General features: G+C 36.3%; 7 protein-coding genes across 7 annotated transcripts; 3 read left to right on the top strand and 4 right to left on the bottom strand.

The window, feature by feature from the left end:
* Positions 1 to 4,395: 4,395 nt before the first annotated feature.
* On the bottom strand, positions 4,396 to 6,358 carry LOC149386002 ((+)-larreatricin hydroxylase, chloroplastic-like). The gene has a single exon (XM_089626568.1). It carries the CDS (start codon positions 6,305 to 6,307, stop codon positions 4,583 to 4,585), a length of 1,725 nt encoding a protein of 574 aa, XP_089482694.1. The 5' UTR covers positions 6,308 to 6,358; the 3' UTR covers positions 4,396 to 4,582.
* Positions 6,359 to 18,269: 11,911 nt separating this feature from the next.
* On the bottom strand, positions 18,270 to 20,319 carry LOC149386001 (polyphenol oxidase I, chloroplastic-like). Its single transcript, XM_089627347.1, has one exon. The coding sequence runs from the start codon at positions 20,289 to 20,291 to the stop codon at positions 18,480 to 18,482; it is 1,812 nt and encodes a 603-aa protein (XP_089483473.1). The 5' UTR covers positions 20,292 to 20,319; the 3' UTR covers positions 18,270 to 18,479.
* Positions 20,320 to 40,480: 20,161 nt separating this feature from the next.
* Positions 40,481 to 42,526, top strand: LOC149386000 (polyphenol oxidase, chloroplastic-like). The gene has a single exon (XM_089627149.1). The coding sequence runs from the start codon at positions 40,536 to 40,538 to the stop codon at positions 42,330 to 42,332; it is 1,797 nt and encodes a 598-aa protein (XP_089483275.1). The 5' UTR covers positions 40,481 to 40,535; the 3' UTR covers positions 42,333 to 42,526.
* Positions 42,527 to 47,479: 4,953 nt separating this feature from the next.
* LOC149385999 (polyphenol oxidase, chloroplastic-like) lies at positions 47,480 to 49,556 on the top strand. The gene has a single exon (XM_089626594.1). The coding sequence runs from the start codon at positions 47,508 to 47,510 to the stop codon at positions 49,383 to 49,385; it is 1,878 nt and encodes a 625-aa protein (XP_089482720.1). The 5' UTR covers positions 47,480 to 47,507; the 3' UTR covers positions 49,386 to 49,556.
* Positions 49,557 to 55,463: 5,907 nt separating this feature from the next.
* LOC149385998 (uncharacterized) lies at positions 55,464 to 57,672 on the top strand. Its single transcript, XM_089624858.1, has 3 exons — positions 55,464 to 55,909; positions 56,782 to 56,981; positions 57,159 to 57,672. Exons 1-3 carry the CDS (start codon positions 55,820 to 55,822, stop codon positions 57,397 to 57,399), a joined length of 531 nt encoding a protein of 176 aa, XP_089480984.1. The 5' UTR covers positions 55,464 to 55,819; the 3' UTR covers positions 57,400 to 57,672.
* A 7,443-nt stretch (positions 57,673 to 65,115) lies between these two features.
* On the bottom strand, positions 65,116 to 66,694 carry LOC149385997 (dof zinc finger protein DOF3.6-like). The gene has a single exon (XM_089624963.1). It carries the CDS (start codon positions 66,248 to 66,250, stop codon positions 65,525 to 65,527), a length of 726 nt encoding a protein of 241 aa, XP_089481089.1. The 5' UTR covers positions 66,251 to 66,694; the 3' UTR covers positions 65,116 to 65,524.
* Positions 66,695 to 69,451: 2,757 nt separating this feature from the next.
* Positions 69,452 to 70,009, bottom strand: LOC149385996 (uncharacterized). The gene has a single exon (XM_089626449.1). It carries the CDS (start codon positions 70,007 to 70,009, stop codon positions 69,452 to 69,454), a length of 558 nt encoding a protein of 185 aa, XP_089482575.1.
* Positions 70,010 to 72,089: the final 2,080 nt, after the last annotated feature.

Here is a 72,089-nt window from a genome sequence, read left to right as displayed (position 1 = left end):
AAACAAACCCAAAAGATACACAATTAAAGCTACAAATTTAATTTCGGAATAAGTAAAAAAAAGAGCGTTTTTTTTACTCGAAAGGTCGCTTCCGAATAAACTCGTAAACGTCCTAGGGTAGCTATCGTCCGCAGCTTCGAAACGAATGACGCCAATAGCAAAACGGACGCTCGAGTCAACCAGTGCGCCTCCTCAAAGTCGCACGTGCTGGACCGTTTCGCAAATCGTTCCAGAAACGTCAAAGCGTGTTCGATGTGGGGCTGGTCTGCATCATTCCCTTCGAGCACTTCGCCCTCGAAGTCTGGTCGTCGTCTTCCGATGGCTAGACGTGGAAATGAATGAGATGCTTCACGTTGAACACGTCGGCGGTGGAGATGTGGCTGGGGAGCTTGACGCGGTAAGCATTCGGATTGATCTTCTCGATGATCTCCATGGGTCCGATCTTCTTGGCCGCAAGCTTGTTGTAGTCGCCGGTGGAGAAGCGTTCTTTGGCGAGGATAGCCCACACAAAGTCACCGACCTCAAACTCGACGTTACGGCGGTGTTGGTTTGCGCGAGCCTTATAGCGAGCATTGGCGGCGAACAGGTTATCGCGTACGGTCTTGCGAAAAAATTAGCGGCCTTCCCATGCGTCTTCTTAGTGCTCGGGATAGGAATAAGATCCAAAGGCCCACGTGGTTGAGCGGAGTAGACAACCTGAAAAGGACTAAAGCTCGTGCTCCGATTGACAGCATGGTCGTGAGCATACTCGGCTTGGCTAAGCTTTTGGTCCCACCCCTTTGGGTAATTGTCAATGAGGCATCAAAGTAAATTGCCGAGAGAGCGATTAACCAAATCAGTCTGACCGTCGGTCTGTAGGTGGTAAGCACTGCTGAAATCGAGCTTTGTATTTACCATTTTCCACAAGCTTCTCCAAAAGTGACTGACGAACCGCGTATCACGATCGAAAACAATCGATGCCGAAAGACCATGAAGACGATAGACATCGCGGAAGAAAAACTGAGCAACGTTGACGGCGTCTGTCTACTTACACGGAATAAAATGTGCTATTTTAGAGAAACGATCGACAACAACAAATATCGAGTCGTTACCTCGCTGAGTCCGCGGTAAACCTACCACAAAATCCATGCTAATGTCGGTCCAAGGTTTAGATGGAACGGGCAGCGGCATGTAAAGCCCCACGTTGGTCGCACCGCCCTTGGAGACCTGGCGAATGTTGGAATTGATCCTCCTTGTTTTGTTTTTATCTGTTTCTCTTAATTGAGAATGTATGGAAGGCATCCGAATAATTTTAGAATATGTTGTTCAATTGAGCGTGTATTGGTTAGAGTGTTGATAAGATAAAAATACTGAATGCGCTTACTCCACTCATCCATTCATAGATAAGCTCCGAGTTGGCGTGAAATAAAGGAGCTCTCGTGGACTAGAGCTCAAGTGAACTTGAAGATTGCCCAGAAGTTTGGCATCCAAATGAAAAGAGCAATAGTCGGAGTAGAGGTAAGTGGGAATTATAATATAAAAAAACGATGATGTATTTAAAAATAATAATAGTTGTAACACCGTGTTTGGATCAACACTTAGAACCGTTCATGGTTTGGTCTAGGGCCGGTCTCTATGACCGCACGTAGGTTGGGTGTGGTGAAATCTCATCTTCTCATCGTCTTTGCCTCGCCGGAAAAAGGTTCTCGATTTCTCGTCATTTTCTCAATCGCTCCCTTTGTGTTCTTCACGTTCGTCGAGCCCTTCGAGTTTGTCGAGTTCTTCGGGTTCTTTGTGTTCGTCTAGTTCTTCGTGTTTTTTGAGTTCTTCGCGATCTTGGGTTCTTCGCGTTCTTCATATTCGTCGTGTTCTTCGCCTTAAAAGACAAAAAAAAACGTGAACTAGAGGGACGCGAAGGGGTTTTCCGTGGCGCGGACTCCGATGCTCAACATTAGTTAAGGTGGCTAATGTTTACATTTTTTTCACCCTAAAATTTTCTGATTTTTTTTGTGCATATTAGGCTCCCTAGTCTAGATTCCTGATTTCGTCTCGTCTCTGAACACATCTATAATGGCTATTCAAAGTTCAAACGCAAAACTGCCCAAAATATTTTAAAAAAATCATAAAATACACAAAGAGCCATCTTGGGAAGCCCAAACCTATTCACTTAATTACAAAAAGTTAATTATTTACCAAATTTCTTAGTTTTTGTGGCTTAGTTAGTTAAAAAAATTTGATATCACATGGTGAAGATAAAAGAGCACCTCATAACGGAAACTATATACTTCAACAATTACTGATAAGACACTACCATAAATTGTAGATACAATTATTTTAGGGTAAACTAACAACATAACCATTTTGAAACACATGATTTTTGGAATCTAACCAACGTTTGGTAAATTTTGCAATCTAGCCATTTACGGATATAAAATACCTAATTTACTTTTTTTTCTTATACTTACTTGATCAAAACACTAGCCCACGTTTGACCGGTTTGAATTGTATATATCCAATTAATTTCAGAGTTTTTCGCAATTTAATTGGATATTTAGCTAATTTAATAGGAGATTCGGTGATGTAATTAAAAAAGAAAATTTAATGCAATAAATGCACAAAAAATTTACCATAATTAACAGAAATTAACAAATCAGCGGAGATTAACAAAAACTTACAAACATTTACACAGTATTTGCTTACACGGTTATAATTTCAGCAATTTAATTTCAGCTTTTTGAATTCATAATATGAGATTCGGTGATGTAATTAAAAGGGAAAGGAAATATTTATTTGATTGAATAAGTCAAACAAGATAATGAATACACGTAATTATGATAAAATCCCGTTCAAAATTAGAAAATAAATTTGGAAAACAAAAATACCGTATTAAATGCGTATTAAAGGAAATGAAAGAAATCGGCTCTACCTACACATATGTAAATTTACCATAATTAACAGAAATTAACAAAGCAACGGAGATTAACAAAAATTTACGAACATTTACACTGTATTTGCTTACACGGCTATAATGTTCATTAAAGAAAAAAACGTTCAATAACCAACTTTGCCAAGTATAGAATTTTTTTTAAAATTCGAAATATAAACCTAATATAACAAATTCGGCTACAAAACCAAGTTTCAAAACGTGGGCTAGTATTTTTGAAACCAAACCAAGACTAATATAGTAAATACCATCTTACATTAATATGACACGTCATCAAATTTGACTAGATTCGAAAATTAAACGAAACGTTGGTTAGATTACAATTGTAACGTTTGATGTGACTTAGATCGACTAATTTTTCATTATTTTATGCCGTTGTAAGAAGTTTAATTTCAACAAAGATTATTGTACCGTTATAAAAATTGGACTTTTTATAACGATTTTTGTGTCGGTGTAGAATCCTCTATATCATAAGATTCTACCTGCCGTACAAAATATCAATGAATCTTTCTAAAACGGTTTTTAACTTGGAATTTCGTAACTGTAGCAGTGAGAGTACTTAAGCCTAATATAAAATGGGATACTTTCTTTAAACACCCCAAACTTATAGGGGGCTAGGTGTTTTACGGAATGAAGAATCAAAATAGTGTGGCAAAAGTTTGGGCATATATTTATGCTAACAATAACGAAATTTAGCACATTAAGTAAAGGGCTAATATTCTAATATCCCCGGCCCATCAAACTAACGAAGCAATATCAGGTCGCGTAAACAAGTTAGCCAATTGTTTTGAGCCCCAATCGCACGTGTGGTCTAATTGTTTATCCATATGATGATCTTCAAATTATTGGCCTCCGAAATATCTAACCGTACGTACAGCCTTATCAATAGGCTGCAATTTTGTACAGATAAACATAGCTCCAAAAGTCCACATTAATTATTTAAAAAGTTAGCGATATAAGCCACAAGCGTTTGCGTTTTAACCAATGTTTTGTAAATTTTTCGTAAATAGCCAAAAAATTTTGTAAATATTTCGTAAAAAGCCATATTTACTAGAAATTTACTCTGCATTTTTTATTATTTTGATAGCATAAATAAATTTACGTGGCTATTTACAAAAAATTAACGAAACGTTGGTCATTTCAAAATTTCTAACGTTTCATATGGTTAAATAGTCATTGGTCCCTTAATTATTTTGTATTTTAGTTAAAAAAAATTAGAAGTATAATTTCAAATACAAATATAAATAGCCAATGCCGCTTGAATTAGAGTTTTTTTTTCATAATAAAAAATTTATGTCATATCATGAATCGAATAAAGACCATTCTTATCCATATAGCTATAATATTATACATGCTATAATCTAAAACAGCTAGATTTTTATTTTGTTTATATATACCAGTTTCATGTTTTCTTTTTGTTTTTAACAAACGATGTACTAAAACTCTAAATGTCTGTAAGATCATTTTATAATAACCTTAGATTTAATAACAAGAAGATATAAGATAGATTGATAGATATAAGGGGATACTTCTCGTCCAACGAAACCAACCTAAAATAATAAAACCACGAAATACACACGCAACGAAATAGTACCATGCACACACAACTTAATACTTAAAGAGGGCAATGACAGACCTCTGAATACCGGTATCATATTTTCAGGATATGAGCTCAATCTTGACTCCGCCAATGATGATCGGGTCTCTGGACCTCGGGAAAAGAGTAACGACGATTTCTTTGTCATCGTCGACGCCGAGGTCGTCTAACAAATCTGAGACACCAAGATTGAGCGAAACCTTGCCAGAGGTGCTCTGAGGCACAGTTACGAAGCTTCCTGCGAACTCGGAGTCGTTTGCCCTGCTGGTCCCGTCCTCGTTGTTAATGTAAACGTCGAACTTGACGGTGAATTTGCTGTCGAATTCGATGTCCTCAACAACCAGAATCTCCTCCTCCTCCTCCTTCTCGTTCTTGCTCCTCCCTTTCTTGGGCCGCGGAACCACCACCGTCACCGGCGAGTCCACCAGAGTCAAAGGAAACTCGGACAGCAGGCGTTGATACTTGAGGCTCCGGGACTTGCTAGGCTGTGGCTTGCTGACCCTCGGTCTGTACTTTTCGTTTGTCCACTCGATGGGGACTTTGTCGTAGGCATAGCCGAGGCGATTGGTGTCGAGGCAGTCGCGGACCGTGACCCTGACGAGCTGCTTTTTCTCGTCGTAGAACACGAAGGAGGCGTTGAGCCAGTCGGGATCGGAAATGTCCTGCCTTTTCGTTCCCGGAAGCGGCAGTGTCTTCCAGAGGTCCCACATGCGGTCCACGTTGGCGTGGAGAGCGTAGAACAGCGGGTCCCGCCCAGCTGAGTAGAAGTTGCCCATGTTCTCCCCGTTGCGCGGGAACTTCACTGGGTCCGTTTTCTCTGGCACCTTTGTCCCGGACAGAATGTGGATCACGTTGTGCGGATTGGTCTCTATGGTGCCCGCGGATTGTTCGCTCGGCACTTTGTCTCCGGCGATGTACTTGGCCCCGAAGAAGAGAATCGGAACTTTTGCCTGGGAGACCATCTGCTTGTACATGGTGAAGAGATTCTCCTCGATCTGTGCGTTGTTGCTGATGCCCTGGTTCTTGAGGTTGAAGTCCAGCACGTACGGAGGCAGGTGAAGCGGGTTCCGGAGCACGTCGTAGAGCGGGGAATTAGGGTTTCTGGTGAACATCGCGGGTATGGTCATCCCGTCCCGCGCGTCCCAGTTCCAGAAGGGGATCGCGAAGGTGGGGTCGTTGATGAGGCTGCCGAGGATGCGCTCGAAGAAGTAGAGGTACCATCTATGGAAAGGGAAGAAGAGCCAATTGAAGTGGACCTGGATGTCGAGCTTTGGATAGCCCACCTGCCCGTAACCGCCGTTGCAGTAGGCACAGTGGACCTTGGCCTGCTGGGAGAAGCTGCGCGGATCGCTGTCAGGGAGGGCCTTCATTCGCCGCAGAGCCTCCTCGTACTTGGCCACGTACTGGGGGCCCACCAGCTGAGCCGCGGGCCTCATGCGGGGACGTGCCTGCGTTGGAAATTGGAAGGGGACGGGCGTTGTGGCCGGGGCTCGGCAGTCGACAACCACCCCGGGTGGGAGGTCAGTAGGTGGGTTCCGTGGTTTGGAAAGGTCAGGGGCTTGGATTGGGGCCGCCAAAGCCGCCGGAACCCCAGAAACGCCGTACAGTCCTCCCAGGCCCATAACCACGTCTCTGCGGCCCATTTTGTCATCATCACTACTGCACCGGATCTTTGAACGACTGCGTGAGTGATCAGCTCCATGTTTAGTGTAATAATTATAGGATCGTGGTTTTGTTGTAATTGTGGGAGATGGAAATAGGGATGGTACAAGAGATACATTGGCCATGTTTTCGATGTTTGTTTGTATCAAGATGTGTGTAGTAATGTGGTATAGGAGACCCTTTTTATAGCCGTTTATAACCTAACAGTGGTTATTATCAAGTATAAAGTTTTTTTCTTGCGGGTTATCTAGTAAAAAGTTATGGTAATAGCGGATACAAACATATCGACTAAAAAGTTATGGTCACTGATCAAACAAACTAGGTAGTCAGACAACTGTATAACAAGTACAAAAATGGCCTTGACTAATTTCAGGTTTAAGTTGTCCATATATATGTATTTTTAATATTTGTGTGTATATTTACTATTATTAACTATAAAAACACGTTTTAAAATGTTATAAAAATATTGTTTATTATTTGGTAGTATTATCATGATAAATTTGAATAATATCGGTAACAATAAGAATAAAAATATTATATACGCCATAACACACTCCTATTTTTTTAACTCTTTCTCTCTCTCTCTCTCATAACATTTATTCTTCTTTTTCCTCAAACACATTAGACATTACCCACAAAATTTAAACATATAGACCAATATTTATAAACCACTGTAAACACGTGTGTACAATGTTTGTGTTCTTTGGAGGTTTCAATTATAGTTCTTTCAATTTTTTTCGCTGGGCATCCTCGATCTTCTTCACAGATGTTAACAATTATATATATATATATATATATATATATATATATATATATATATATATAAACCACTATAAACAAGTTTGTATGATATTTGTATTAATTCTTGGGACTTCAATTTAGTACTTTTGGTTTTTTAATTCTTAATATTTGATTTGTTGGACATCCTATTCTTCACAGACGTTTTATTTTATATTTTGGTGATAAAATTTTGAGTCATTTTAAACTTTGTAGTTTTCCGGATGTGTTTGATTGATTTTAAACATTATAATTTTTTCTATTGGTTTATATTTTGTATTCATCAATTGAAGAAGGGTGATTATGTAATTTCAATATGGTTTAAAATAACTTATGATATAAAATAAATGAAAATGTTAACTAGCTCGATGTATTCTGATTTGACTATTTTATGTGTACAAGAAAAGATTTAGCTATTTAGCTAGAACTCCCAAATAATAATAAACATGTGAGGTATTGTACTTTAAAAAAACATATATTATAAATTAGTTATTGAATGAGGTATTGTACTCAATTGATCAACTTGTTATTTGTGTATTCGAGATATATAATTAAAAAGAATCAGCGTAAAGTGATGTTTAAGTGAGTGTGTCACGTCACGTGATTCCATATAAAAAAACTGGGAAAAAAACATTCAAGTAAAAACGATAATGGTTCTCATCAGTGACATCAACCCAACGATATAAAAAAGTCACGGGCTTCTACAATTGCGTCCATTTTCTCTTTGGCATTTCCACGATGTCTCTCTCTTAACCCAGCTGTGACTCACTTATTATAAATAAAACATAAAACGTGATAAATAAAACATAAAACGTAACTGGATCGGTTCGGTTCGGTTTTTGACATTTTTAATATCCGAATCCGAATTTTCGGTTTTTAAAAACTCGGTACAGTATCCAGTCCAATTTAGTCTAAAACCGAAATTTGGTTATCCGGTTTCTTAAATCCAGTATCCAGTCCAGTATCCAGTTTTTAAAATTCGATTATCTAGTTTGTAAAATTTCAGATCCAATTTAATATCCAATTTTATAAAATGGATATCCATCTTCTAAAATCCAAATCCGGTTTGTAAAAATTCAAAAAACGAGTACAAACGACTCTTATAAAGCTCCAAAATGACAATACATAATCTAAAACTGAGTAAAAAAAAATAAAATTCAAAAGGACACTCGTCTCCAACTACATGCACATGTAAATATCATAATATAAAATTAAAATTACAACCCTAATGATCATAATAAACCATACAACAATTGAATTTGTATGTTATTTTTATAGATCACATAATCAAGTTGTAGTAGCAGTAGGAGTTGATATATGAGAAGTTTGTTCTTTTATGACAACTTGAACATCATCTGTTAATAATAATGACATAAATTTAAAATAAATTTGTTTTAATAAACAAACAACAAATGAATATGTCAAATAAAATATAAAATTAATTATCTTACCCAAAACAACTTGCTTAGAATCATTTAGTGCTTCCACTTCAGCAAAATCTGATTTGGGAAAAAAATAAAAACGCTAGGTCTCTCTCAAAAGTAGGTCAAGTCTTTTTTTTAATATATATTTATTTTTAATTAAAAAAATCGGTTAAATAACCGATATCCAGATTTTTCCAAAATCAAATCCGATATCCGGTCCAGTTTTGTAAACCGGATCGGTTATCCAAATCCGAATTTCGGTTAGCTGACGTGGCTCCAAATTTCGGTTTCGGTTCGGTTTGGATATCGGTTTTATCCGATTTTCGGTTCGGTTTTGTACAGCCCTACGTAATAGCTCCATTTGGAGTTTTTGTGCTTTTAAAAAAAATAGATTCTCCTGTAAGAAAAATTGCTATTTTCAAAAGTACGTAGTTTGATAAAATATTGTAAAATTGTTGTAGTTGTTAGCGGAAGCAAATTTAATGTTTTGTAAAATATATATTAATATTTGTAATTAATATTTATTTATGTAAATATTTGAGATACTATATAATCAATGTTTGGTTAACATTTGATAAATAGCCACAAACATGACATTACATTCTTAGTTTGTCCTTTCATTGAAATAAAAAATGAGGTATTTACGTTAATTTAAACATGTAAATATGTTGATGTGAATATTTATCAAATATTTACCAATCGTAATAGCGATCTCGAAGTGTAAATATAACTATATACTTAATGGATCTTTAATAATAATATTAAAATATTCTTAATTATATAAAAAAATATATTAAAGTGGGTGTTTATATATTTTAATAAATAAATCATAAAAGAGTTAGAAAATATAAAGTATAACTCAAAAACAAAAATTATGTATAAAAAACTTTAAAATATAATTTTTAGATTTTTAGCTAAAACATTAAAAACACTTTTCAATTTAAAAATAAATAATAATTTTACCACTGAAAGTTTAAAAAAAAATTACCATCAGCAATGACAAACAGTGCCTAAAGATAGGATATTGCAGTTAAAACTTAAAAGTTAAAACCATAAATAAAACGTGATATATCCAAATTTGGACTGTAGCAGCAAGTAGGTGAACAAGAAAGCCACAGAAAAGCCTTGGCCCCCCTTGCTAAAGGCTTATCCATAATAACTTTTATTTTTTTCCGATAAAAAAAATAATAATAACTTTTTTTTTATTTACTTGATCATTTTTTGTTTAAAATGTTTTATATTCTACACTTTAAGATTAATTTTTTCTGGAGCATCACAACAATTTTCAAAGCCAATTCATACTACTGTAATTAAGTTATCTAAAAAATAATAAAAGTGAAACTTCTCCACTCTCCGAAAAATATACACATTATACTCTTTCTTTATAGATAAAAAAAAAAAAGCTATACATGTTCTATGTAGATTACAAAAACAAAATTGTATATACACCCTTATGGTCACCATTTAAACATAGCGTACATTTTCTTCTAAATACCTCCGGTAAATTCTAGAAAAAAAAAAAAAAAAAAAAACTATTTATTTTCTTGTAAATACATATCCGCCAAATAAGCTTCATAAGCAATGGATGAAGGTTAAAAAAAATGGCGGACCTTTGCTGAAATTTTTATTTCTAGCTGATATTTTAGATTGTCTGATTAATGTAATTGTCGCTTAATAATGTACATGAGCATTTTGTATGAAATTTGATGTGTTATGTATATAGTAAGAAGGAGGAAAAAGAATCGGGTCATATCCTATAATAAAAGTTGGGGAAATTGCAAAATTAACACTTTTAAAGTGTAATTTTTAAAAATAAATGCTATTTCCAATCCTTGTAAAAATTGCTGATTTTCAAACAGTAAAAAATTATTTTCCTTTTAAGTTAATTTATAATTAATTAGTATATAAAGTTAAATAGAGTGCAAAGCAATAAATAAATTTTTAATATATATATATATATATATATATATATAAACATCAACAAAAATTAAGAAAAACGACGGTTTACAACTTAAACAAATTATTTTCGATAAAAGTTTAATCATGTTATATTTACAATAAATTACAAAAACCGACTGCCAAAAGCACAACTTCCACATAAAAGTTTGGCTCCGCCCCTACATATTTCTATCGAGAGAGACAACAACAACAACAAAAAAAAAGCCTTTAATTGTTCTCTGAACATCCACAAACTACATGCCAATGATCGAACTCCAAAAACAATATGTAAGTATGAATGAATTCTTTCAAATAATTTTTAGTACTTTTCAGTAGTTAAATTTGCTGATATATCATTAGTAAATTTCCTGATATATACACCCTGCTAATAAAAATATTTTTTTTTGTTTCTAACGGAAGGCAATGGCTTGTAATAACTACACTAGCTATACGGACCGATGACACATATCCGACTTACATCTACAAAAGCGTCCAGAACGAACTTTATCAAGCAAAACTTCAAAGAGAATAGAAGATGATAAGTCAAAAATTAGTAAAAAAAAAAATTAAACATGTGTAAAATCAAAACAAAGCGCACACTTTGACGGTTAAAACCGAGCATCCGAGGAATAACCATCAACTACTAAGAGTAGCGACATCAGTTATTAAGAAACCGTCCAGATCGTGGGATTGATCACCTCGCAATCCTCGACGCCACGACCACAGACACAGCACTAGACACCTATAAATATGAGGAAGATCAAACAGAAGAGGGAGGATAACACACACACACACTAGCCATAATCTTCACCTATCGTTCAACACCCTCATTTATTTTCTTTCTCCTACGAGATTAGTCTATAATTAGAAAAAGTCTTGTCTAAACACTTGAAATCATCAGGACTGCGTTCTCGGTATCTTGTGTCTTTCGTGAGATATTGTTGTACTAATTTTCAGGTCAACACATAGATAAGCCCAAAGATCATATATGAGTTGGCATCAAATAAAGGAGATCTTGTGGACTATAGTTCAATGAACTTGATGCCCAGACATTTGGAATCGAAGGGAAACGAGCGATAGTCAGAGTAGAGATAAGTTGGAATTATAATATGAGAAATAAACGATGATATATTTTTTTAAAAAAATAATAGTTGTTAATGCCGTTTTGGGGTCAATAGTTAGAATCGTTTGTGGTTCGGTCTAGGGTCGGCCCCTATAACCGCACGTAAGTTGGGTGTGCTGAAATCTCTTTTTCTCGTCATCTTTACTTCGTCGGAAAAAAGGTTCTCGGTTTTTCGTCACTTTCTCAATAGTCCGCCTTCGTGTTCTTCATTTCGTCGCGTTCGTTGAGTTCTTCAAGTCCGTCATGTTCTTTGGGTTCTTCGTGTTCGTCATGTTCTTCAGGTTCTTCATGTTCGTCGAGCTCTTTGAGTTCATCGTATTTTTTGGGTTCTTCGCGATCTTAAGTTCTTCTCATTTTTCGTGTGTCATGTTCTTCGCCTTAAAAGACAAGAAGCGTGAACTAAAGGGACGCGAATGGGTTTTTCCCTGGTGCGCGTCCCGATGCTCAACATTAATCGACGTGGAGGAACATATCTTTTCTCAAGTGTCGAGAGAGAAAAATATAGTGAGTCGGGAGTGAAGCGGAGATTTTCTAAGTCGAAAAAAACTTATCTTGTGTTGATTAGAATCGGGGTTTTTAGTTGAACCTTGAATGAATGAGGCAAAAGAGGAATTTTGAGTCTTGGGGTCATTTTGGCCATGAGCCTTGGCTGGATGAGTGGTGTATGGTTGAGTTGTCACAACTGAGTGGTTGATGGATGAGTTGTTATTATTGAGTGGTTGATGGATGGGTGGTCATGGATGAGTGGTTATAGATGAGTGGTCTCGTTTGGACAAGTGGTCTCATGGACGAGTGGCCGGTCTTGGGTGGACGAGTAGTCTTGTTTTGGACGAGTGATATTGGCCGAGAGGTGGAGATGGCCGAGTAGTAGCCTTGGCCGAGTGGATGAGATTTGGCTGAGTGGTCTTGTTCGGGTGATCTTGGCCGAGTGGTCTTTTTTGTGACTTTGTCTTAAAGATTTGTCAAAGAACTTGTCTTTGAGGACTTTTACTCAAGAGTGCATTTTGAGGACTTAGCTCAAGAATTCGTCTTAAGGATTTTTCTTGGGAAATCACCTTGAGAGTTTAGATTTAGGGGTTGGTTTTGAGTTCGACTCTAGGACTTGGGAGTCAATTTGAGAATTTTGATCAATGGATTCACTTGAGGGTTCGGGGCGTGTCTCGTCGTTTTCGCTCCGAGAATTTGACTTGCGGGTTTCGCTTTTAGGCTCGTTTATTGTTCATGGGCTTGTCTTGTCATTTTTTTGCTCTTGCAGTGTCGTTTTTAGCTTGTGAAAAACGACGGTATAACAGTAATCTTTGCTTATAATTTCTCTTAAATTTCAAAATATATATACGTTTAATAAATTAAAAAGAGAAAAAAAAAATGTCCATTAGAATATCACTTCGTATATATCTCAAGTTGTCCAATCCATAAATCGTAGACATGAAAAAAAAAAAAAAAAAAAAAGGTTAAAAAATAAACATGTATACACATTTTACTTTTCCAATCTTGTGTGAAGCAAAATTACTAAGTAAATATTTGAATTTAATCTCGTATAGCATGTTTTTTCAAAGGACAACATACTTCTTTTCACCATTTTTGTGCATATACAGTTGATTTAGATAAGATTTTATTAATTTTTACTTTGAAAAGTTTCTCTCACTAGAGAAGCCACGGTCGCTAGATTGGGTACTTCGTCATCGGTAGTTTCTCTAGACGTTTCTACTTCCTTAGCACCGTCTTCATGCTCTTGCAATTCTTTGTCCATTTCTTCATCAACGTTCACTAAATGTTCCATTCTGATATATTTTTCAAAAGCACATTTTTTAAAGTGAACTAATTCCTCTACTATTTTTTTTTCTTTTTCTTTTTAATAGCTCGAAACATATTTTCGGCCAGATATTTTCTATGTTTTAATAAAGTAAATTTACACACACAAAATAGAAAGAAATAAACTAACTAACAACAACACTAATAAAAAAAAATAAAAAAAAAATAAAAAAAAGTCTAATAGGAAAATATATAGAACATGATTTGTTTTTCCAAGTTTGTGACTCTAAGTCCAAAAAATCACAACTCTTTCTTTAAACATTAATTATTTTATTATACCCTTTTTTCCAATAATAACAAGAAAACTTATACCATGTAGGCCACTTGAAACGTTTAAATTGTATTTTTAACCAACATTTGAAAGATTTTTAAAAATAGCCAAAATCATAAACGTGGGTTTTAGCTATTTATATGCAATGTCTATTTTGTCCTTAATTAACCACCCTTATCTAATCAGTGTTAAAAATTGCCTCTCTAGCCAATGTTTGCCTTTTTTTTTTCTTCTAAATCTCGCAGATTACAAAATTAATTACATTACAATGAAAAATATATATCCCACAATTTTAGGAATCAGTTATTAATTATCAGGATAATTAATTTCAGATTTTGTTTTGAATTTTTGAGCGTTCTTTATTGTGGCGTTTTCATATTCTCTTTGGCTGGATCCTATTTACTACATCGTTTTTTGTGCAGTTAATTTCCAATGAACATAGACACAAGTATCATAATCTAACTCTTTGTTAATATTCGTTTATTCTATTAATTTATGTTGAAATTGGTTTTGTTGTTACTTTATATATTTGTTGTATTAATTATAATTAACTTATATTAATGGTACTATATTCAATTTTGTTTGTAAACTGTCTTTCATGATGCTTTTGAGTTTTGAAGTTTCTGGGACTGGCTGTGGGGTTTGAGAGCAATACGCTTAATTCAGTATGGGGTTTGTGAAAGGAAGTTTCTTTTGTCTGTATTAAAAAAAAAGTCAAATATGATATTGATGTCTCATTACTTAATTGATTTAGTTTCTTTTTTAAACTTGTGCACCTTTTTTATAATCAGTTTGTTTGAAATTAGGGGTTTGTAACCATAAGGGTATTGTGGACTTTTTTGGAAACGTATAAAATTAATCAAAGGCTAGTTTGTAAAATTCATGTTTACCATTAGCTACTTTGCTTCAGCTCCCTAATAAAAAGGACATTGAGATAACACGATATAATAGATAGATACTTATCGTGCAAAACAAAGAGCTGATATATGCACACACTACGTATGGAAGTAAATCAAACGACAATAATAGATCTCCCATCAAGGCCGGTATTGTAACTTCAAGATATGAAATCAATCTTGATTCCGCCAATGGTGATCAGGTCTCCGATCCTCGGGAAAAGAGTTACGGCGATATCTTCGTTGTTTTTGTATTGAAAATCTAAAAGGCCGTATTTTCTCGCTATTGTTTTTGTATTGCTTTCTATTTTGTACCCATTAACTAAAGAATGGTAATTATATAGTTTCAAATATATATGACTATTTTGGTTATAAAAAAAATTACGAACTTCTACAACTGCGTCCAATTTCTTAGGCTTTTCAACGATGTGCTGAAATGAAGTTATTTTTCTCTTAACTCAATATTCTAAAGCCGCAGTAACTAACGTACCATAAATAAAACGTGATATAAACTAATAGTTAGGTGAGAAAGAAAGTGATATATCGTTGTTAGAACAAAAAATAAAACGTGATATATCCATATTTCGACTGTAGCAGCAACCACACGAACAAGAAAGTGACATTTTTTTTATTATCAAGAAAGACGAAAAAGGCCTTACATATTTTCTAAACATCCAAATCTACATGCGAATTATTGAGCTCCGAAAACAATATATAAGCAAGAATAAATTCTTTCAATAATCTTTCGTTTTCTTAGTAAATTTCCTGACATATAACCCTGGCTAATATAAAAAAGAAAATATTATCTGACGGAAGGCAAAGGGTCACAATAACTACACAAGCTAAACCCAAAACAACACATCGTAGCACCCACAACGGCTGCATCGTAATCGTAAGGCGTGTTCATCTAATTCTAACAGAATCTAGAGATGATTGATATATATATATATAGAGAGAGAGAGAGAGAGAGAGATGATTGGTTCAACAGAATTCTGTTGTAATGATTGACTGAATAACCAAACGAGTCAAAGTGTTACATAAATACATTTGTGAGATATGATCTCTACCGTTCATGACTAACAAACACTAATCTAACGGTGTATACTTTAGTAAATTCTTAAAAACTAGCAATTTTTTAAATGGTGCTCAATGGGGAGAATGATGGGTGGGCCGTGCAGTCTCAGAAGTCGCAGTCGCGTGGCGATCAGATCTCGCGAAATATATTATTTGATTGGATATTTTAAGAAATATTTTTAGTTTTGCAAGAGACTATCTACGCGCAAGATCTGATGTATCATCCTGATGGTCAATCTCTATAAATAAAAGCTTTGTTCTTAGTGGTTCTTTTTCTTCACACACTCTCCGTACGTTTTATTAGCATGTACTTTTGCATCTAAAAAATGAGTGTGTTCCTGTATCTCTATCTAGTCTTTTTCCATTGTGAGTGATAGATATCTAGTTTGTAATATGAGCTTTTGTAATTGACAGTAACGATTACTCTAGAGAGTATTTCTACTAGGCCACATGTACAACTCTCCAAACATTAGTGATATTATACCAAATTCGGTTAACAATTCCGTGTGTCTTTATGTATTGAGTCCTCTGTGGCATGGACAAATTTGGCAAAACAAAACAGTTGTTCAAGTCAAACCTAGAAGAAATTGTTCAACCAAGTTCAAGACTCGGCTACTTCAAGTCACTTTCCTCTTGATTCTGCATAGAGAGTCTGGTTTCATTTAGGTTTGGTTATGGATAATAGGAAAGGTCTGGCTTTGGTTATTTAGGTCGGTGAAGCTGTGATGCATATTTTCTGAGCATGCAAATATTTTAGGGTTTTTTTTTTCATATGTTTCCATGTTTGATTAGGTCTCGCCTTTCAGAACTTGATGTGTTAATTTTTTATTGCCTTTTGCATAAATTCATGAAAAGGCTTTTTGTGTTTATGAAATTATGTAGAAATGAAACATTAGCAGATTGTGTTGCATGTTTGTATTATTCATTCAAAAATTTGAGCATAATACATAGAGCGAATTTGAATTCTTTCATGTTTAATTCTCGGATGCGTCTAATTGAAACTGAGTATCATTATTTTCAAAAGCAGGTTCATCTTCTAATAGATGGTTTGGTGCTCGGTTGCTGGGCAATTCTTCGGTACGTCCATACTGCAAGGAAGATTTACTGCTCACAAACTAATTATAGACCAGTAATAATTATAGACTTCTATATTTATAATTTCTGTAATTGTAGACCTAAACATCTACCATTTCGATAACGTAGAAATGTATGTCTACAAATCATGTATATCTACAATTTATGTAATTGTAGACATGCACGTTTACAATTTCTATAATGTAGACATATATGTCTATAAATTTCTGTAATTGTATCTCTACAATATTTTGTAATCGTGATTTTTGGACGTGACGACGCTGAGAAAGACAGAGAACAAAGAGAAAAGAAAAGAAAAACAGAGGGAAATAAAGAATAATGAAAAAAAATGTAAAAAATAAAATAAAATAGACATTACACGTTAGGCTTACTAGACCAAAATTATAGTTTATTTTGGTTAAAAGTATTGAAATTACTATTATTATTATTTGTTTGTGGTCAAAATCCCTTATATTTGACTATTCCACTTCAAACTGGCTAATGGTGGGCCTTTGCTTGTGGTATATTGAGCTTCGTGTATTAAAAATGGTAGTAGTTGTTTTTTTGGTAAAATTACAAACATAACTGTTTTATAAGTGTTTTTTAAGCATAATATTACAAATAGCGGCTGGTTTAAATCATTTCAAAATACTTTTTTTAATGGTAAATAATTATTTTTTAAAATAAATTATAAACAGTAAATAAAGTTAAGTAGAGCCAAAATAGTACATAATTTTTAACAAAGATAGTAGCATCAAGAAAAAAAATCAAGATAAATGATTGTTTAAAGCTATTTTCTTAATAAAAAGATTTAAGTATGCTATTTTGACGGTAACTAATTAAAATAAGGCTACCAAAAATAAATTGCACTTGTTTTTAGTAATATACTTAGTTTTTCTTGCGAATTTTTGTTTATATACGTTATTAGCAATATTTATTTCCCTTAATTTTTTCTTGATGCTACATTTTTTTAACTTGTTTTTAAGCTCTATTTAGCTTTATTTCTTATTTATGATTTCATTTATAAGGAAAATAGCCATTTATCACTTCAAAAAAATAAATATTTTTATTTAATATAAAATTACCACTATTTTTAAAAGATTACACTAAATGTTATTTTTGTATATTCCCATAAAATAGTATGTCTTATTTTGAAGCGGAAATTACTCGAGTTAGTTAAAAAAAATTGTGATTACCTTATTTTTCATGTGTTAATGACAATATCACATTTTATTTTGAAAACATCTGTATTTATAATTTTTCTTTGTCTTTATTAAATATAGTTTTATATAGCTTATATTTTTATTTTTAGTATTTACAGTATCATTTAAAATAAAACCGTCTGAAGTAAAAAAAAAAAAAAAAACGAAGTCTTTATAAAATGTTTGAAAATTCTAAAAATTCAAGAAATCAAACGAAGTACGTGTGAAATTTTGCTACCATCAAACGAATTGTGAGAAACTCTTTCTTTATAGACTTTATTAATTAATGTACTATGAATTCTATAATCTATAATTATTTTTAGTTTCAAAACAGGCCAAATAATAAAAATCTGTATGTGGACTAGATATCCTCACTTTTCTGTTTATTATTCTTTATTTTTTTAGTATTCACTTAAATTTTATTATTTTCACGGTTTACTAAGCCATCTTTGGAAATTGTATTTACAGTTACACTAGCCCCTAAAAAGTCGTTCAATTTTTAACCATTATTCTATTATAACATATTTTTTTTCCATGATAAAAAAGGATAAATAGATAGATACTTCTCGTCCAAACTCCAAACCAAGAGCTAGGGTAAGACGAGATTACATGAGCAACCATATAGTAGCATGCACACACTACGTACGTACGAGAGTAAATCACACAACAATGATACAGATCTCCGAGCAAGGCGGGTAATGGAACTTCAAGAGACGAAGTCAATCTTGATTCCGCCAATGGTGATCAGGTCTCCGGTCCTCGGGAAAAGAGTGACGGCGATATCATCATCGTCATTTGCGGCGAGGTCGTCCAGCAAGTCCGTGATGGCGAGCTTGAGCGAAAGCTTGCCGTACTTGTTGCCGGAGCTGTGAGGAACGTTCCCGAAGCTTCCAGCGTACTCAGAGCTGTCGGGCCCTTTAGTCCCGTCCTCGTCCTCGTCGTTTAAGTAAACGTCGAACTTGACGGCGACGTTGTGGTCGAAGTCGATGCCCGTGACGACCAGAACCTCCTCCTCTCGCTCCTTCTCCTCCTTAGTCCTCCCCTTCTTGGGCCGCGGAACCATCACCGTCACCGGCGAGTCCCCTAAAGTCAACGGAAAATCCGACAGCGCGCGGCCGTGCTTGAGGCGCCGGGACTTGAGGAGGCGCGGCTTCATCGGGCCCCGCGAGGACGATGGCTTGCTTTTGCTCCATTCGATGGGGACGTTGTCGTAGATGTAGCCGAGGCTTTGTGTGTTGAGGCAGTCGCGGACCTTGACCCTCACGAGCCGGGCTTCCTCGTCGTAGAACATGAACGAGGCGTCGAGCCAGTCGGGGTCCTTGAACTCCTCTCGCCTCCCCTTCCTACTCTCCTCTATGGGAAGGAAATCCTCCGCCGCCCTCCACAGGTTCCACATCCTGTCGACGTTGCCGTGAAGAGCGTAGAACAGTGGGTCCCGCCCAGCCGAGTAGAAGTTGCCCATGTCCTCCCCGTTGCGCGGAAACTTCACGGTGTTCTTTTCATCCGGCACCTCCGTCCCCGACAGCACGTGGAGGGGCGAGTGCGGCTTGATCTCGATGGTGCCCGCGGTTCGATGAGTGTCGCTATCAGTCGTCACCTTGTCCCCGGCGCTGTACTTGCCCCCGAAGAAGAGGTCCGGATATTTCGCCCCCGAAACCATCTGCCGGTACATGGTGAACAGATTCAGCCTCTTCTGCTCCTCGTCGGGCCTCCTCACGTTATTTTTCGGGTTCTTGTAGTCGTAGTCCAAGTCCAGCACGTACGGAGGCAGGTGCAGCGGGTTCCGGAACTCGTCGTAGAGCGGGGACTTAGGGTTTCTGGTGAACATCTCGGGCAAGGTCATCCCGTCCGTCGCGTCCCAGTTCCAGAAGGGGATCGCGAAGTTCGGGTCGCCGATGAGCTTGCCGAGGATCCTCTCGTAGAAGTAGAGGTACCATCGGTGGAAAGGGAAGAAGAGCCAGTTGTAGTGGACCTGGATGTCGTTGACGTCGTAGATCTGGCGGTACCCGCCGTTGCAGTAGGCGCAGTGGATCTTGGCCTGCTGGGAGAAGCTTCGCGGGTCGTCGTCCGGGAGAGCCTTCATTCGCCGCAGAGCCTCCTCGTACTTGGCCACGTAGTAGTCGTCCGCCATGTGGGCCGCGGGCCTCACGCGGACGGCTGTAGTCCAGCTGATGTGTCGGGAGGGTTCGAAGTCGACGAAGTTCGAAATCGGGGCCCTGCAATCTTCTTTCACATCGCAAGGAAGGTCATCAGGAATGTCCCTGGCGGAGTAGAGGTCAGGGGCGAGTATTGGGCTCGCCATAGCCGCCGGAAGCCCAGCGGCGCCGCACAGCCCTCCCAGGCCCATCACAATGTCCCTGCGGCCCAACTTCTCGTCGTCGCCTCCAGCGTTGCACGAGATCTTTGGAGATCTTCGTGCCAATGATCGGCGTTTAGTAGGAAGTGGTGGTATTATTCGTATTCCGGTGGTGGTGGTGCTGGTTGCTAATAGGCACGGTGTAAGTGAAAGACAGGCCATTTTTTTTTAATTTTTGTTGTATAGATAGGGGTGCACTTATGTGGTAGAAGAGACCCCCTTTTATAGTCGTTTATAAGCTAATGCGGTTATTGTCAAGTAAATAGCTATGGTATAATTATATTTGAGAACAAACAAAAAAAACTTGGCAGTTAAATATACTAATTGCAGTTATGAAAAGTTTTTTTTGTGTAAAGGGCCCCAAAATTTGAGATATATACTATATATATACGCTCAATCCGATAAAATTTTAGATATATATATATATATATATATATATATATATATATATATATATATATATATATATCCAATTCAGCAAAATATTTATTATATGTATATCTAATCCGAGAAATTTGATTATATATATTTTTTATGTTTAAACCCCAAAATATTAATTCGCATAGAGTCCTTGATGAGTTTGGGCCGACCCTGGATACACACTGACAGACTCTGATTTCGATTTCAATAAAATGACAAAAGTGTACAAAATATAACCACAAAATGTCATTATATTTTACTCCAAAAAAAGGATAAACATAATTTGAATGTGGAGAAAAATTATAGGTTGTCTGGTAAAGACGGTGATTTGGCTAAATAATAAATTAATAGATTTGCAAAAGGATTATTGATTTTCATCAGCGGATCAGGGCCCGTTGATATAGGGCCACATGTTGTTGCTTATCAATACTCTTTGTAAAATAGTCGAGTTTTGTCAAAAATTCTATGATAATAACGTCACCGATTATTTTTATAAATCTTCAAAAAAATCCAAACACAGTATTAAAAATATTTTTATAATGTAATTTTGGATATTTTTTTGTAAACTTTAAACTTGAGTTATTTTTCTATTCAATTAGCTTTTAGCACGACTATTTTGTGTAATTTTTCTATAATAAATGATTTTATATCTCCAATAAAAAAAATATCATGTTAACAAGAAATGAGGAAGGAGTTTGTTTTTTTTTTTTTTTTTTTTTTTAAGGAAGGAAGATGGAGTTTCCGCAGCTACTTAGTTCATAATAATTAGCTAACTAGAAACGAACGTATGGTCTACTTTAGAAGGAGTTTCCGGTACGGCATTACTTATTTTTTCGTTACCTAACCACAGCTATTTAATTCATAATAATTAGCAAAACAACAAACGAACGTATGATCTACTATAGAAGGAGTTTCCTGTACCACATTATTTTTTTTTTTCAAAAAATTAGGTAAATAGCCAATTAAAACGTTTAGAATTGCTATATAGTCAACGTTTCATAAATTTTAGATAAATAATTATAAAAATGATGTGGAATAATAAATGTAAGTGATTATTTACCTAAAATTTACGTCTATAAATATATGAAACTGACTATTTAAATAAGATTTACGAAATATTGGTTATTTAATAATCTCAAACTGTAAACGTAACTTACCTAATGGAGCTTTTTTCGTCACATATTACTAAACGTGGAAAACATGACTGGAATCTCTCATATGCCATCCATATTAACAATCACCACCATGGCCAGCATAGCAATAAAAAGAATTCCCACCATTCATTAATTAGTTTTAGTTATATATCAATATCATTCCAGCTGGAGTATATATACATATATAGGGACGGAACTAGCTTGGGGGGGGGGGGGGGGGGGGGGGGGGGGCGGGGTTAAAGTGAATATGAGAGTAAAAATAAAAGGAAAACATAAATTCGGGTAAAAAAAGAATAAAAAAAACAAATTGAGGGGAAGCCTTTGTTGGCTCTGCCCCTGTATATGTATATCCTGCAATTGCATTTTGACGCGTCACGTGCGTATCGTCTTTTGTAACTTAACTCCCACAGTAATCTAACATCGTTAAGATGGTCGGTTTTTAACTTTGTTGTCACAAAGATGATGGTGATTGTGCAATGGCAGGTCGCTGACAACAGGGACGGCACAACGTTCTACGGATGCAGTGGTAACGGCCTTTGGCTGCGACAAAGGCCTGCGGAAGCAGATTTGGTTTGATTGTGGCCGTGGTGTTATTATGACATTGGCTCTCCGGTGAGAGTTGTGGTCTGTCGCTCACTCTCTTTGAACAACATGTTAGAAATTAATACAAAATATTGTCGGGAATAAAGACATATTATTATTATAAGAGAAAATAAATTAACCGAAAATTACAAACTGATCAGATGAAGATGAACAACAATAAATAAATAAACCTTAACCGAAAAAACAAGATGAAACTGAGAGGAAAATGTCGAGGACTGTTGGACAGTTTCCTTGAAGCTCTGTTGCTCTCTCACTGGTACTGGAACACTTAAGCAAGGTTTCCCAAGATACAACGACAATCTCGACGAACTAAGGTACCACTGAGTACGTTGAACAACGAACTATAGAACCGAAGCAGAACTATCACCAAATTCGGAATAAAGTAAGAAAAGGTTTTTGGGAACAATCGGAGAGAGGGAACAGTAGGGAATAAGAAGGAAATATCACAGGTGTGTTCAAATGAGAGAAAGGCAGAATAGGCACAGAGACCTAAGCTTTAGCTCCCAAAAACGTCAACGTTCAAAACCCAGGCCCGGCCCAACTCTGCTCGGCGACGGGGTTAAGTTAACCCACCCACACCCTCCTCTCTCACACTTGTTTATCCACTAAAAGATAGAGGATAGTATTTATGCACTACCATAACACACATCCACAACCAATGTGGGATTCTTGTAATTTCACTTCCATAACATAACATAAATGTGTTTATTTAAGCATCAATTTATCATTCATCCTAGGTCCGATTTTGGCAAACAAATATTCAATTTTATACCTCTCGTTACGAGGCATACGTAGCACTTGGAATTATGCAAATCCGATGAGTGGACCACACTCAAATTGTTGCCACAAATCAACCATTAATTTGATATTAGATACCAACATTTTTCCAACACAACAATGCTTTATTAGCGAGGACATCCATTTTCATTTAGGGGTTTTTTTTGTTGTTGTTTCGTTTTTTCATTTTGGGTGTAGTTTTTGGTTTATTAGAGTAGTTGTCTTCCATTATCTTTTTCTTTTTCTTTTTTTTTGTCTTTTCATTTTTATGTATAAAGATTCAGTATTTTTTCTTTTCAGTATTTTTCTGTGTGTATATTTTATTTTTAATTTGCTTTATGTCAAAAAGTATGCCTGCAATAACAGATCAATACTTCGTTAATTTAGATTTATTTTGGTCTAACTCCGTAATATAGCCTGCTTGTACTAAAACGTTATTTCTGTACACCAGAATTCTAATAGAAAACTTGTGTACGTACAATTTCAAATAACAAAACAAAAAATCCATCAGTTTCAAGCACACAGAAAAGTAAAAGGAATCCACGTTAGTCAACCATTACTTTCATGTATATATGTTTCCATGAAGAAAAGCACTGTATATCAGCAAAGAAATAAAAAAACTATGTATATATTTACATATATGACTAAACATTTATACAAGAGTAAAGAAAAGACAAATTCATTGATTTATATATCACATCTATAGGAATTATTATACAGGGGTACAAAAGACATCAAAGTTTACAAGGAACAACCTAAAATGGTTTAGCGTACAACAATCAAACCAGTGGGCGTGCTCTGTGTTCCATTCGTTTTTCTGAATAACTTTTTACTTTCCTTTAGAAGTTGTGGATTCGCTATCCCTTATGCGTGGCCTGCAAACATATTGATACAATAGTATCACCAAACTGCATTAACTTGTTGGGGTCTTTTTTATTATTATTATTTTACCCATTTTCTTTTATTAAGGAAATGAGCACTTTAGTTTGCAATAGAACCCACGTCCACTATTTGGAAATCGACGTTCACCTCATTAAAGGGTACTTTTTTTCTAGGGCTTATTTATAAGCATGAATGGGTTTTAAAAATTATGTACTCTAACGCGTGACATATTATTAAAATAAAATCTGCAATATTATCTTAAATTCTCAACTACAACGAGAATTATTAACTTCAAATTTAATTTAATTGTCTGGTGAGTTCATGTCTATGATTATATGAATGATGGAGGCTAAGAGCGAGAAAGTGTATGAAAAAGGCGAAAGCTTCAAGTCTATTTTAAATCGGAATTAATAAATCTTTTATAGAAGAATCGATCCCATAATACGACTTAGAGGCATATATAACGACTTCCAGTCAACTCTGGAGAAGAAGCTCATGTTCAAATATCGTGTTCTTGTCTTAGCCACTAACTTCGTCGAGTTTCTCTCCGATGATGATGATGTCTATGAAAAAGGTTAACTTTATTGAATTTAAGTGCACTATTTAGTGTGAATGATGTTATTGCTATATTCCGGTAGTGGTTGCGTATATTGATGATGTAAGAGAAATTCAGTCCATGTTTTCCACGTTTATAGTAGAACATGCGTTTCGCTCATAGCTTCAATCACGTTAAAATTAGTTTTTATTTTATTTTTTTATTATCAATTTAGTTACTAGTTATTTTATGACTGAAGTTACAGTGCCGCGCGTATTAATACGCGGGAGTACCTTGTATAGATACTAAAAATCTAGCCGTTAGAAATTTCTATGTGGCTTCACATCGGGTAGTGCATGCATACATCATAAAGAGAAATTTCATAGGTAGACTTAAAAAGTTGTGAAATATCAATATTAGATACATTAGTTACAAAATATTCAATATTAGATTTTTTACACAAAATCGTACAAAAATGTTATTTAAATCAAATAAACTCGTTTCACTTTCATTCTCTCTCCTCTCATCCCTCACTCGATATCTCACATACTTGATTCCGACGAGATACAAGGGAATTCGAATGATATCTCACATACTTGGTTCCAGTACCAGTGATGAATGCGATAATTCACGATGATATACTTGTCTCACTGGTTCCTTTCTTCACGTGAATTGGACTTTCACCTCTCAAAATGCTCAAAAAATATGAATTTTATCGTAAATTATTGTCTTCCATCGTATATCATCGTATACCATCGCATATCATCGTAAATTATCTTAAGTACTCAAAATTCCTAAAAAAGTATGAATTTTATCGTATATTATCGTATTTCATCATATTTTATCATATATCATCGTAAATTATCACTACAAAATATCAAGGTTTTGTGCAACAAAAATATCTCACGCGCAAAGTCAATTTATGTCACGCAAAATCTTTTTTTTTTTTTTTGTAGTGTACGTAAATCATCGTATATCAAATAAATTATTGTCGTATATTATCGTAAATTATCTTAACTTATCATAAATTTCATCGTAAAAAATGGTTAGATTTTATCATAATCTATCGTATTCCATCATAAATTATGTGAAATTCTAGATTTTTCTATGCCAGATCACTAAATCGAAATCTACCATTATTCGCCGAAATCCACCAATGGAAAGAAGATTAGAGGGCTCTTTGAGAGTTAAAGAGAGAGAAAGAATAGAGGAAATAAGAGAAATTAGAAAGAGAATGAGAGAAAAAGGGTGAAATGTGTTGAAATATTATTTGTGTCCGATTTTTTTGTCAAAATACCAATTTTAAATATTGTTCAACTAATTATGAATCTAGCCTTGATATTTTGTTACTTATTAGGCTCACTTTATGAATTTTCTCCACATCAACGGTTTACCGCGAAGAAAGGAACAAAAGCTTGCTTTGTTTTTGGATCGAAAGTAGTCTACTCGTCCGAAGTAAATTAAATTAATTGTTTAGTTAATTTAATTTATTTCGGTTTGGTTGGCCTATTTTCTTTATTAAATTAAACTTTGGCTATTTTATAAAAAGAGGGGAGGCTATTACTCTATTGGCCTATTTGCTTCTAATTATTAACTCCTATATTAAATAATGTTATTTTAATTATCTATAGAAAAAAAATAATTATCCTAAATAATATTATAGGTAAACCACGCAATAGACTTTCTAGCAAAATAAAAACACACAATAAATTTTTACAAAACGAAATTAAATTAAATATTTGCATGTGTGTATTCAAATTATATTTTGATAAAATGTATTTTATTCCTATCAAATTATTTTTTTATTTTGTAGTATGAACATGTGTTATTTTTACCTAGAAACTCACTGTACTATAGTAGCTTTGTTTTTTTTTTAATTGAGATCTGTAACTAATTTAAAATTAAGGTATCATTATAGAAAAATAGTTTAAAATTGGAATATTATCACACACACACACGCATATATATATATATATATATATATATATATATATATATATATATATATATATATATATCAGTTATCTATATAGTTATATGCATATAGCCCAAATAATTTGCATTCTTTAAAATTTTAGCCTAAGTGCCTAATTATGTTTTATCCAACGTTTAAGGTAACAATATTATCAATATTTCGATACCTAAAATAAAAAATACCCATAATGTTTCGGAAAAAGTCCATCCATGTATCCATAAAAAGCTCGTCGATCAATATTCTCACCACTGCGTAAATCTCGCCGACAACCGACCTCTAACTGCCAACGTTTCTTTTTTCGACGACAGACATTAATATGGTCACGAATCAATCACTAAACATAGTCTGCTAAATAATATTTTTGGTATGCATAAAACAATTAATATCAGAAAAATTATGTCAAGCCTCTTGAAACGTCTAAAATTTTAATTCACCCAACGTTTAAATGTTTTTTTAAAAACTAACAAAAATGGTTGACGTGGCATTTTTATTGATATAGAGATTGTCATTTTAATCCCTATTAATCAATTCGTGTAACTCTCCAGGCAACTTTGACAAAAAATAAAAAATTAACAAAAATATTAAAATTGATTTAATATCAAATATTTAATGTTGATTTGATATTAGTTATACCAATACAACTTATTTGATCTCTCTCTCTCTCTCTCTCTCTCTCTCTCTCTCTCTCTCTCTCTCTCTCTCTCTCTCTCTCTCTCTCTCTCTCTCTCTCTCTCTCTCTCTCTCTCTCTCCGGCCACGCCGACCACAGCACTCCGACGGCAAAAAGCTCGGGCTCATGATCCACCCAGTTCTCAAGCACATGGAGAAGAAGGGTTGGGTCAAGTTCTCGATTATCACCGAGCTTCTGGATCCGACATCATTCGTCGAGGGAGCGCGGCGACTAAGGATATCAACGGCGTGGTCGAATCTCGTCCGCGAAATAACTCTAACGGCGGTGGAGTCGGATCGGTTTCGTTCGTGACGACGAAAGTGGAGTGCTAGCTAGCCATGACGACTCTTCGGCCTCAGCTGCAGCCTCAGCATCTGTCGCTAAAGCCCCCTTAGTCGGCAAACTCTTGTGTGTTTGAAAAATTGTTCTTATTATTTTTATATTTAGGATAAATTACGCTATTGCCCCATCAACTATATAGTGTGTAACGATTTGCCCCCTGATAAATGAAAACGTACATCAAAGGACTTGAAATCCTACAATGTAACGATTAGCTCCTTCTGTTAACTCTTATCGACGAAACTCGTCTCTTGAAAAATATGTCATGGGTAGTTTTGTAATTTTACTGAATAATGAAGTAATAAGGATATCATAATGAATGAAATAATACCCTCCCCCCCCCCCCCCCCCAAAAAAAAACTTCTTCATTTTCTCAGAACAAAAATTCAAATCGTGGAGATGAAATCCCCGGCGAAGAAGAAAACCCGAGGCCAGAAATCCAAGGCAAAAACGAAGCTTAAAACAGCGGTGAAGAAAAAAAGTGCAGAGCGCTTCGGCTGAAGAGAATGAAAGTAGCATAATCGATTATGGTAAGGTTTTATATGTAATGGTGGTCCCGTGCTTATTGTTTTTGCCGATTTTGTATTTTATAATAGTTGTTGGTGGTCCCAAACTTTATGTTTTCTCTGGGTTATATGGTGGTTGTGGTCCCGAGTTAGGGTTTTTTTTGGTGGTGGTGGTGGTCCCCGGTCGTAATCAATCTTTCTCTTAATGGAACATTAAATTATTATTCTCGAGACTATTAAATGATTCTTGGAATCTTTGTCTTTAAGATCATTCCTCGACCCTATTTACTTTTAAAGTTCATCACGGTGGCACTATGGATATAAGGGAGTCAGAGATGGTATATGTTGATGGGGAAGTCTCGTACTTTGAATATTGTGACGTGGATAGGATGTCCATTGTGATAATAAATGGTATGTTGAAGAAATACTTAGGATATGATGCTGGAGCATTTTATTTCTTACCTGCCATAGGTGAAAAAAAAATGGAGTACATTGACACATATGATGATTTGCTTACAAGTATTGGGGAGTTAATGGAGACAACAAGAGTAATTGACCTCTACTGCGAGCACCCGGTACCAAAACCTATAGAAAATGAGCATGTTCAAGCAATCCAGGGTGAAGAGCATGCCACTGCTCAAGAAGACCGTGAAGAGCAGGCCCATGCTCAAGAAGCTCGTGAAGAGCAGGCCCATGCTCAAGAAGCCCGTGAAGAGCAGGCTCATACTCAAGAAGACGATGAAGAGCAGGTTGATTCTCAAGAAGACGATGAAGAGCAAGTTGATGCTCAAGAAGATGATGAAGAGCAAGTTGATGATGATGAAGACCGTGAACAAGAAAGTGGATACGAACGGAGTGACGATGATGTTGTTGTAGATGCTATTGACCTTGGCCTTGATGTATTGAAGCAGAATAAAGAGAAAACTAAAGAAGTTGAGGACGATGAAGACAGTGAGTATGAAGACGAGTTTGGTGGGCGTAACGTTTCATCAAGTGACGACGACGAACAAAAGATGCCACGTGACTTTGTCAAGAAGAAGTTGCCAAAATTTCCTGAATTCAGACCCGAGACTGACATGCAAAAACCAGAATTCAAGCTTGGTTTAGTGTTCCCGAATGGTAAGGTATTTAAGGAAGCAATTAAAGAGTACTCAATTAGGAGTGGGAAAGAAGTGTGCTCTAAAAAGAATTACCCTAACAGAGTACGTGCAAAGTGTAGTGACCCTAAATGTAAGTGGGTCTGTTTTGCATCTGTGGTTGGGAAGTCATCAACATGGATGATCAAGACGTACCAAGGTGAGCATACATGTGCCCGGAAAAATAAGAACAGGTTTGCAACATCGGCTTGGTTGGCGAAGACATACTGTCAAGAGTTTCAAGATAATGAGACCTGGTCAGCCGCAAATTTCGTGAGTCGCGTACAAAAAGATTTTGTATTGGAGTGTTCGAGAATGAAGGCGTATAGAACAAGAAAAGCTGCTGAGCTAGCTATTCAAGAGACTTACGAGCAGCAATACGCGGTTTTGTGGGATTATGGTGCATAGATTAAAAGGTCAAACCCCGGATCCACAGTAGAATTTGAGTTAGAAGTTGACTCTGAAGGTAAATACTTGTTCAAGAGATTGTATATATGCTATGAGGCGTGCAAAGCTGGTTTCAGATCGTGTAGACCTATCATTGGTCTGGATGGGTGCCACATCAAAGGGCATCATACACGCCATCTACTGAGTGCAGTAGGGGTTGATGCTAATGATATCATGTTCCCAATTGCATTCGCAGTTGTGGAATCCGAAGGGAAGGCAAAATGGAGTTGGTTTTTAAACTGGCTAAAGGTTGACCTGAGCATACAAAATGGGTACCACTGGACTTTTATTACCGACAAGCAGAAATGTCTAAAAGAGGCTTTGACTGGACTTGAAGAAGGTTCAGTAATGGCAGAACATCGACATTGTGCCAGACATCTCCGAAGTAACTTCACAAGGTATACTAAATAATTTCATCTGATTTAAATACTTAATGCTTGAAATCATAAGAATGTATCTCCTACAACGATTCACAAAGCAAAGACTGGATGTGGCAAATTGGCATGGTTGTATAGGTCCCAGAATTTCTAAAATATTAGAAAAAAAATAAAGAGAATTCATCTTTATACATTGCACAATGGTCCGGTGGACATGACTACCAAGTTAAAAACATGTATGGTGGGATGTACGCGGTTAACTTGAAAAACAAGACTTGTTCTTGTAAACGGTGGGATCTATCAGGTATTTGATCATTTACTTGTTCTTGTTGAGACTTCACGTATATGTTCATGTTTTTGTTCATGTGTGTAATGTGTCATACAGGTATACCATGCGGCCATGCAATTGCTTGCATATGGCATAAGCACGAGGACCCTGTTGACTATGTCGCAGAATGTTACAACAAGGAGACATTTGTGGCCACCTACAAGTACCAAATATTTCTAATGAATCCAATAGAGCAATGGCCAAAGACATGTAAAGCACCCTTGTCAAGACCACCTGATAGAGCCGAGCCATGAAGGCCAAAATAGTTGACAAGGGATCTATCCACTCTAAAAACCCGCACCCATTACATATCCCTTTCTGCGAAATTTAAAACTCCATGAATTGAGAAGATAAACACACACCAATCCATGAATTGAGAAGATAAACACATTCATTCTACATAAATAACATACCTTATATCGAGAACACCCAAAAAATCGACGCCCGGGATTCTCATCGGTCCACGAAGTGCGTTGGATGCTTGGCAGTCCGCACGGACAACTAGGTCGTCGACGATCTTCGCCAGAGGATCGAGCTTCATCGTTTGTACCAGGCTGAGAACGATTCAACGTTTCGCTGCTCCAAGACTGACTCCCATCCATTTTCCTCGATTGAAATCGCGCCTCTTGATTGATTTTGGAAACCCTAGCACGCGAATTAATTTCGTCTGTTGTTTCCCTAATTTTGTTTCCCCGAGTTTATATAAATCATTCGAATAAGGGTATTCTAATAAATTCATACATCACGTGCTTAAAACACGAGAAAGGTAACGAGTTCCGTCAATACAAGTTAACAGAATGAGCTAATCGTTACATTGTAGGATTTCAAGTCCTCTGATGTACATTTTCATTTATCAGGTGGTCAATCGTTACACACCATAGAGTTGAGGGGGCAATAGTGTAATTTATCCTTATATTTATTTGTGTTAGTGTTTAAATATGTATGTAAATTTGTGTTAATTTTGGTATATTTGTGTTTATTTTATTGTTAATATCGGTAGATTTGTGTTAATTTCGGCATATTTGTGATTATAGAAACCCCAGCTTCGATCGAATAAAAATAGACAAACATATCGTTGAAAGAAGGTGAGAGAGATAATTAAGGAAAGAATAGTCAACTCATTTAATGACTCATCATTTTTTATATTAATTCTGGAATTTAAAAAAAAAAGTGTATTTTGGATATTTGATTCTCATTAATGGTTATTTTGTAAAATTATCAAAACTTTGGCTATTTATCAAAATTTAAGTTTGCTATTGGCTAGTTAAGCTCGATCGAATAAAAATAGACAAACATATCGTTGAAAGAAGGTGAGAGAGATAATTAAGGAAAGAATAGTCAACTCATTTAATGACTCATCATTTTTTATATTAATTCTGAAATTTAAAAAAAAAAAGTGTATTTTGGATATTTGATTCTCATTAATGGTTATTTTGTAAAATTATCAAAACTTTGGCTATTTATCAAAATTTAAGTTTGCTATTGGCTAGTTAAGCTCTTGATAATATTTTCTCTCGTGAAATAATAAAAAAAATGATATAGGGGGTTAATAAAATTAAATACATGAAGATAAATGCTATTTATCCTCACTAAACATAGTTTGGCTTATAATCCTTACTGTATATATGTAGAGAAATTTCATTAATTGGGTTTAATAAGCCATTAAATATCAAGATTAGACCCTAATGTTAAAAAATATCTGAATATGGACTTTTTACCCAATATCGGACAAAAATACCCTTGATTCAAAAAACCCATATTTTTCTCTCATTTTCAAATGATTTTCATCACAATTCTTTTTCATGTTCGAATTGGTTGCGCTAGGATTAGAATTTTCAGTGGTCGAGCTCACCGCTGAGCTCTTTTTTTTTTAAGGAATTTGGGTATGTGTTCAGTTTCGATTTTGAGGGTTTCACATTGTATTTCATCGTACAGCATCGTATCGCATCGTACAACATCGTACGACATGATGAAATACGATGCTGAAATACGACATGATGAAATACGATGTCGTACGATGCTGTACGATGCGATACGATGTTGTACGATGAAATACAATGTGAAACCCTCAAAATCGAAACTGAACACATACCCAAATTCCTTATAAAAAAAAAAAAAAAAAAAAAAAAGCTCAGCGGTGAGCTCGACCACCGAAAATTCTAATCCTAGCGCAACCAATTCGAACATGAAAAAGTGTGATGAAAATCATTTGAAAATGAGAGAAAAATATGGGTTTTTTGAATCAAGGGTATTTTTGTCCGATTTTGGGTCAAAAGTCCATATTTAGATATTTTTAAACATTAGGGTCTAATCTTGATATTTAATGGCTTATTAAGCCCAATTAATGAAATTTCTCTATATGTATGCATGATTAATAATATTTATCACACAAAATAAATAAAAAATAAATGTGAAACTGATGATTGATAATATTTACTATATATCCATACGATGGTTAATAATATTTACCATTCACGAAATTTAAAAAAATATGAAACAGATTATAAATCTGATTATACGAACTAATCTATGAAAGACGTTCTATTCAACGTAAAAGAAAAAAAATTTAAAAAAATAGGGATCAACCACGGAAGAACGAAGATGTGCGTAAAATTTGAGAAAATTGAGTCATAAATTTTGACAAACTGAGTCAAACATAGCAAAGCTCTTAAGAACAAAATCGTTAGAATTCGAATCTTTTGCTTTCAAATTTCTAGATAAAAGTAACGATCTAAATTATTATAAATTTATATGATTCCGACTCTTTGATGATAAAAGTAGTAATTTGAGAAGATAATATAAGATTGGTTATTTATTTTATTTAAATGATAGTTTGACACTATAACTTTAACTTCCCTTAAAATAAAATATATAAAGAAAATAAAAAGACAATCACCTACAAATCTCTTTATTAAATGTTTATAATCAATGCATAGAAGCTATTTCAATTATAGGATTAAAAGAGTCGGGCTATAACCCTCTTCAACCTTCACCTAGCTTCGGCTACGCTTTTAACCGTACGTTAAAACTTATATGGCTGTGGTAAATTAGTCCATATTCCTTCTTTGGTTAATGCCTATGTGACCTGATCTAAGAGTAAAAGGGTCATCCAAGTCTTTGAATTTATAAATTCTGCGCCAGAACTCTTGTCTAATTAATTTCAGTAATTTATTATGGAATATAAAATGTGCTCACGTACGTAACCTTATTAACTATTATAAAATGATATAAAATTTAACAGCAATTGAAATAGTAGTTAGGGCACGTGATTTAAACCCACATAAACAAAACTCCGCCATCAATGAGCTCAAAAGTTTTAGAATTATTGTTTGTTTACGTCGAAGTTACCGTCGCCATGAATTTCTGTACTGACATAGGTATCGATTATATTTTCGACAAAAAAAAAAAAAAATTAATAAAGAGGAAAATTATTGAAGGCAATGAGTCCACAGGGTTGTAAGAAGAAGAAGCGGGCTTTAATTACATTAAAAATTCACTTCGTGCAATTTTGTTTGGTATGTTAGGCCACTTCCGTTGTCACCATTATCTCTTTGATTTTACACCAACTAAAGGACAATTACAATTAATTTCTTATTTTAATACTAGTGTTGACATATGAAGGATTTACAACTTGCAAAGCCATAGGGAAAAACCGATTATTTATTTATTTATTATTATTTTTAACTACAGAGTTTGTCAAACTATTAGATTTGAAAGAGGTGACTTAAATTTAAGTTTAAGGGACAATTAAATCAATAGCTCAATAACTCATCTTCTTTTTAAAAGTAACATAAATTTTATTTATTAAAAAAAATAGTCTATCAGTCCGCAATAAATTAAATTAACTAAATAGTTAATTTAATTAACTTAATTTACTGTAAGCTGGTGAAATTTTTTTTTTTTTAATAAAATGAAACTTGAGTTAAATTCTAAAAACAATCAATTAAGCAGCTAGTTGCAACAAATTTTTCTACACTTAAAATACTTGTTATGTTATAGCATATTCCAAATAAAACGCTCTAGTTATCTGTCTCAAAATAAGCACCGAATATTTTAGGTTCTTACTATAGTGTCATATTAGGTTATAATGAGGTCCTTGAAATTTACAAAAAAAAAAAAAATGACAAAAGGTAAACAATATTTAATTCTGGAGTGTGCTTGTGTGGTAGTATAGTAGATTTTTATATTTATTCAATCCCTATATTTGTACTTTTGTATTATTATTGTGTAATAATGCCTTGCTCAAAAAAAATATTTGCACAGCCGAGACGAAGTTTAAATGCTTTTATCACCTCCGAACAAAATAAAATAAGAGGTTTCATCTAAACCTTCAAGTAAATTCAAATTCTGGTCACGTCAGCAATTAATTTCCTGAAATGGCCTTGCTTCGGTTTCTTTCTTTATCATATGATGAGTTTGTTCTTTTCTCTATGTTAAGTTTGAATTCACAAAATTTTGGAAGCTCAGAGTTCACAAAACTCTCTTAAATAACTATATCACCAAAATTTTATAGAATATTCCTAGATGGATTTTTGAACTTTCCTCCCAAAAAGAGTAAAAAATTGGGAAGAGACATTTAATCAAAACAATGCATACCTAGGTTTTCCATCTTCTTTTTTCTCTCAATAAAAAATTATGTAATTTATTATATTGAAAAAGTAGTTTTTTTTTAGCTGTATGCAACGTACGTCGATGTCGTTTTTGCTCGCACGGATCCATATACATTTACTCATCAATACTGAATTTTACTTTAATTCGGCTCTTCTTCTTCATCATCGTCCTCTTCTACTTCTTCTTCCAAATCCTCTTCATCTTCTTCACGGCTTCTTGTATTGTTTCTAAATGAAAACCTAACCCAAATCTCTCTCTGAGAAGAAACCCCTCTCTTGCTCTCACTCTCTCCCTCTTCCACTGGCATTTTGTGCCGACAAACCGGACAAGTCCCGTGGATCCCAAGCCACATCTCTACGCAATCCCATGAGACTTAATTTTGAGTAAATATATTTTAATATAGTCATTTAGTTAGAAATGCCAAAACGATATTCTTAGATAATATTATCATGATGGTTTTGCTTAATTTTATAATACATATTTTATCTTTATAGTTATGATGTTTGTACACTTTTTTTTTCCTTTCCGAAATAGGGTTAAAAGTTAATGAGCTTACTTTACAAAAAGCCGAATCTCTGCTTTATGTATTGTTATTAGGGGTGTAATCGGGTTGGGTTAGTCGATTTTTTTCATGTTTTATCAACCCGAATCGTTACAACTAATATTTTAATTTTAAAATCCAAACCAACCCGATTGAAAGATAAAACCAAACCAAACCAACCCGAAAATAATCAGGTTGGTTTTGGTTGGTTATTTTGGATTATAATTCTTGACAAATGACTTTATAACTCGAATGAAAATTATATACGTATATTATATCTAGAACGTTTTGTCAAATAAAATCAAAATTTTACTTATCTTTAAAAAAAATACGTATTAGAATAAAAATTATGCATATTTTTAATTACCAAATTTTCATGTAGTCGCAAATAATAAAGTATAATACTGAGTATTTTTTATTTAATTATAATATTATTTAAAAAATAATATTTTTTTAACAATAGTACATATAAAATATTTGCAATCTTAAAAAAATTAAAGAATTAACACTGTCGGGTTGGTTTGGTTCAACTCAATCTCACGACTATAAAAAACCAAACCAACCCGAAACAAATGCGGTTTGGGTTGGTTATAACCCAAACTTCATCGGGTTTTAATGAGGCGGTTTATAAAAGAGTGCGGTTTGGTTTGGATGATCGGGTTGTTTGGTTTGGCGGTTTGGATGAACACCCCTAATTGTTATTGTTGAAAACCAATTTTTATTTAACAATTATTTATTTTTCCTATTGTTCACTAACTAAAAGACAAAATAGTGTCTTGTGAGAGAATGTGTGTGTGAGTAAGAGTCTCACATAGAACAAACACTAAAGATTTGAGCTTTTTATACATGTTTTAATTAATAATCCTTATTAAATGCTATAGAGCCTAGAAAGTGTCACTTGTCACTCTCTTGCGCGCGTTGGTTGCACAAGCAAGCGTGGCCGCAACGTCGGTGTCAGACTCCGACGTAGAGGCGTTAGTGGCGCTTTGTAGGCGCACTTAGATACTTATGCACGTAGGCGCACGACGATTCTCGCCATGACGGTTGCCTTACCAACAGTCGCATCATTTGGCACGGTGATTATTTTTTAATGTCTGTTTGAACGAACAGTTGCATCGTTTTAGAAATGAACGGTCGTTTGGCCAACGATCATGTCATTTGTGACTATAACTGTCGTTCAAACAAACAGGTACGATTGTTCGTCGTTACCATTCGCGAGCAGGTACGATTCATATATAAACCACGTTAGATTTCTAGAATTCGTCACTTGTTTTTCGAGCCTATCTCTCTCCCTCTCTGAAACACTTTTCTCCAGAAAAAAAAAACGTTTTTGCCTACGTTCGGATTTCACTGCATCTTCGTGCATTCTGAATTCAGGCCTGTCGTATCTTCCAGTATTCTTATATATATAACCTTAAGAAATTTTCGAGGTACAAGAGATATTATAAGAAAAGCGTATCTCATGGGTGATTCAAACCCAGACATCTACAGCTTCGAAGAGTTTCACAATATTTATACCATCATTTTAGTACATCAAAAATTATGACTCAATGACAAAAACGACACAAAAAAAATTCAAAACAAAGTTCAAACCTCTTAGCTGAAGAGAGTATTCCCAAAGTGGAGTGATACATTTTCCTTGTGATGTAGCTATGGTTAGTCAGGGCTATAATTTTATCAAGAAAATGATTTTAAAAATTATTGGAACGGTTTTCATTAGTCATGTATATCATTAGTCTACAATCAACACCAGAGCCGGGTCAACTAATTTGGCGCCTTGGGCGAGAGGTGAAAAAGGGCCTTTTATAATTGTATTTAAATTCATTTATATATATTAATATATTATACATTTAACCATTAAACAAAACATTAACTATGAAATTAGAAGATAACTCAATTTAATTACAAAAACAAGTTATTACAAAATAGAAAACGAGAAAATTACACAAAATCTACTTAACAAAAAATATAGCAATAATGACTAATATGTTGACAAAAATAAATTAAAAAATAGACACAAATAAAAACTAACATAAAAATAACAATAAACATAGAAAGTAAAAAAATAAACTAATAATAATTAGAGGTAAAGAATGATAAAACTTGGAAATAGCTTGCAATTTGTGAGATATTAGCTTTCTTTTTTTTATCTTTTTTGACATATTTCTTCTCTTGAACTTTTGATCAATGTATTTTTATTTTTTTTATTTTGCTATTTGGTATTATAAAATATTTTGAATTAAAACTGTATAATACCACTTTAATGTTGTAAAGAAAACGTTTGGTTTCTCGATATAATATCCATGCATTTTTTTTAACGTTTAAAAAGCTATTATTAGCTTTAAAATCAGCCCTCCTTAAAAAAACAAAAAACAAACTAACAAACTTTAAAATCAGCCCAATAATAACGCTTTATTGCTGACTTTTCTTGGTTGAGCGAGATTTTTGGGCTTTTTCTTGTTAACGGGCTTTACTCGTTGCTAGAGAAAACCTTCCGTTAACATGAGTTTCCTTAGGGGAAATGACATCAACTAATAACAATTTTGATAATTATGACCAAAATAATAGCAACTATGTTTTTTTGACATTTTTACTAGTAATTTTAGACATGAAAGTATACAGTTATCATAAAATATAGACTTACAAGTCTACAACTAATAACATTGTAGATATATGAGGCCGTTTGGTTATGTTTTCTGTTCATGTTTTCTATTTTCTGATTCTGAATTCTAGAAAACAGTTTTAGAAAAACTGTTTGGTTATAAATTCATAAAACAGATTTAGAATCATGTTTCTGTTTTCTTTGAAATTTGTTTAGAAAACAGAAAACAATGAAAAGTTGTTTTCTATTTTATATCTATACAATTGAATGGAAAACATAACCAAACAACATTTAAAATATTCTGAAATGTAATTCTAAATCTGTTTTTTAAATTTAAAAATTAGAATCAGAAAACAGAATTTAAAAACAGAAAACGAGTTTAGAAAACTAAACCAAACGGCCCCATAAGTTTACAGTTACTAGTAAAAGTGTCCAAGAACATAGTTGCTATTATTTTTGTCCAAATAATAAAAATTGCTACTAGCTGATGCCATTTACTGTTTCCTTATCAATCCTGACTTACGTTTATTTATTTATTTGGTATATAAACTAATAACAGCATAACATCAAATCTAAAAATGAGCCTTCTTTAGGAGGGGGCCTTGGGCCGTTATCCCTCTCGCCCTTCCCTTGGGCCGGACCTGGTCAACACTGAACTATGTTCCTAGAAATAACTGTTTTTTTTAATAAACGGATTTTCCATTAAAATTGGGTAAAAAACTCATCAATACAGGAGAATAACACCTTAGTACATGGAACACCAAGACCTAAGTCGAAGTGAATCTAACACTAAGATCCGGTAAAAGTACGATACGTGCATACTTCCGACAACGGGAAGAATTACAAGCACAAATAGAGCACACAAGAGGCTCGTTCAAAAACCCAAAGATTGGCGGTGGAAAAATCCAACCAACCTCGGTCCGATGGCCACGAAAAAAATGGCTCTTCAACCTGCATAAATCAAAACCTAACAGGAAATCCATTGCGGGAACGGAGACTACGGCTAATCCGGCTCCAAAACAAGTCAAAAAAACCAAAACACAACAATTAAAAGACAGGTTCACTACAATACCAGAATTAAAAACAACTGAAATAAACATAAAACAAACGCCCAAAAACTGAGAACTCATCCTCCCCCAGCGCTCTAACCTCGCCCAAGAAAACAGCCTCACTGCCGCCGACTTTGGGGGGGGGGGAAGATTCCGGGTAAAAACTCACCCACGAGGACCCGATCTTCGCCGAATAAATCCCGACTCCGAGGATGGGAACCACGCCGAGGCAAAGCCGTCGAAACCGAGGAGAGAGAACTGAGCTCCCACCAACGCCGTGGGAGGAGGACGGCGCCGGGATAAAATCTCAACCGAGGTCGCTCTCCGCCGTAGACGGGACCGGTGCCGAGAAGAGAGGCCGACGAGTGGAAATGATTTCGGATGGTTTTTTGGAAAAGGGGGCTAAAAAATGAAAACGGGAAGGAGAAGGACCACCAGCGTCGTCTCCTCCAGCGATGCCTCTCCCCCGGGCCGGAGCCACACCGGACGCCCAGATCCCAGGAGGGAGAAGAGCAGCGGCGCTGCTAGAAAGCTAGGGTTTTTTTGTTTCCTGATGGGCTTTCACGAGAGAGAGAAAAAGTTCTTTGACCGAGTCCGCAAGTTTTTTACTGTTCCTAGAAATAACTGTTAAGCACATTATGTATAAATAAGAAGAAAAGTTCGAATAAACGTGATATCAATTTGTTAACATCACTATACTAAATTGATAAGACAAAGTTCTTCGACAGTCAGGCATCGATCTCTCTATCTTAAACGGAACTAAACTCTTTCACAACCCAAATCTTTGATGACATAAATAATCAAGCAAACAAGAACCTTCACAACCATCATGCTTTTATACTTAATTATGTAAGCCACTTTTCCTGTGATATTCATTATTTAGTTGATCTTTTAATCATATATGAACTAATAATATAGTTTTCTACACAGTATTAAAAGTCCATGTATGAATATCATTCCCTCGATATATTTTGGCTAGGGATATATAGCTACCCACACACTGATAAGGCTATGAGATCTTTTTTTTTTTTGTTAATTACATGTTAGCATTATTTTAGAAAGAATAAGTGGAGTCAAATTTGGAGGCTTGTTTTGGGGGAGATATCACCGTCTTACTTTTTTTTTTTTTTTTTTTGAGGGAGTCACCGTCTTACTTTGTTGCTTAGCGATTTGGCTCCAACGCTGACTCGGCCCTTGAATCATGTTGAAAATATGCGCAGCTCTATGGTTTGAGATCAGAGAAAACAGAGTACAGTTTGATATCTAGCAGATCACATGAAAGTTAAAAACATGCCGGTGAATAATATCTTGTGGAGTTATAACACATGTTAAATATTTCCTTCTGAAAATAATTATAAAAAATAAAGATAAGAAATCAAAATCCGTGCTATATAAAGTGATCGTCATAAAACAAGCAAGACAGCACCAATAGTTTATACCATATTAAAAAAAAGCATGACTTGCTTTTCCCTCCTCACACCACCTCTCGTCACCATAACGTCTCTGAAACGAACGTCGTCAAACAGAATACCATCCTCAATCTCATGCAAAGCCAACGACTCCGACCAGGCTCCGCCAAAACTTGACCGGAGGGACGTCCTTCTCGGCTTCGGAGGCCTCTGCGGAGCCGCCGCCGCCGCCACTTCTGCGGCCTCGGCCAAGCCAATCCTCCCGCCGGACCTGTCCACGTGCGACACCCCTGACACCCTCCCGGACGGCGTCGTGGCCGAGTGCTGCCCCCCCGTCTCCCCCACCATCACCGATTACCGGCCGCGGGCCCCGCCCAGGCCCCGCGTGAGGCCCGCGGCCCACTCGGCCAGCCCGTCCTACGTGGCCAAGTACGAGGAGGCTCTCCGGCGAATGAAGGCCCTTCCCGACGAAGATCCCCGGAGCTTCACCCAGCAGGCCATGATCCACTGTGCGTACTGCAACGGCGCTTACAACCAGGTCGGATTCGGAGAACTCGACCTCCAAGTCCACAACAACTGGCTCTTCTTCCCATTCCACCGATGGTACCTCTACTTCTACGAGAGGATCCTCGGCAAGCTCATCGACGACCCGAACTTCGCGATCCCCTTCTGGAACTGGGACGCGCCGGCGGGGATGACCATGCCCACCATGTTCACAGAAAACCCTAATTCCCCGCTCTACGACGTGCTCCGGAGCGAGCTTCACCAGCCGCCGTACGTGGTGGACCTGAACTACGACTACAAGAACATAGAGAACAACGTGGCGAAGCCGAGGGAGGAGCAGATCCGGGAGAATCGCGTCACGATGTACCGGCAGATGGTGTCGTCGAATCTTCCCTCGCTGTTCTTCGGGGGAGAGTACCGCGCCGGCTCCTCGGCGGAGAACTCCCCCGGGTCGATTGAGAACACGCCCCACTCGGAAATCCACGTGCTCACCGGGTCGGAGAAGTGCGAGCATGGGGAGAACATGGGCGACTTCTACTCGGCGGGGAGGGACCCGATCTTCTACTCCCACCACAGCAACGTCGACCGCATGTGGAACATCTGGAAGGAGGACATCCCCAGTAGGAAAGGGAGTAATAAGCGCAGGGACATCCGTGACCCGGACTGGCTCGACACTGCGTTCCTGTTCTACGACGAGAACGCCCGGCTCGTCCGCGTCAAGGTCCGCGACTGCCTCGACACGCGGAAGCTCGGCTACGTCTACGACCCCGTCCCCATCCCCTGGCTCTCGAGCCGGCCCACGTCGAAGCGGGGAAAGGGAGGGAAGGGCAAGAAGAAGAAGAACTTCAAGAAGGGTTTCGCGTCTCTCGTCGTCGGAGAAGCCGTGGCTGCGGAAGCGGAAGCGGGGAAGAGGATCTCTCTATCGGACTTTCCGATAACTCTTCGCGACTCGGTGGTGTCGGTGGAGGTTCCCCGGCCGAAATCCGGGAGGTCGGCGTCGGAGAAGGACGAGGAAGAGGAGGTGCTGGTGGTGGAGGGGATTGACTTTGACCGACAGGTGGCGGTGAAGTTCGACGTGTACGTGGACGACGAGGAGGAGGGGACGGTGGCCACGGCGCCGGACAAGTCGGAGTACGCCGGCTCATTCGGAAACGTGCCACACAAGATCAAGAGGAACGCCTCCGGTGGGGCCCAGAAGGTGGCGCTGAAGCTCGGGATATCGGAGCTTCTCGAGGACGTTGGCGCCGAGGACGATGACTCTGTCATTGTCACTCTGGTCCCGCGGACTAGAGACCCCATCTCCATCGACGGAATCAAGATCGTACTCTTGTCTTCCTAAATAAATATATTGAGATGTTATTAATGGTGTGGTGAACTGGTGACGATGTATGAATAAGAAACGGTGGATTGAGTATGTTTGGCTTTGGACAATAAAGCTTTGTACGAGGATCACACGTGCTTGTTCGTTCATATCTTATCTTATCCTATTACCCAAAATAAAAACTTTTTCATGGACAAAAGCTCTTAGCTGAAGTGACAGTATATTAATTGTGATGTAGCTATCGTTGGTCAGGGCTACAATTTTATCAAGTAAATGATTTTAAAAATTATGGGGACGGATTCCATTAGTTATGTATATCATTAGTCTACAGTCAGTCAACACTGAACTGATAAGTTTCTAAAAATAACTACTAAACACTATTCTAATCTATCATGAGCCATACTAGCACATTATATGACGTTCACTTGATTTCCCATAAACGAAGACATTATTTTATCATCACTATTAATTCATTTATCATCGACTAATAAACTAATAGTCTATTTATTGTAGTGGTACTCTACTCATATATTTAAACGAGCCTAATTGTTTGACGAAATTACACTTCTTAGCTTGAATCTTATTAAAATGGGTTATTAAGTTATATACCCACACGGATATAGTGGATTGAGATATAGCCCACCTTTGATTAATTTCTTGTAAATAGCCAAGTAAACTTATTAACAGATTAATAAAAGCCTTATTTAACACAACCAAACATATATTTTAGGTAGTTAATAGGCTGTCACGTATGCAAGTTGGCTATTTACAAAGTATTTACCAAAGGTTGACTAATTTACAATTCTTATAATTTAGGTGGCTTACGTAGCCAATTTTTTGTATTAAAATAAATCAACAATTGCATTTGTTATGAGAATTCAAACAATTACACAAACCCCATAGTCTTTCTATAGAACTAAGTAGGTGGATGAGAGAACGGGTTAAACACATTCGATTGTCACCTTCGGTGTCTAAACAGATCTAGAGATTCGCTACCTAATTAACTAAGCCAAGCAATGATATTAACCACCCAAATTCTCTTGAACACCACAAAACAAACCACATTTGAGTAAAACCTAGAATAATTTACTAACCAATTCAATTCACCCAACTACATCATACCCCGCCTATGTGTTTAGCTACTCATGACTACGATTAAGCAAAACAATATTGAAATGAGCAACGTAAACACACAAGGAAAGACATAGTCATTCAACAATCAATATTCAAAACCAATTTAACAAGGAATCCAAACTCTCAATCAAGATTAACAATAGTTATATTTTATTAACTACATAAGATTCAAACTAAAATGGAAAAGAAAAATAAACTAGAGTTCAAGCACAAGTAATAAAAAAGAGGTAGAGATAGAGGGGTAAAACTATGGAAAAGGTGGTGGTGAGGAATAGGTTGGAGATGCTTGTCAATTACTTCTTCTTCTTCTTCTTCTTCTTCTTCTTCTTCTTCTTCTTCTTCTTCTTCTTCTTCTTCTTCTTCTCATTGACCTTTTTTCTGAAAAGCCCCACTTTGCTTTCTACAATTTTGCACATGAGGGGTTATTTCTTGGTTTCGTCCAGTCATTAATAACGTAATTATTTTTAGGTAATAGTATATAGAAACAACGCTTGTAAGGAGTCCTATTGAAACCAAGAAATATAGGCCTGCCTGTCACCCACACCAGAATAAATGAAGTTTTCCGAAAAAACCTGCTAGTGGAGGAAGACCTCCTAAGGCTCTCCAAACACTTCAAAATCCAGTCTCATAAAAAATGAGCATAAACTCAAAATACATGTGAGTTTGTGGAGCTTTTTAGACCCTTGAATTTGATCCAAGGGTAAAAAACACATCAAAAGGTGGGCAAAACGAGACTAGGTCTGCGGAGTGGCGCGTCGCACCGGTGTAAATTTTTTGAAGGCGCGACGTGCCATAAAACAGGTGCCCCGTACCAATGTAAAAAAATCTTGACAATGTCTCGTGTTTGGAGCAACGCGATCGACGCGTGAGACTTTGACTTTTTTTGCGCCTCCGTGCTCCAAAATTGCTTTTCAGACTTTCAGTGAATTCCAAAACATCCCCGTTTAGCTCCCGAATATCTCCTTTTTCTCGATGAAGCTCCAAAAGCTCTTTTTTTTACTAAAAAAACTCTGAAAAATCACTAAAAACTACAAAATAACATCAAAAGCTTCAAGAACAAGTCTCGGTTGCATTGATAATTGTGAATGAATCGTACTTATCACACCACGGCCTTGACGATCTTTGTCTTAATCTACGTCGATGATATCATTGTTGTTGGTAGCTCATCATCGGAGATCGATCGGCCCTCACTCCTTCACCAACAATTCGCTCTCAAGGATCTTGGTCCTCTTCATTACTTCCTTGGCATTGAAGTATCTCTAACAAGAAGTGGTCTTTATCTCAGCCAATCTGCTTACATTCGCGACCTTCTCAAGCGTGCGGGTATGGATGGTGCAACACCTTCTCCAACACTGATGGTCTCGAGTCTCTGCTTGTCTGCTCATGATGGTGACCCCATTGAGGAGAGCACTAAATACCGCAGTCTTGTTGGTGCCTTACAATACGCCACCATCACTCGTCGAAGATCTCCTACAACGTGAACAAGTTGAACCAATTCATGCATTGCCCCTAAGATCAACACTAGAATGCTCTCAAGCATGATCTACGCTACTTGAAAGGAATGGTTAGCTATGGTCTTCACATAACTCCCTTGATCTCACTTAACCTTATTGGCTTTTTAGATGCCGATTGAGCTTCAGATATAGACACAGGAAATCAACTTCCGGGTTGTGCAAATATCTTGGTGGAAATCTGGTCGCGTGGTCTTCAAAAAAACAATCCACCGTGTCAAGATCATCGATGAAATCATAGTACAGAAGCTTGGCTTCAGCTACTGCATAAATTCTATGGTTTCAATCGCTGCTACATGAGCTTAAAGTAAAGCAAACACAGACGCCGACCATCTGGTTCGACAATCTCAGAACGGTCTCGCTTTCGGCCGACCCAATACTACACGCCAGAACAAAACATATAGAGCTTGATCTCTATTTTGTTAGAGAACAAATTGAGAATGAAGGCCCTATGTGTTAATCATGTCCCAACCACTGATCAAACTGCTGGTATATTAACAAATGGAGCCTTCTTTGACAAACTCATAAACAAGTTGAAGGTTATGCTAATAGGTGCGTTGGAATTGAAGGGGAATATCAACAAAAACGAGTAAACTGTGAAGTCGTTTTATCAATAGCAATTCTCTTGCCTATTTTGCACATGACCACTGCCAAGTACCATGCAGAGACTCACCCAGTACACAGCTACAGGCAGGGTAACTGTAATTGGTGCAAAATATTTGGCATGGATCAGCACCAACAGGAATATTAATTTTTTTTTTTAAAACAGCCTTTAATTCATTGGTTTTTCTTTATGTAAAAATAATTGCCTATTGTCCTTGTATAAAGCCTACAGCTATTGTGAATCAATTAATATATTACTCTTTTATTGCCTTGATTCTCTGCATCGTTTCTTTTTACTTTATGATAAATAAATAAAAAATTTGGACATGATAAATGTATATAAAAAATAAAAGTGGAATAAACAAAGAATAAAGAAAGAGAAACAATCAAAGAGGGAAACGAAGGAAAACAAGAATACCGTTTTAATTATTAGTCACGTTTCCAACACATGCCCTCTAATGGATGACAATTTTTCCTGGCATATTCATGTACCCATGAGATCTTAGACATTATAAGTAGATGTTACCCGAATAAATGAATAATGAATGGAATACAAATATTACTCCTTAAAAATAATATGTGTATAAGTAGAGTATGATTTTCAACTGTCTTACTTATACGCTATCTGTTTAAAATTATTATTATGAATTCTAAGTAAATTTTGGCGTATGTTTTTATTAATTTAAGTATTTTTTAAGATTTGTTTATTTAATTTGTTCTTAAAATATACAATATTAAATAAGTAAAAATACCCTAAGTTTGTAGACCCTATCTCTACCCATTTTCATCTCTACAAGTGATGGTTATTTGTTTTTTCTTTTCTATTTTGAATTTCTTAAATTATTTACCGCTATTCCAAATTCATCTAAGATTTCGAAACTACCATTGGCATCTTTTTCGCCAGCAAAATAATTGCTTGAACAAATGGAAATTATTTTATTGACTATTCTTAGTCTTATCATCCGGCCCACCAACCAATAAACAAAGAGACCAATCATCTCTTTTATTCTACGAGCTGCTACGAATCTACCAGTCAAATGAACGCGTACAATAATATATATATATATATATATATGACGGTTCAAAGAAAGCATTAGATCTCAGAGATTCTGTACGTAAAAATTAGTTAGCATCATGTGGGAATGAAACATTCCTTAAATAGTAGTTAGCATTAATAATTTCATAAATATATATGTTTCATTTAGACGAGTATGATGTATGCGTAGCACAAAAAGACACCATTTGTGAAAGAATATTCACAACGTCTTTAATAAACTATTGGCGGTTAGTTATAAACCACGAGTGTTAGTCTTGTGTTGTCCTACTGGAAAATAAAGTAATTCATTGGTTTACTATAATTTACTTACAATGACAAGCCATGTTATGCGTGAGTTATTAAGAACATTGGTTTACGTTTCTCATACCTTTGGAATAATTAGCATATTGACATCGTTACTGTGAGAACGTGATTTTCTACGTTGTCTTGATAGTTGGTGCGAATTATATTACCAGCTCTTTCGTCGCTGCAATCTTTTTTTCTTTTCTAGAAACTGCGGGTCTTCAACTGTGTATCTCTTTAGAAAGATTACTGTCTCGAATTTAGAAAAATGAACAAAACGTGGTATACATAAATCTTAGCGGTGTCCACCGGTGTTAACAGGCGAACAAGAAAGTCGCACGACACACCCAAAAAAAAAATTTGACAAAAAATGTTTTGAATATTTATTCTTAATATTTTTTTTCCGAATAAGTTCCATCGTGGTAGGGTATTAAATAGAAAACCCTATTGATCAAATACTAAGGTCACTTACGAAGCTAATCACGTGGTCTTCTACCTTTGCAGAAGCGAATCTTTTGAAGTTTCAACACATGTAAAATATTTTCAAATGATACTAGATGGAAATAAATATATGCCAAAAAAATAAAATATCCCGTCTATAAAACGATGGTCTTAAAACAAGTAATACAGCACACCAATATTTCATACCATATTGCAAATCTTTATCTTAAAAAAATCAAAATGATATCCTTTTCCCTCCTCTCACCCCCTCTCGTAACAATAACTTCTCTCAAACCATCGAAGAGAACACCATCCTCAATCTCATGCAAAGCCAACGACTCCGACCACCCAACTCCCCTGAAACTCGACCGGAGAGACGTCCTTCTCGGCCTCTGTGGAGCCGCCGCCGCCACCACTGTTTCCTCAGACCACCCATTCGCCGCCGCCAATCCAATCCTCCCGCCGGACCTTTCCAAGTGCGACACCCCCGACGGCCTCCCGGCCGGAGTCAAGGCCGAGTGTTGCCCCCCTTTCACCCCCACCATCGTCGATTACCGCCCGCGGGCCCCGCCGAGACTCCGCGTCAGGCCCGCGGCCCACTCGGCCGACCCATCCTACGTGGCCAAGTACGAGGAGGCTCTCCGGCGAATGAAGGCCCTTCCCGACGACGACCCCCGGAGCTTCATCCAGCAGGCCATGGTCCACTGCGCGTACTGCAACGGCGCTTACAACCAGGTCGGCTTCGGAGACCTCGACCTCCAAGTCCACAACAACTGGCTCTTCTTCCCATTCCACCGATGGTACCTCTACTTCTACGAGAGGATCCTCGGCAAGCTCATCGACGACCCGAACTTCGCGATACCCTTCTGGAACTGGGACGCTCCGGCGGGGATGACCATGCCCGCCATGTTCACTAACCCTAGGTCATCCTTGTACGACGAGTTCCGGAGCAAGCTTCACCAGCCGCCGTACGTGGTGGACTTGGATTACGACTACCGGAACCGGAACAGCCCCGAGAACGCTGCGAAGCCGGACAGGGATCAGATCCGGGAGAATCTCGGGACCATGTACCGGCAGATGGTGTCGTCGTCGAAGCTTCCCTCGCTGTTCTTCGGGGCGGATTACCGCGAGGGCGACCCCGTGGAGAACTCCCCCGGGGCCATCGAGAACACGCCGCACACTCAGATCCACGTGCTCACGGGGTCGGAGAGGAGTGCGGCCACCCCGAACGGGGAGAACATGGGGAACTTCTACTCCGCGGGGCGGGACCCGATATTCTACGCCCACCACGGAAACGTCGACCGCATGTGGAACCTCTGGAAGGAGAACGTCCCGGGGAAAAAGAGGCGGGACATTTCCGATCCCGACTGGCTCGACGCCGCGTTCCTGTTCTACGACGAAAACGCCCGGCTCGTGAGGGTCAAGGTGCGCGACTGCCTCGACACGCGGAAGCTCGGCTACGTCTACGACCCCGTCCCCATCCCCTGGCTCTCGAGCCGGCCCACGTCGAAGCGGGGAAAGGGAGGGAAGGGCAAGAAGAAGAAGAACTTCAAGAAGGGTTTCGCGTCTCTCGTCGTCGGAGAAGCCGTGGCTGCGGAAGCGGAAGCGGGGAAGAGGATCTCTCTATCGGACTTTCCGATAACTCTTCGCGACTCGGTGGTGTCGGTGGAGGTTCCCCGGCCGAAATCCGGGAGGTCGGCGTCGGAGAAGGACGAGGAAGAGGAGGTGCTGGTGGTGGAGGGGATTGACTTTGACCGACAGGTGGCGGTGAAGTTCGACGTGTACGTGGACGACGAGGAGGAAGGGACGGTGGCCACGGCGCCGGACAAGTCGGAGTACGCCGGCTCATTTGGAAACGTGCCACACGAGATCAAGAGGAACGCCTCCGGTGGGCCCCAGAAGGTGGCGCTGAAGCTCGGGATATCGGAGCTTCTCGAGGACGTTGGCGCCGAGGACGATGACTCTGTCATTGTCACTTTGGTCCCGCGGACCAGAGACCCCATCTCCATCGACGGAATCAAGATCGTACTCTTGTCATCCTAAATAAAATATATTGAGATGTTATTAATGGTGTGGTGAACTGGTGATGATGTATGAATAAGAAACGGTAGATTGAGTTTGTTTGGACGATAAAGCGTTGTACGAGGACCGTACGTGCTCGCTCGTTCATATCTTATCTTATCCTATTACCCAAAATAAAAGGAATTCGTAGCATGATATATATTTCACTCGAGCAACAAAAAATAAAAATTAAAAATCATATATATTTCAACAAAAAACAAAAATAAATAAATAAAAGGACAAAAGTTCTTTCTTAGCTAAAGTATATACAGTGGTTTATGAGAGAGTATTCCCACAGTGGAATGATACATTTTCATTGTGAAGTAGCTATCGATAGTCAGGGCTACAGTTATTTTTATCAAGAAATTTATAAAAAAATAAAATAAAAAAAACTAATGGGGACTGTTTTTATTAGTTATGTATATCATCAGTCTACAGTTAAAACTGAACTAAGTTTCTAAAAATAACTTTTAATAAACACTATTATCTAATTCTAATCTATCATGAGCCCTCTACTAGTGACTGACACATTATATGACGTTCATTTAATTTCCCATAAACGAGAACATTATTTTATAATTTCTATTTTTATTTATTTTAATGTATTTTTTAATATTTGTGCAAATCTCTTCTGCATTGTTATAGTTTTTAATATTTGCTTTTATATATAAAAATTGTGTTTCTATGAATCATAATGTGGTGGTTATCATAATTTATAATTTACTGGATGATAATATATGTCAATTATCTTTTTTCTTTCCTTTTTAGCAACAAAGCAAATCCATTCAGTAAAAAAATAGCTACGACTGAGCAACGGTACAGAGAGATTAGACTTCCACAAAATGCTTGAGATTACTAAACCAATTAGACCAACTTCGTCGAAACTTAGGCGAATGACTAGACGTCTAAACCTACTCAACATATGCTAAGGCATCTATCTATCTCGATATTATAGATAAACTCCTATTCTTAACTCTTAACAAATAAACATTATGACATGAATAGTCGAGCAACAACCAACCAAAAAATGGTTCGGATCCTCCGTAACCGTCGTGTTTATTGTACTTATCTATATAAGCCTTCTCATGGGATATATATTCAGTCGTTTAATTATGAGATTTGTTAATAACTAGCCTAACTATAGAGGGGATATTAAAATAATAGCCAATCTATTAGTTTATTAAGCTAAATAGCCAATATTAGACCGAGTACCAAAAATGCCCTTTTCTCTCTAAATTCAGCTTCTCCATCAAAGATGACAGCCTCCATTTTTTCTCTGCCCAATCTCGCTGGAGTTCATGAGAGATCTGTGACAGTGACGACGGGATAACCTACGACCGGGAAAGCATCGAGAAGTGGCTATTCTCCGGCACGAACCACACTCTCCGCCGCCTGATCCAAGCCTCGTGCACCGTCGATAATTAGGGCTTTACAAAACTGTATCGATTCCTGCGAGGTTGTGTGTTTTTCTGTTTCTTCTTTGTTGCATGACGAACAGTTCGGAGCTATTTTACAATCGAATGACTCAAATCGGTCGGAGCAATATCGATCTCGACCTCGACACTATAATAAAATTTGTTGGTTAATATCGGTCGGAGCAATATCGGTCGGAGCAATAAGATTTATGTATAATAGCTATTTTACTATCAGTGTTATCATAAATTTGTTGGTTAATATAATAAAATTTTTATTTACTACTTGATGGTTAGTTAATTTATTGTGGTTATTACTCATATACGCTTCAGATCTCCGGCAATCATGAGCGGCTCGACACGCTCGCATCGGTGCCTCACTCGGAATCCGACGCCGAGGTCGAGGAAGAAGCCGATGGTCATTCTTGTTATGGTTAATAAGATTTACTATTGTTCTTGTTACGGTAAATAAGATTTACTATTGTTCTTGTTACGGTAACTAAGATTTACTTTTGTTCTTGTTACGGTAAATAAGATTTACTTTTGTTCTTGTTACGGTAAATAAGATTTACTTTTCTTCTTGTTACGGTAAATAAGATTTATTGTTGTTCTTGTTACGGTAAATAAGATTTACTATTTTCTTGTTACGGTAAATAAGATTTACTATTGTTCTTGTTACGACAACTAAAATTTACTGTAGTTTTTGTTATTGTTAATTAGATTTACTAATTTATTTGTTATGGATAATATTATTTACTGTGATAGTTAATAATATTAACCTAAGGGTATTATTGGAATATTGGAATGTTGTCATGACAAATTGGCTATTTTCTTAAATATGTTAATAGTTGGGCTATAATTTTAAAGTAGGGGTGTTATTTTGGCTAGTTCTTTAGCCGTCCCTTTAATTATTTATGAACTAATAATCTAGTTCTCTACAGAGCATCAAAGGTTTATTTATGGACGATATCATTTCCTTCAAATTTATCTATGGATGATTAAACTTTGTGTCCTATCAACTATATATACGTTTTTTTTACTCTATAAAGCGAGAATCAGCACCTATAGTTTTGTTTCGTTTTGCCTTGTCTTGTAATATATTTGATTTTTCATAATAATGGAGTCCAACTTGGAGGCTGGTACTGGGGAGGTCACCAGTTTAATTTGTTGCTTTGCGATTTGGCTCCAACGTTGACTCAGACCTTTAATCATATTAATTATATACCCAACTTGGTGCAGGGAAAGGAGCGCACAGTTTGATTTCACGGAAAATTCTTAAGAATATACCCAAAAAAAAAAAAAAAAATCATGGAAAATTATTTCACGGAAAATATTACATAATACACTAAAAAACGCATGCATATGCTTTTTCCTTTCTTTTTTTTTTATATGGCCAAACATTCTCAGGTCAACTACATGATGTATTTATTACGATATATGTATGTGTATATATATATATATATTATATGTGTGTGTGTGTTGTGTGTGTGTGTGGGGGGGGGGGGGGGGGGGGGGGGGGTGGGGGTGTGTAAATTATATGGGCAATACTCCAGATTAATTAATACGTTAACTGCATTATTTTTTTTTATTATTTACGTGAGCAATGGAGTTAAATTGTAGATACAAATTATTTTACTTGCCCGAAAAAAAAGGGCTGGCTTTCGTTTTAGTTTATGTGGATTCAATTTTGATTTAAAGTTTATATACTGAGAATACCAAAATATATTTGTATTGAAAACTTAGGGAAAACAAAAACAAAAAAAACAAAAAAGGAAAACTACTTTCTCAAAATACAAACGTCACTATTACCAATATTTTTACTTTGAAATTCTATAACTTAGCAATAAACAAAAAAGGAAAACTACCTTCTCAAAAAAAAAAAAAAAAAAAAAAAAAAAAAAAAAACCTACCGAAATAATATATTTAGTGTAAAAAGTCAAAAATAGTGGCTTTGTTAAATTTTATAATAAAGAATGTGAAATTCTTTTTTATCATAAATGAAATTGTAGAAAATTAATGAAGTTAAATAGAGCCCAATAAATAAATTATATAAAAAAATCGGTAACATCAACAAAAATTATTATTTATAGCTTGAAAAATAATATTTTTGCGATAAAAAAATAAATAAATATGCTATCACATGTAATCCCTAATTTTCTATGCAAAAAACAATGATATCCTTTTTAAAAGGAGACAATTTCAAAACCATTTGCTATTTACCTAAAATTAATGTCTGAAAATGGCTGTTTACTTAAGATTTACAAAACGTTTGCGATTTAGCAATGTCAAACATTTAAATTAGCTATTTTTCTAATGCACCCATTAAATTTTTTGGACAAAATCCATTAACTCATTCTAATTCTAAAACTGAGTTTTTCAATAAACATAGTTGTTTATTGATATGTTTAACAATAAACACAGCAGTTTATTGATATGTTTAACAATAAACACATTTATTTATTGAGAAGCTTGTCAATAAATAGTTTTTAAAAATATAAAATTAGGATTATTCCTAAACTATGACCTCCTCGATACTTTAGGACAAAAATCCAATAAGCCAAAATTAATCTAAAAGTATGACTTCCATATATGTGTTGGTACAAAAATACCCTTAATAAAATATCATTTTTTATTTAATTTTGTCATTCATTTAATAGTCAAAAAAAGCAAAGTTAGAGATCATTTTTCGTTTGGTATGTGAAGTTTAAAATTAAAAAAAAAACTTGGAAAATTTGAAAAAAAAATCGTTTGAAGATTTATTGAGATTTTGTCTTTTTATTGACATGAATGTCTATAAATCTTCAAACGATTTTGGAAAATTCTTTGAAGACTTATTGACATCGTTGTCAATAAATTTTATGCATGTCAATAAATATTCAACAGACTAAATTCTTTGAAGATCTGTTGACATCCATAAATTTTACTAACATCGATGTCAATAAATCTTCAAAGAATTTCCCAGAATCGTTTGAAGATTTATTGACATCAATGTAATAAATCTTCAAACGAATTTTCAGATTCTTAAAACCGTTTTTTTTTTCAGATTTCTAAAATTATTAGGCATACACGAGGCTAAGGAAGGAGTGGAATCGTGAAACACTTTGATATGGATATAAATTGCTCTCTCTCTCTCTCTCTCTCTCTCTCTCTCTCTCTCTCTCTCTCTCTTCGCCTCCACGTCAATTCTTCTACTTCTTCGTCATGATTTCTTATTCTTCTCCACCCAAAATGACAAAGAAACGCCAAGACCCAAACCTAAACCTTAAAGTCAAAGTCATGACAAATAAACCTAAACCATCGTCGGTAAATGGAGAGAGGCTCGAAACGAGATTGATTTCGGATGTGTAGTTATTGATTTTCGTTTGATTTGCTTGAATTATTTTTCCTAGATTTTTCAAATTTCCAAAAAAAAAAAATCGTAATATCAACAATGTCAATAAATCAGGTAAATTACTGACGATCATGTAAATAAACTAGACAGATGGAATATAAAAGAAAAATGATATTTTATTAAGGGTACTTTTGTACCAACAAATATAAGGAGGTCATACTTTTTTTTTTATTAATTTTGACATATTGGATTTTGATCCAAAAGTATTGAGAAAGTCATAGTTTTAGAATAATCCCTAAAAAAATTATTTTCAAGAACATCGGAGGGTTGTGCTACCTCTTTAAGTTTTGCAAAGGCCCAAAAGTTGCCTGGTGGTTTATTTGTGCGAAAGCCCGAAAGAGGCTCATAATTTTATGTTATATAATAAGGGAAATTTGGGAAAATAGGTGTTGAAAAATGTAAAATTGGTTTTCTAAGGGATAAATGTAATTAATAAAGAAACTATGATTACTATAACCTTCAATCTCCTAACTATATAAATAAATAAAAAGTATATTTTAAAAGAAGAAAAAAAAAACATGTAATAAAGTTCACATATACTCGAACTAGTAAGAACATTACTAAAAAAAAATTACACACATACTCCATTAAAAATCATTTAAAAAAAAGTTATGTAATGTTCAATCTTTAATATTAATGAAAAAAAAATGTTAGCAACGAAGCTTTTCTCCGGTGAGCAACGAAGTCTCTTCAGTTCCGATGCGGTGGTTATTTCCAGTGAGCAATGAGGCTTGTTGGAGATGATGATGTGGCGGCGGTGGTTGAACGGAGGCTTTTCGGAGAAGAAGGGTCAGACAGCTCTCTGCGGTCTCACTCACCCTGCGGTGTGCTGCGATGACAAGGCACACCGCTGCTCACCGTAGGCGTCAATACCACCGCAGGGCTCACATTTATTTATTGACAAGTTTGTCAATAAATAGTTTTTTAGAATAGAAAATTATTTTCTTGAATTACCCAAGAAATTACCACGTTTCTAAAAAAATATAGAAATATATTGATGCTCTTTGTCTAATTTATTATGATTGATCAGTATTCTTTATCTGACAAATTCAAGAATCAAAGTTGTCCGAAAGAATTGTCAAAGCAAGTCAACCTCGCCGTCTCTGTAGATAATAAATGTCCCAAGTAATTCAGGCTATTTTATATATAAAAAGCAAAATGTTGTCTAAGCTCGTTTCTGGATTGGCAATATAGTCATAAAAGAATCACAAGTGTCGGTTTTTAATTTAAATACATTTGAATTGAACTTTTAATATTTAATTTACAAGTAACCTGGTAGGAAGAAGAAAAAAAATTGTAGCTTTGATTTTGCTCTGAATTAAGATGAGACAATAGCCTGCGAAGCTACATACCAAATGCTTGTTCAGAAATTTCGGTGGAGAAGAAATATCGAAAGTAAAGCAAACCCATATAAAAGTAAATAAATAAACAAATATTCCTTGTGTTTTGGCGTGTGAGTGTGAATCTAGTTCCCATCGAGTTAAAGGCTTAAAGCACGGAAAAGGCCCGTCTTGTTTCTATTGGCTCGTACATTCGTATTTTGAAGGATTTGAGAGAGAGAGAGAGAGAGAGAGAGAGAGAGTTCTGGTGGGTTTTGAAAGTAGAAGAAAGGCATGGCTTCAACGGTGGTATTGGTAGTTGTGTTTGTGTTGGATCTGATTGCTTTCGCTCTAGCTGTAGCTGCTGAGCAGAGAAGAACCACTGTGAGTTCTCTCTTCTCTCTCTCTTTCACTTTTCTTTTCTCTGTTTTTTGCAGTTGTAGTTTTCTCAAGTAAGAAGCTGGTATTACCTTGATTCGTAGAAAATGAAAAGAAGATTTTTCGATTGTCTTGTTCCAGGGTTTCATCTTTAGGGGGAAATAGCAGGGTTTTATATTATTTATATATTTTAAGAATAACCAAACAGTTGTCATGTAGAAAACCCAAATTTTTGCCTTTTGAGTTGGTTGAGGCTACTCTGTAAAGAAGAAAAAAAATTAGCAAATTTTGTCTCTTCATTTGTCTGCTTCTCCCAGCTGGTGATATATAAACTCGTGGGGATGTATTTCTTCATGAACCTTTGATATTTACATATATTCGTCATTTATCTAATATAAATATCTTGTGTACTGTCACACCTGCTCAGTATTAGTTTGTTGGTTATTAAGAAGAAAATTTACAAACTGAGAACTCCAAGATGAAAGCTTTTTAGTAGCTTTATCATTCTCAATATGATATTTCAAAGGTTAACTAAGATATCAAAGATGCAATATACATCATACCCTAATCATGTCATACTGAGCGAAATTGTTGTGCTGTATCTGTTCTTAAAATTTGCTACAATTTCTTGTTTTTTCATGCCAACTTACAAAATGAATTACCATATTCTTCTTCTTTGGAAAATTTTGATATTTATTCGCTGAGCACATCATAGCATTTCAGCACGAACGACTAAGATTAGAGGTGTCACTTTTTTTTCCCTTCAATTCATTAAAGACACATTCGCAACTTATCTCATACCCGAGCTCGAATGTCTCAAAAGTTTGGTCATACCCCATAACAAAGCTCATTTAGTTTTTTTGTTCGTACTTTCTTAGTCGACCGTGCAAACAAAAGGGAATTTGTCATTCTGCGCATACGATAAGGACATAGCGACCGGGTTGGGCGTGGGAGCGTTTCTGTTCTTGGCGGCCAGCCAAGTGCTCATAATGGTCCGGACGCGGTGTTTGTGCATGGGAAAGCCCTTGAGACCCGGCGGGTCTAGATCTTGTGCCATAGCTCTCTTCATCACCACATGGTATATATGCATACATATATTTTTCTTTCTTCTATTCACTATTAATTGATTAGACTATATTCACACAGAAAGGAGGTAGTAACACCAAAGCTATGTGTGTGTGTGTGTGTGTGTATATATACATATACTGTTTCTCAAACTATCATTTTTTTTGCACTTCTGAAAATGATTTTGCAGGGTGTTCTTTGTGATCGCGGTGTCATGTTTATTGACGGCGTCTGTGAGGAACGCGTACCACACGACGTACAGAGGACCGTTTTCATGCAAAGCTATGAGGAAAGGATTATTCGCGACCGGGGCTGCCTTTGTGGTCTTGACGGGCATAGTTTCGGAGCTCTATTATGTCGGTCACTCCAAGGCCAACGATGGCGAACTGGGTTACAATAGAGAAGCCGGTCTGAGGATGGGTAACCTCTAGAGTTCCGGTCTTGCTTGATTAGGAGAGCCTCCATTATTTTTGTCGACCACAAAGAACAGAGCATGTGATGTGTGATTCAATTATTGTGTAATGGTTTGTTGTTCTTGTGTGATGGAGATTTGATAGGGGCACTACTAAGCCTTTTAAACACATAAACAAGTTCTTTTTTTTTTTTTTGTGCCATGTATTTGTAATTATAAATATACTTCAGGCGAGGACGATTCCTGATTTTATGTGTTTTCAAATTGTGTCAATAAATAAATTTCTCACCACAGCCAATGTCAACGATTTAACTGAAATAATGTGTTTTCAAACAAAATATTGTAGATCATTCAAATTGCCAAAAATAATTTTAAATTCGCATACTAATTTTTTTGTAAGCTGACTTTAAATATTATTACGTGAGGAGTGTTCTGGTCCCTGAACTATTTATAGAAATAATGATTTTCAAACTATTGATTTAGTCCTTTATTAGAAAAAGCAAAGTTTTTTTTAAAATGAAAGTCAACACCTAAATAACTTAAACCACTAAAGATACTAAATAACAGTCAGCAAGATTTACATATAAGATCTATACTTTGAGACTTAATTATTTTCTCTCAAGTATTTTAAGGACCAAAATGTCACAAGCATACATAATAATAGTCCATAAAATTACCCCTGAATACCTTGTTTTATTTTTAAGAGGTGGGTGAAGTAAACTTATTTAGAAGGGTCACCATTTATTTCAATTGTTGCCAATTATAATACACCATATATTCCATGTGTTTACCAGTCAGAAACAATTTATCGATACTCATAATTTATGGTGTTTATTTAGAAAGTTGAAAATTAACCCGCAATGACGAGGTTACTTCAATTGGTCAAGTGCCACGAGTTCAAGTTGCAGCAAAAATGCTAAAATATTTAAATAGTAATCTTTTCGCTACCTTTAATTTTTTTTTCTTATATTAATAGGCCCCACTTATTGCGTAGGAAAACCATGGTTACAAAACAAACAAAAAACATATAGCAAAAAAATATAAACCGAAAAACTTAGAAAGCACGAATGATATATTACACAAAAACTTTGTGATATCTATCACCTTTGCTATCATTTACAGTTAGATTACAAATATTACTTGGCAAAGTAGAAAAATATAATAAAGTAAAGTGCAAAAGAGAGTGTCACAGATTGCATAAAGAATGGGCAGCCATATTCTCTTCACGATAGATGTGTTTAAGCACAACTCAACCTACTTCACCGCGTTCAATAAGAAATTCCAACGACGTCCAACAATCCAAGGGGGACGCCATTTAAAGAATCAATAAGAACTTGAGATTCACTCTCAATAAAAGTGATCTCATTCCATATATCATTCAGATGTTGAATATTGAGTACCAAACTTTCAACTTCGGCGTCACGAGTTGAGCTAAAAGTAACTGGACTAACAAAATTGATAATATGCTCACCTTTGACATAACGGATCATACCTCCAACAGCCCCACGACCATTATTAAAGGATCCATCTATATTAAGCTTTAGACCCGTAACAAGGTGACTCCATCTCAGCCAGAGAGAACGAAAAGGAGCTTGAGCAAGATCACTAACCAAAGATAAAGAATCTGTCTTATCACTGGCGAGCTGGAGTAAGGTACTGAATTCTTTCACAATTTTCCATAACTTCTCAATATACATTGGAATATCATGAAAAATACTGCGACACTTTTTTTTTCACAAAATAGTGCAAACCATTTAAATTTTCATTTGGATTAGACTATTTTTAATGTTACCTGTAATCCAGTTGTTGAATACGTGAGGGATTGTTAACTCCTTGCTTAAATGGCGAAATTCAGCGTGAACCAATTCCCATATTTTAGTAGTCATTTCACTCATAAAGAACAAGTGGGGGAAAGTCTCAGAGATATTCTCACTGCAGCATTGACACTTGGAAACAACTTGAAAATGCGATCATCAGTATGTATACCATGAAACCATAGTTTCCAAATGAAAAACCAAATTTTGGTCGGAACTTTACCTTTCCATAGATTAATATTCCACTGAAAACATTCACTGTTTACATTGGGAAAGAATTTCCAATTATAGTACTCAGAAATAGAGAACATACCTGAATTGCTTGGAGTCCAAATCAAAACATCAATGTTTTGAGACATGATAGTGCAATTTATTTAATACCAAGAAAGCTGAGGAATGCGTTGGTGTATATAGTCCATGAGAGCTTGATCATGTAAACCATCAGCGACAAAGATAGAACAATCACAAATACTAGGTGCACGAGGATAAAGAGTTAAACCACACTAGTTATCCATCCAAAAAAAAGACTTGCCCAAGTCCAGCCGTCCATTGCAAACTATCCAATAATTCGAGAATAATGGCTTTAATTTTTTTTCACAAAATGGATCCCCCGCATCGAAGATTTGAAACACGAATCGCATGATTAGCCTTGCGTATTTATGGCTATTGAATGTAGCCCAAAGGCTATTTTCAATCAAATATATCCAAGCCTTATTGGCTAACAGAGACTCGGCCATATTCGCAGAGAGTCTAATGTTAAGAGTTAAGACCACCATAAGAGAGAGGTCTACATATTTGCCACCCAATGGTGGAGATTGTTGTCTCTATCGTTCCACAAAAAAATTTGTATAAATGCGATCATGAGTATGTAAAACAGCTTTAGGGACCGTGAGAACAGCCATAGCATAAATGGGGATACTGCTCAAGATTCATATGATCAATGTAATCTTACCTCATGTAGAAAGGAATTTAGCTTTCCAAATATTTAATAAGAAACTAAGAGGCTTTGAATCCGGTGATCTTCTTAATACGACCAAAATAGGCTGAGTTCCGTTTAGAGCTTGCAATAAAGGAGCTTTTATCCGCATTCATTAGTTGACCAGAAACCATTTCATAATTTGTAAATATTTTCTTGATTGAAGAGAGCGTTTACCTCCATTAGTGAAGAGGAGCATGTCATCAACAAATATAAGGTGACTAACCAAGATAGAAGAGTCGGGAACATGATAGCCTTTAAGAGCACCATTAGAATATCCATGCTTGAGTCTCCTACTAAGAGCATCTTGTACAATGATAAAGAGAGGAGACAACGGATCACCCTGTCTTAGACTTCTAGAGGACTTATAAAAATTCCGATTAATCGCCATTTATATGAATAGAATACCTAATAGCCAGAATTGAATAGTCCCCCAATATTCATTATTTCCTATGGTTACGTTTATTCATTCACTGGATTATTTCCTATGGTTACTTATTAATTATTCTAGCAGTAGTCATTAGAATTTGTGTATTCTCTTTTTAAAAAAACAATAGTACAACAAGTTTTTCTTGTATTAAGGAAATAAAATAAAGATCAGTGTTTGTTTACAAATAACCATATGTTATAAAGTACTAACTTGTTTGTTTTTGTTTTTTGTTTATAAACACAATTATTTTGTGTTTTACGAATAAAATAAATGAGTATCAAACTGGTTTATTTTGTTTACAAACGAAAGTGGTTATTGTTTTAAAAAAAGTAATCTTTTTTTTTTGTAATTAGTCCCTATTTTTTAATTGTAATTAGTTATTATGAGTTTTTATATTCCTTTTTTAATTTTATTTATTGAATGTCTCGTGTGAATATTTGTTTCTTTTTAGTTTGAAAAGTAATTAGATATTGGCTTTTATCACTATTTACAGATATCTTTCAAATCAAATCAAGGATATTTTTGTCGTCTCTAATTATCTCAATGAGCCTAATGATTTATTTTAAGAGTTTCAAAACTATGACTAATTTGTAGATGGCCAAACTTAATTCGACTATCTTTCTACTGTATTATATTAGAGATTTGTAACTAATTAGGCCACTTTAAACATGTAATTTTGGATCTAGCCTATGTTTGACAATTTTTAGGAAAATAGCCAAATGGCTTATGTGGCAATAATTAAGGTCTTATTTGCTCTTATTTATTAACAAATTCGTCACTTTTTTTCTACTATTTTTTTTCAAATAATTTTTTTTTCATCAAAACTTCAAAAATTCGTATATTTCTCATACGAACTCGAAATTGAGTGATTTCAGATCCTACAAATTCGTGGCATCGAGATCTTCAAAAGTAGACCTATTGTGTTTGATGAAAAATTATGTTTAATGCATCATAGTTACGTTTTCATTTATTTTTTTGATAATTTCAAAAATTTCCAGTTATTTCCATATTTAAGGTAGTAATGTGATTTTTCTACATCTATGGTATTAAACATGATTTTTCATCAAACACAATGGATCTATTTTTGAAGATCTCGGCATCACGAATCCGTAGGATTTGGAATCACTTAATTTTGAGTTCATATGAGATAGATATGGTTTTTTGAAGTTTTTATGTAAAAAAAAAAGTGTAGCAAAAAAGTAGGAAAGAGAAAATTACGAATTTGTTAATAAATAAGGGTAAATCAGACCTTAATTATTGTCACGTAAACCTGTTGACTATTTCCCTAAAAGTTGTGAAACATAGGCTAAAAACAAAATTCATAGTTTCATTTTGACTATTTTGCTACACTGCCCATTATATTATTTACAATATAAGATATATAAATGTATACTCTCTACAATATTATTACAAATAAGATACAATAGTAAGGGATGCACGAGAATCGAGATTTCAAGGATGCGGACGTCTTTGATTCTTTGAGACTGAAATCCTATTTCTCTTTGGAAGGCATGGCCGACCGACGATGTTTAGTAAAAGATTGACAAGATTTTTAGTAAAAGATTTTTCGACTAACGAGAAAGAAGAGGAAGTGATGGTAGCAAAAGGGAAGAATTTTAAGGCTCTTTTCCTCTCTTAATTTATAGCTAGATATTGTTTTATTGGAAAATAAAAATCGATGTAATTTCATAATTAGAAAAGGGGTCATGTGTAGGGGGTTAAATATCTCCTACCATATAGTCACGTCCTCAAAACGACAAGAACATTTTTTACAGGTACAAAGACAAGTCGAACGGGAAAAGAACTCCCAAACGACCGAAGACGCGAGTAAGAAGAAAAAGACTTGCTCAACATGCGAAGATGAGCGTCGAAACTTTAAGAGGAACCACAACAGATAAAGTTGAGGATAGCTTGGGCCAAAAGAACTAAAAAAAATTATGTTATATATATTATTTACAATAATCAGTTATTTATACATATATATATATATATATATATATATATATATATATATATATAATATACATATATGCGGTGATAAACAACTTGCTCATGGACCAAAATTTCAAAAAATAATTTTTTTTTTGAAGAAAATTTTAAAAATACCATTTTTGAAGTATATGTTGATACATTGAAAACTCATAAACCAATTGAAATTTTCTAAAAGTAACGCTTTTTAGAGAAAATTCCGTAAATATCATCAAATTAAGGGAATCTGATGGTATTTACGGAAGTTTTTTAAGAAGTGTTAATTTTTAAGAAAATATTATTCTTTAACAATTTTTTATATGTTGACAATTTTTCTTCACGTGCAAAAGCACGTGTTCAATTCTCTAATATATATATATATATATATGGTTTTTATTTTCTGAGAACTACTAGCAAATGTTTCATATCATGGATTCATATGGCTCTTTCACACATAACAGCTACGATGAGCTATATGAATTAATTAACGCACAAAGCAAGTCGATAAATGTTATGGATTAATTATGCACAAAGCAAGTCTATAAATGTGTTCATGATCTTTAATATTTGTCAAGATAATTTTACTAGATGATGAGACGTCATATCACAAACTCTCATTGGCCAATATCCCTTGTTGCCTGAACATATAGTAGTTTATTGGTGAACTGAATCTTTGTCCTCAAATAGACACTCAATCCCTTGGGAGTCCACTTATTATTTTATCTTATAACAATTATTTTACATTGACAATATAGGTGTCCTTTGGGAGTTATAACTTGAGTAATCAAAGGAATCTTATTCACTAAGTTACCCGGGAGTTCCTCACAAAATCCATTAACAATTAACGATCACCAAATCAAATAATTCCGAATGAAAATATTCTGTAGGTCCATTTTTGAAGATACACATGTGTGGCATTATGTTTTTTCTGTGAAACAATAAAGAAACATCGCTTGCCATTGTGGCCCCCAAATGCACATGTTAGGTAGTTGATACATATATATTCATGTGTATATATATTTGAGAGAATGATTAAAGATCACCACTAAATTAATGCAGATATTCTTATTAGCTCTGATATATAGTACGAGCATTATAATGAACAATCAGGTGTACAACGTGATCACACATATTCTGTAATGTCCCAGAGAGTATAAAGTAGACGATTTATCGTTTTTCTTTCTTCCTTAAGCTGCCCTACTATCAAAATATTGTCCATGTTATTTAGACATATTAATCATAGAGAGACACATGGATATATGATGGTTCTGAATAAGTGGTCCTTAAATTAGAACTTATGTAACAAATTCATGTACGACCATACACACAATATGTGTATATAACTATATATACATATATTTATATGTGTGTGTGTGTGTGTGCGCTCATGAGCTCATCCATACATATCCATTGCAGTACAAGAGTCTCTCTCATCATACTTTGTCAGTGAGCTCTGCTGGACGAGCCCCATTTAATTTTTTTTTTTTTTGTTTTTGGATGCGATGAAATATCAAATATCCCAGTAATTATTCATATTTGATGCCATATATCCCCATGAAAATAGTGACAACATTCTTTAAGCACGAAGAAAAAGAAACTGCCAGTTGAGTGCAGTTTGCCAAAAATAAAGACATATTAATGCACAAAAAATTGTACCAAACAAAAAAATGTAATTTAAAAGATTTAACTTTTCATCAAATTGCATAAAAAAAATAAAAAAAAAATAAAAAAAATTCATCAAATTCGTATATGTAGCATCTTTTATTTTGAAATATTGGCCCATCTGACAAGATCTTTGGCTAACATGTTACAATCTGGTAAAGGAATTTAGTAGCTCCATTAAAATATGGCGGACCATTTCTAATTCAAAGAGTGAAAGCTAGGAAGGAATAATCTAATAAATCTATAGTTACCAACCTAATTCTGCACGCACATAATAAGAAGTAAAAAGAAAATATTAATAGAGGCGCGCAATGTAGAGGGCTCGCAAAATTTGCACAAATAGCTAGTGCTAATGTTACAAAATAAATAAATAAATAAATTAGAAGCTCATTTTTTTAGTATTAAATATGGCGCCACTAAATATAAGCTATTTAAGTTCATACGTATTATTAAATTGTGAATCGATGAGTATTGACAATTTGGTATAATTCCCTTTGTGACAATCTTTCAAACACAAAAGGAAAGCTCTTACTTTAATACCCGCCACATTGAAATTCGTGCTGCAACATGACCGAGAACATTTCGTAACCCCCAAAAATTCCATATGATCACCAACATTATTCTAATTTCATTGGCTACCTAGAAAAATAATAACCTACTTTACATCAAATGAGCATATAACGCTCTGATATAAAATATAAAAAATTGAGCATATAACGCCAATATACATCGTTATTAGCAAAAAAAAAAAAAAGATTCAAAGTTCAAACTTACACATAAATATGATATATATATCTTATAGAACCTGAAACTGATTAAAAAGAAATCACAGCTGCAAACAGTTAATTACATTATCTCCCTCCGATTCCCAAAAAGAAAAAGAAAGACTGAAAAACATGATAATAGATAAATTAGAATGAAATACTTAAAAGAATAAGACTAACAAAATTTACATAACATGGCATAACAACACCAATGTGCACCTATCAAACCAAACGCTACAAATAAATAAACTGAAGCATATTATACACTTATACATTAATATGATATCTTATACAGCCTGAAGCTGAAAAAAACACACAGCTTCAAACAGTTAATTACGTATCATCTCCTTACAACCAAAAAAAAAAAAAGTAACTAAAAACATATGCTATCCAATAAATTAAAAAGAAAGAAAGAAAAATGAATAAGAAGAAGAAGAAGAAGATCAATACACACGAAAAACATAACTGGAAAATCATATTTCATATGTCGCTATATATATGTATCTAATAAATTAAAATAAAGAAATAATTCAAGGGTTGAGAATGTCAAGAGAGTAGTCTTCCCAAGGCAGAGCGATGTGATCCGCGGAGACGAGAGTGTCGATGTCGTCGAAGTTCCACCCGTAATCGAATCCCTCGTGGAGGCTCTCCTGCAACGACGTCGTCTGAGCCACATTATTATTATTACCATCATCATTATTGTTCGCCGCCGCAGAGAATTGCAGAGAGGCGTCGAAGGCCGGCGAGAATTGCAGCGTGGCCGCCGGAGAGACGAACGGCACGGCCTCGTAGAGAATCTCGGAGGATTTTTTCCCGTCGAGATTGGCCACGGCGGCGGCGGCGGCGGAGGAGGACGGGGATTTCTTGAGGCGCTTGTTCTTGCGGGCCCCGCCGACGGGGACGTTGCGCAGGGTTCCGCCACGTGTCCAGTGGCGCTTGCAGGCCCGGCAGAAGTGGCGCGGCTGGGTCTTGTTGTAGTTGTTGTAGTAGCAGAACTTGGTGTTGGTGGAGTCGCACCGCGGACAATTCAACGGCCCCGATTGCGCCACGTGGCTTAGGCCGATCTGCTGCGACGACGAGGACTGCCTCTTCATGGCGATCGGCGATGCCCGGATCGTATTATTATTATTATTAGTATTAGTGGTTGAAGATGAAGAAGATGTGGTAGTACTAGTGGTAGTATTAGTAACAGTAATACCACCGGTGATCCAGTGATTATGATGATGATCAAGACCTAATTCACTGCTCAATCCCATTAAGTGATGAACACAGATGAGGTTGATTGGGTTTACTAGGGTTTTTGTTGATTGGGGGGGTGAAGTGAAAGAAGGTCAAGGAGGGGCGAGAAGAGAGAGGGATTTGGAGAAGAGCAATAAGAGGAAGAGATTGTCGAATAATAAAACCAGGAAACGCCTTGGAAGGTGGTGAGGCCAATTAGTGAGCATGTCTTTTTTTCTAACTCCCTATTCCTTTTTCTATTTCTCGCTCCTAATATATATATTAATCTGTGCGTATGAATAGAATATAAGGAGAATGAAGGGAATGAATAAATATTAAGCAGCCACCAAGATGGTCCTATAGAGTGGAGAAATGTGTAATTTTAATAAAAGAAATTAATATATTTTGGAATGAAATTGGAATTGGAGTTGTGGGGTATCAATGGGGCAGAGCCAGCAAAACCCTATGTATACGAGACTAAAAATTAGCTAGAGAGAGACTGTGAATCTGTGATCTAGTGGTAACAAGAAGGAATCCGATATTTGCTATAGCTTCACTATTTTCCGTTTCCTTGTCCACACAATTTTTTTTATAGAAAGAGAAAGAAGAGACTTTAGAGGGAGAGAGAGAGAGTTACTTAGCACATAAGGTGATGAAGGTGGTGGGTTGATGCCACGTGGACGTTGTATCGCCGTCGATAGTGCTGTGTTACATGGACTAAAAGTGGACTGTAAAAAGAACGTATACATATGTGGATGTCTTTTTGTATGTGCATGCTGAGTTATTACAATTAATAATTGAGGAAAGGAAAAATTATAGAAGACCCTATTGCTGTATAGCTATTTGTAGTACTCTAAAATAAAGGTCGGCGAACACAGGAATGAAAGTACATTACGGTCCAAGAGATAATTATTGAATACTTGTACTCCTCCGATTAATTAATTAATTGTGATTAACAACATAACAACAAGAGAGTTTGCTTTGTGTCTTATAGGGGAGAGACATTTAAAAAATAAATAATAATTATCTCTATAATTTTATATATGTAGGGCATGAAAAACAGTTGGCATCACGTGGCTTGTGGGGTAAGATATTGCGTTGCTCTCTAGTGATATTTCTTCCTCAATAAGAGTTTGATGACCCCTTATTGCCCAATCTACATGTGCTAAAAAAAATAATATATATAAGACATGACTTAGTTGGGTCTATATATGTGTACCATACATAAACATTGATCTTTCGAATATATCATATGTGACGTGTCCGTGAATGTGTGTGTGTGTGTAACATTTACTCAATTCTATGTTCTAATTGGCGTGAGTGTTGAATCAATTATAGTGAAATGTTGACATGTCATGTACAATGTGTGTGACACACACAGCTCGTAGTTTCTCGCACATCGCTACACTTGTCTAAACATATATGAAAGTGATATTATTGTAACTCTAACATATAGATGTCTCATTCACGTATATGTAGATATATGTGATTCGGAAAATATTTAGTTAAATCTAACTGAGTGGTACCTATCCTTAACTTTAGTTATAACTTAGTAGGATGATTTCTATATTTCCAGGTTACTTTTATCTTTTGTTTCTCTTCCTTGTAGCTTAAGTACTCTCTCTCTCTCTCTCTCTCTCTCTCTCTCTCTCTCTCTCACACACACACTTTTTTTTTGCTCTATTCAAATATTTCCATAACAGAAACCTTAGCTTGTTTTATGTTTTGAAGTCTCACAGTCACTCTTTCAATCATTAATTTCACAAAATATATATTTATCATTTTTATAATTTTGTTTTAACTTGGACATACATTCATAATATATATTCGTATATATGTCAACCGAAACACGTTGACTTACTAGAATGTGCAATTTAAATATTAATTTAGGTCAGATTATTCGTATAACATATAAACCTATTATAAAGAGAAAAACTTAGCGATTATGAATGATAGCATCTCCTTTCTCGTCTTCTTGCTTGACTTGTATGGTGCTTGATTTCTTTGACGATTAAACGCATGATTTTACAATTCTATATTGATAACCGGCAGAATATGTAACTTCATACAGTTATCTACGTAATAATAATTATTTAGGTAATAATGCTCGACATCGTGGTCAAACCACTTATATTTTTAGTCTAAAATTATATTTGTTTTAAAAAATTATATTTTAAAATTATATGTTTACCATGTAATATATATATATATATATATTATTTTATCTCTCCCACATTAATAATGACAATCCAATTGAAAGATTGCCAAAGATTCAGAGCCATACATTTATAATATAATACTACTAATAAAAAAATATCAAATTGTGATGGACGGAGTGAACATCACACTAACATTACGAGGCAATTTGCTTACAAGATTATATTGGAATTATTAAATTTGTGTGGTGTAGAAAGGAATTGGCCGTCACAAAATAAGGGCCAGAATATCCACGTGCAAAGCATATAATTAGGGCACGATGGAGCGAGAAATTTATAATTAAAAAAAAAAAAAAAACTCAAATCGTTGATTAATCAAATGGAAATTCAAAGTGAAATCAAACTCAGTCGGTTGGTTAGGTAAAGTTTCTTTGTATAGTCCCTATATCCAACGTTGTTTTTTCAAAGGACAAGAAATTAATCATATGTATGTCGTCGCACACCTTTGAAACTGAGTTTGAAGGTTTAAATTTTTAGTTTTTTTTTTTTTTTGGAGTAAACGTTGGCGGAACCACGGAAGATAACATTAAAAATCTTCGCTTAAATGGCGGAGGAATATCGTGGTTACAATAAATGAGATTTATCTTTCAAGACCTCCCGTTCGGCGCATGGAGGGACAAGCCCCTCCCAACCCACATCCGAGTCAATTTCAAAAGCATAATGACCTATGTTGTGGACAACCTTGTTACACGCACGGGGCAAGAAGGAGATGGTAAAAACGGAAAACCACAAAGCGCTAACCTTGATGTCTTCGATGATAGTACCCAACTCCGTGTGTGTGGGCTCATTTTCATACCGATCGTGTTAACCACGGCAAGGCAATCGGATTGAATGATCACCTTTCTCCAACCAAGATCTTTGGCCAACGACATACCCCGGAGGATGGCGGTGGCTTCGGCGAGGGGAGGATCAAAAGTCGCGTTCTTCACCGTAATCTCCGAGGCAAGCACCTCCCCGCGACTATTCCGGATGACGCACCCGGTACCAAAACGACCCCCGGATCGGTCCACCGCCGCGTCCACACTAACCGCCACCAAGCCATGACGAGGGGGGCCACGCGGCCGCCACGGGGCTGTCTCCCTCCACACGGGTCACGGTGTTGGCCCTTTTGTACTCGTCAAGGAAGTCGCCGGTCCACCGGATGAGTTCGCTCGAGTCCCACCCACCACCTCCGACCACAATGTTATTCCTAACATTCCAAATCTCCCAAGCCAAAGTAATAAAGAAATCCATGTTACGTACCTCTCTGTGGTGTAGGGCCTTCAGGAAGATGGTGATGGCAGTCTCGTTCCGGATGTTCGCCACCACGTTGGCAAACCCTGCGAGTTTCCACGTTTTGCGCTCCCACCGACACCCCCAAATAGCGTGCATCACCGTCTCCGGCCCGGCGTGGCAAATCGGGCAACCCTCGTCCTCAATGATTCTCCTCCGAGTGAGTGCAACGTGAACCGGTATCCACCATTTGTTTGCTCTCCAAGCAAAAAGCTTAATCTTGGGGGGAAGCTTGAGGTTCCAAAGACTCTCCCACCAATCGGCGTTGGCCCGCTGATTCGACGAGCAAGCCAAAGTTGAAACCGACATGGCCACCCGATACCCACTCTTTACCGAGTACTCGCCGTCCTTCGAATAATGTCATCTCATCACATCGGCGGTTCCGGACTCGCTCTCCGGGATCCCAATAATGGCCTCCGCGTCTTCTCTAGCAAACATCGCACGGATTAATTCTTCATTTCATTTCCCCCCAGGATGTTTTAGCTCCGCCACACACATATCGTCGGGTATGAATGGAGGGTCAGAGAGGGAGAGTGAGTAGGTATGGGGTAGCCACTTGTCCCTCCCCACTAGCACGGACTCACCATCCCATATCTTCCATCTCGAGCCCGCTTTAATGATCTCTTTACCCCACATCAAGCTTCTCCAAATCGAGGATCCATAGGACTTGCATGAAGCCTCAAGGAGATCGCCTCTCGGATAGTAACTAGCCCTTTATACTCTCTCAACAAGGCTACCCCTCCGTCGAAGAAGTCTCTACACGCTCTTCGCCACAAGGGCTTGGTTAAACTTCTCAAGATCGCGGAAGCCAAGACCTCCCAACGTTTTTTTGTTGTGTGAGAACCTCCCATTTGCACCAATGGGTTTTCTTTTCGTCACAATTCCCCAACCAAAACTTAGCCACAGCTTTGTGGATATCGGCGATGAGGGTCTTGGGGAGCCGGAAGACACTAGACGCGTAGCTCGAAATCGCTTTGAGAATCGACTTGATAAGGACCTCTCTACCCGTTTGGGAAAACCATGTACCTCTCCAAGACCTAATTTTGTCCCAAATCCTCTCCTTCACAAAGGCAAACACTTCTTTCTTTCTTCTACCGGTTACCATTAGCAACCCGAGATAGCGTTTGTGGCATGTCGTGATGTTAATCCGGATAATGGAGGCGATGTCCCCTTTTAATCCCTCCTCGACCCCTTTACCGAAACACAACATCAGACTTCGCAAGATTGATAAGTTGCCCCGAGGCCGTCGCATAAATGTCAAGGCAATCCACAATCATCGTGGCCTCTTTGACACACGCACGAAAGAAAATGAGGCTATCATCTGCAAAGAGGAGGTGGGAGACTCGGATGTTCTCTCTACCAAATCGGACACCGCTAATGCTACCATTCCTCTCCCCGTGCCGAAGGAGGCTAGAGAGGCTCTCCGAGCAAAAGAGGAAGATGAACGGGGAGAGGGGGTCACCTTGTCGGAGTCCCCCACGCGCCCACGTGTCGGGCCGTTGATGTTGAAGGAGAAGCGAACCGACGTAACGCACCTCATGATTTTTTCCACCCACACATCGTCAAATCCTAATCTTCTCATCATGGCTTCAAGGAAAGACCACTCGACTCGGTCATACGCTTTGGCCATGTCGATTTTTAGAGCCGCACACCCCTCATTACCGAAGCGTCCCCTTTTCATCGTATGGATCCCCTCAAAACACACCATCACGTTATCAAAGATTTGGCGACCTCCAACAAACGCCCCTTGATTCTCCGAAATGATGCTCTCCATGAAGCCCTTCATTCTCCACACAAGACATCGAGAAACAATCTTATACATAACATTGCAAAGGCTAATCGGTCTAAAATCGCTAACCTTGTCCGCCTTGTCGACCTTGGGAATTAGGGTGAGAATCGTGTCATTGATCTCCGAAATCGGTTGCCCGTTGTTGAGGATCCCCAAGCATGCCTTAGTCACCCGATCGCCGACAATCCCCCAAAAATTTTGATAGAATAGGGTCGGGAATCCGTCACTCCCAGGGGCTTTGATCGGGCTCATGGAGAAGAGAGCATTCTTAACTTCATCCTCTTCGAAGGGTCTAAAAAGTTCGGTGTTCATCTCGTGTGTGACGACCGCTTCGACTCCCACCAAGGCCGCTTCAATGTTTTCCGGGCTCGGGAGGTGGACGAGAAGATCTCGTTGAAATATTCGGTGATCACCTCTTCGACCCCGAGCTCCCCTTCTCTCCACACGTCATTCGCATCATAAAGGCCTAGAATCGTGCTCCTTTTCTTCCTCGCCGATGCCTTCCGATGGAAAAGCGTTGTGTTCTTGTCCCCACATTTCAACCACTCCAACCGGCTTCTTTGCGTCCAAAACCGTTCCTCCTTCTCAAGGAGCCCATCA

The sequence above is a fragment of the Urtica dioica genome, chromosome 9 (genome assembly GCF_054948205.1).
Source record: "Urtica dioica subsp. dioica isolate 48M chromosome 9, U.dioica_male_clone48M_v1_H2, whole genome shotgun sequence".
Classification (NCBI taxonomy): domain Eukaryota; kingdom Viridiplantae; phylum Streptophyta; class Magnoliopsida; order Rosales; family Urticaceae; genus Urtica; species Urtica dioica.
The sequence above is the reverse complement of the archived record's forward strand: the minus strand, read 5'-3'. Positions and strand labels throughout refer to the sequence as shown.

What these genes read in the sequence shown, in the direction of transcription:
- LOC149386002 (XM_089626568.1), bottom strand. Translation starts at nt 6,307, where the DNA reads ATGGCCAATGTATCTCTTGTACCATCCCTATTTCCATCTCCCACAATT.
- LOC149386001 (XM_089627347.1), bottom strand. Translation starts at nt 20,291, where the DNA reads ATGGCCTGTCTTTCACTTACACCGTGCCTATTAGCAACCAGCACCACC.
- LOC149386000 (XM_089627149.1), top strand. Translation starts at nt 40,536, where the DNA reads ATGACTTGCTTTTCCCTCCTCACACCACCTCTCGTCACCATAACGTCT.
- LOC149385999 (XM_089626594.1), top strand. Translation starts at nt 47,508, where the DNA reads ATGGTCTTAAAACAAGTAATACAGCACACCAATATTTCATACCATATT.
- LOC149385998 (XM_089624858.1), top strand. Translation starts at nt 55,820, where the DNA reads ATGGCTTCAACGGTGGTATTGGTAGTTGTGTTTGTGTTGGATCTGATT. An exon ending in CTGAGCAGAGAAGAACCACT is followed by an intron (nt 55,910 to 56,781) that starts GTGAGTTCTCTC and finishes GTACTTTCTTAG; the next exon opens with TCGACCGTGCAAACAAAAGG. An exon ending in GCTCTCTTCATCACCACATG is followed by an intron (nt 56,982 to 57,158) that starts GTATATATGCAT and finishes ATGATTTTGCAG; the next exon opens with GGTGTTCTTTGTGATCGCGG.
- LOC149385997 (XM_089624963.1), bottom strand. Translation starts at nt 66,250, where the DNA reads ATGGGATTGAGCAGTGAATTAGGTCTTGATCATCATCATAATCACTGG.
- LOC149385996 (XM_089626449.1), bottom strand. Translation starts at nt 70,009, where the DNA reads ATGTCGGTTTCAACTTTGGCTTGCTCGTCGAATCAGCGGGCCAACGCC.